A 72,089-nucleotide genomic window follows, 5' to 3' on the forward strand; every position below is an offset into this window, starting at 1 on the left:
GTAGCAAATGTCTGAGCTGCAGCAGAAGGAATGCTATTCATCCACATATAGGTATGTATTTTCCCCTTCAGCTACTTCCTGGTATATTCTCCAGGCTTCATTTTGTGGCAGAAATGATGTCCTTATCTTGAAAATGTCACTCCTCTTAGAATCTGCTCTTGGCACACTACTTTGTATATGTCTCACTTAGAAAGATCAAAATTTCCTTTCTTAACCCAAGCCGAGAATAAATATGTATTTATTTATAAGTATTTATAAAAGTATGTATTTATTAAAGTATGAAAGGAAGTCAGGATCTGGGGTTGAGCAATGATGTGCATAGGGCTGCTGATAGAACTCATGCAAGAAACTGAAACCAACAACATATTTTCCAGGAGCTTTAATGTAAATTGGTAAATATAACATATTATCTGCATCGTTTTATTGGCAAGGTCAAACTGAGCCATTGTAGCTTGAAAAAGAAACAGCACTGCCTGGGAGAAGATGTGGAGGTATATTAAGTAGGTTATCATTAGAGGCTATACAAACAATCCATTTTATGTATTTAAGATACATTGACTTTTTGCTGCTTCTATTCCGGTCACTTCTCTGAAAAATGACTGGCCTCTGAAATGACCCTCCCATCCTTGGTCTCAATGGTCTTGATCATCAAAGGCCTCTTCAATGAGCTGCTGTTGGAGACCAAAATCCCTGCAGCCCCAGGGTGAGAGGGAAGAGGCATCCCTTGAGTCAGGAGTCCAGCTGCAGAAGCAATGGATGGATTTCAGAATTTGATAGAGGGATCAGAGGAGAAGGAAGGACTTAATGCAGAAGTGTTTGATTGGCTCACCAAAACAATTTGGCAGAAGAGGAAGCCAGAGAACTTATGCAAGTTAAGTCAGTAGGCCAATAGAATAAAAAAACCCCACAAACAAAAAAAACAAAACAAAAGGTCAACTGACGGCATGCAATAAACAAGAGCTTGGTTAAAGCTTCCTTCTCCATTCCTTCAAATGTGTTGGGTTTCAGATGTTATTATCCTAAACTATGTTGATTGGGCTGGCATTGATGGAACTTGTTTTCCAATACACCTGCTGAATGATTTCTTGGAGAAAGGTGGTTTTGGCAGAGAAAGTCAAATGCAGGAGATAATTTCAGACTGGAGAAACACTTAATCAAACATTTATTCTTGATACTACATGACTCAGAAGAATCTAGAGTTCTAGTCCATTATCTCAAATGGGCAATGCAGAGAAGTTAGCATTATTCAACAATCAAAAATATTAGATGAATTAAGATTAAAAGGATTATCTTGCACTATAATAATATATTTTTATAGTGTCTTAGCAATAGAGAAACATTTAGGCAATAACTTTGAGAATAGGTTTTACATATTTCTGCCAATTCTTGGAGAACACTTTGGTGGTAATTGCAAGCAGTATGAAGCAGCAGCAAACTATACTACATGGAAGGCCTTGGCTTCATCCATTTCATTTAGTAACAGAAGGCTAAGTGGCTGGCAGTTCTATTATCCCTAATCCCATGGACATGCACCGAGTCAGTTTCAGAGGCAGAACAAAATCCTATAATTCTACATTGGGCTAATGTCCCATTCAGTCTTTGGATGAAATCTGCAACTTCAATATTTGAATTCAGACTGCTAAAATTAAAAATCCATATGCTTTACATTTCTTTGTATCTCCTGTTTGTTTTGACTGGTTTCAAACATCGACTGGGAAATACTATTTCGCCTCAGTTCTCTGGTTCTAAATAATCTTACATGTCCTCCATTAAATGGCATCAATATATAGCAATGGTTTTTCAACTAAGATTTTGGAGACTTAAGAGCTGTCCTAAAAATTTAACAGCAGTTCTTCAACGAATTAATAATTGATAAATGTCTCTCAAAATCATGTTGCCCAACATAGCAGATGTTTTTCTACAATGTGTAAGTAAAGAACAGCTTCCTGATAGATGATAGTGATGTTTATGTAGGTAGAATATTCCCCAGATAATCCTCCAACGTGGGCAAGAAGCACATATGTTGAGATCTGTTTAAAAGCTTGATGTTAACTACTGCCACTCTTTATCACCAATCACTAGTGCTAAACCGCATTGCACACCAGTTTTTGAATTTGAAAATTAAATATCATTGCAGCATACAATAAGTGATACTTCTATCTAACACATAATTTAAAATTCAGGGATATGGAATGGCAAAGATGGCAAAAGAGGATTTTTAGATAAGCCTTTGCCCTCAATTTGTTTCAGCTTTTTTCAGGACATGAAATACCCAGATGAAACTCAGAATACTGCAAAAGGTTCACAGAGAATTGGAAGGTAGAATAAAGCTTTCACAATACCAAAAACCTCAGAAGGAGAAAGGTCAGCAAAAGAGAGATGGTTGATTACTTCAACCCATCAGAACAAGAAGACGGCTTACCTAACTTGTTAATGGCATTGACCTGCTGTGGTGGAACCTGAGCAACCATTCTGGGAGAAATAAAAAGAGCATGTTTGTGAATTTGGAAAACATGTGAAAGACAGCATGGGTTCTTTACCTTACCGGTATAGCCTGTAAAAAGGATTCTATGTTCAGTTTTGGAAACCTCCAAGTATGGCTGGGAAGATATGCCTGAAACCTTGGAAAACTTTATTAGAATATGCTCTCCTAAAATGCTCTTGTTGTCCTATCCCAAATGACAGTAACTATCTTCACAGCTGTATTTCTGCTACCTGTTCTTGAAGGATTCAAGTCCTTTGTGTCCTGATTACATCCTCATTTGGGGTGGGATAGTCTCTATGTTCATATATTTGCAAGCCATCACATGACAGCATCAAAGGGCCTTTCCAAAGCAGCATTCTGTCTACAGAAGTTGTCCCCTTCCCTTTTTTCTTAGATCAACCTGCCTCAAAATGTTATCCTCCAGCATTATCTGGACACTGACATCCAACCCTAGGCTGAAGAAAGTTGCCCTAGATCAGGGCTATCAAACTCCTGGCCCATGGGCCAGATGTGTCACACGCTGGCCACGCCCACACCCGGTTTAGCGAAGGGGGAAAAAGTCCCGATATGTCACGTGATGCTGCTGTGACGATGTGAGTTTAACACCCCTGCCCTAGATGATCAAGTGCAGAGGAACCAATTCATACCCATGCATGAAAAGTCCAAGCTGACGCTTGCTTACCGGTTTTCTTCTCCTTCCAGCAGCTTTCTGTAGGTGGCGATTTCTATATCAAGGGCCAGCTTGAGGTTCATCAGTTCTTGGTATTCTCTCATCTTGGTGGCCATGTCATGTTTGGCTTGCTTCAGAGCCTCCTCCAGATCTTGGATGGTACTTTTAGCACTTTGCACAGCCTGGTCTCCTTGTTCTTCTGCTGAAGCCACAGCATTTTCCAGATTGGCTCGCTGGGCAGGAGGAAAGAGGAACATTTCACTTTCTACCATCTGGGTGAAAAGCCTTATGGAGAGCTCAGCAATTAAGAGGCAGCAAGGGCTCAGAAGCAAAGCCTCCCTCTTTAAGTACGGTGGGGGGAAAACTGGGCTCTTTCGAGCTGTAGCTGCTTGCCTTCCATTCTACATGGTCATTGTGAATAGCCAAGAAGACCGTGAAGACGTTTCAAGGTAAATAACCTCTCAATGAAGAAACAGCTAAAAGTCAGCCAAGAAAAGAAGGTATGGTATGGTGTGTGGTGTTGTGTGGTGTGATGTGTGTGGTGTCGTGTGGTGTGTGTGGTGTGGTATGGTGGGTCGGGTGGAGTGGGGTGTGATGTGTTGTGTGGTGTGGTGTGTGTGGTGTCGTGTGGTGTGTGTGGTGTCGTGTGGTGTGTGTTGTGTGGTGTGGTATGGTGTGGTGTGGTGTGGTGTGGTGTGGTATGATGGGTGTGGTGTGGTGTCGTGTGGTGTGTGTGTGGTGTTGTGTGGTGTGGTATGGTGTGGTGTGGTATGATGGGTGTGGTGTGGTGTGGTATGGTATCCAAGACTGTGCAACTTTTTTTCCGGCTGAGGGCTGTACTTGATCTTTGAATGCTATGGCCATGTTTGCCTTCCAAAAAGTGATAGGACCAATGGCTATTTCCAATCTATTTTTTAAAAAATTGCCTTTGTCACATTAGCAAATATTATTGGTAAGCGCTGTTAGAGGGAAATAGTAATTTGTTTGTTTTATATCTCAAAGGAGCTCAGCACAATTTACACAAGGATCACTCATCATTTTAAGTTCCTAACAATCCTCTAGGAGTTGGGCCAAAATCGCTCAGCAAGTTTCCATAGCTGAATAGACTGCACCCAAGACTTTGGAGGGACAGAGGTTGTTTATCCCTGTGCCTATTCCAAACTACACGAGCCACACCACAGCTTCACACAATCTATGAGCCCAGACAACACTTGGGGTTAGAAGACCTTTGGAATGAAATGCTGGCCTCCTGGATTCATCTAGTAGTGTTAATGGAAGAGAGGAAAATTTACAGCTGGAGCTTCTGAGAAGCCTGTCCCACTCATAAGAAATTGTGCCCTCTTGTGTTTTATTTAAAAAAAAAGGAGAGGACACTTGCAGCTGGACAAATTAAGGACAGGTATGAAGATAGTTACAAAAGAGAACAAAACAAACTGTTGGCTGGATCCCAAGGCTGAATCCCAGAATGGGTTGTAGCTAGAGTCTCATTTCCCCACCAGCTTTGTGTGTTCTCTGTTATCATGAATATTTCTGGTTAAGACTTATGATTCTGTCTAGAGACTGGCAGCTTACCTGATTCTTTAAGGCCTCAATATCTCCATTGACATGCTGGGCATAGCGAGTCAACTCGGCAATTTGGCCTTTGATGTTTTTCATCTCATCATTATGTTTCTGAGTTTGCCTTACAATGTCATCAATCTGGAAGGTAAGAGAGGGATAAACAGGAATCATTATGATAGTATATTCAGAGGAGTAAGACACAGGGTCCATAGCAAGAATAGCAGGTCTCAGGTAGACAAACATACAGTATAGGCAGATTTCCCACCCTCAGATCTTTCAGATATGTGGGATATCATATCACATACTAGATTCCTTCTAGAACAAGCATGAGATAAAATCTAGGGCATGGAAGGCATAATTAGAAGTCAGAGAAGTTTCAGGCATTAGCCAAAGTCCTTTCTGGTCGTGCAAAAGATTGGGTCCAAGTCATGATACTACAATCATGTTTAAATACACATATGCCTCATTATTACAACTAGATGAGGACTGACTGGCAGTAGAGGATCATGAAGCATTATTGGCACTGCAATATTACAATATTGGAGTGATAGAATCATCCTGAAAATTCAGGCACTGGTTGAAGGACTCAGGTTGGAATGAGGAAAGTTTGTTAAAGGAATTGCCAAGGCAGAAAGCTGAAGCTGTGATGGATGTAACAAGATTATGAATGGTGGGACACTATTGCCTAGCAACAAGAAAGTTACAAGTTAGAAGGACACTTAGAGGTGTTAGAAGGATGCTAGCTAAGGCACATAGACATAAACTTTGGTAACCTCTAGCTTATTATAATAATAAACCACATACCTCTTTTGATAAGAAAGCTTATTGGCATAAACATGCAATGTACGAAGGAGGATAAAGTAGAAAAAGCAATCAAAAGAAACATGTGTCAAGGAATCAATGATTGATTCTTAGGGTGTTAACTTCCTTAATCATAACTGTATAAAATTTGTGTTTGTGTATTGTTTGGGGTCTTGGCTCCTTTAGCTGCTGAGACCCTTTTGCACCAATAAAAGCAGCTGAAAATGCCATTCCTTGTGTCTGGTGGTCTTTATTGCCTTCAGCACCAGCTGGGACCCATTCTGGGAACATGTCAGGTCTTACCTAGAGGATTACAGTAGCTTAGTTGAAATAGCAATAGCACTTAGACTTATATACTGCTTCACAGGGCTTTACAGCCTTCTCTAAGGGGTTTACAGAGTCAGCATATTGCCCCCAACAATCTGGGTCCTCATTTTACCGACCTCAGAAGAATAGAAAGCTGAGTTAACCTTGAGCTGATGAGAACTGAACTGCCGAACTGTTCGCAATCGGCAGTCAGCAGAAGTAGCCTGCAGTACTGCATTCTAACCACAGCGCCACCATGGCTTAATAGACCTCTGCTGGTCCTGCAAATCCTGAAATACTTTCCTAGATTCCACTGAGCTGCAAAACAGTGCCAGATTCTTTTTTCCTTGTTTCTAGAATCTGATTATTCTGTTTATTTGAATCTGAAACTAGTTTGTTTTTAATCTTGCAACAGTTTGTATTGGGAAATTGGATTTCTCAGATTAATATGAAAGAGGTAGCAAAATAAGATTGCCCTTTACCAATGTTTGCATGTGTACAGATTATACTTTCATGATGTGGATACAGGGAGATAAGTGAACCAGTTACCTTGTTTTTGTACCACTGTTGAGTCTCATCACGGCTCTTGGCAATCATGGTTTTATATTGTTCTTTCACTTCATCAATTATGTTCTTCATCTCCAGTTCACGGTTGTTGTCCATCTCCACAGTGACCATTGCATTTTGGATCTGAGATTGCAATTCCTTGATCTCCTGGACGGGAAAGGCATAAGTTGTGTATAACAGGGGTGGGCAATTGTGGCTCTTTTACAACCTGTGGACTTCAACTCCCAGAATTGTCAAGACAGCCAAGCTGTCTCAGGAATTCTGGGAATTGAAGTCCACAGGTTGTAAAAAAGCCACAATTGCCCACCCCTGGTGTATAACATTGCAATTGTAGCCCCTTTTGGTGTAGGGGAAGCTTAATCATGAGGTAGAATTTGATCCCAGCCACTGCACTATCTGTTCTTTCCTCAGTGCTCTTGCAAGGAGCTACTAGCAAACAAATGAAAATAAGAGAAAAATTATGTTCCTGTATTCATCACATATAATGAATACATCAGTCATTCATTCATTTTTGTCTCTGGTACTCACCTCTTCAAAGAGCTGTTTGAGATATTTGATTTCATTTGTAATGCTCTCCAGCTTGGATTCAACATCTACTTTCTGCAAATAAATATCATCCAGGTCCTGCCAGAAGAGAAAAACAGATTCGCCTCTGGATACCTATCATATTCCTTGAATCTCTCTAAGTACTGTATGAGGTGGAAGTTTTCCAATTTTTGAGTTAATACAAGGTCATATGTATGATCCTAAACCTTTTGGTGAGCCTCTAAATCATAATGTTTAATATGTGATTGAAGGGGAGAATTATTAAATGTTCACTGTGAATAATCAAAATGATAGTATGTAATTTAATTGTAACTACAGTCATATTTCACTCAGTCAAATTTAGTTCTTTTCCTGCTCTTATCCATTTTTTTCATGGTGGACCTTAGCAGTTCATGCAAAATTTGGCAAGTGCCCACATTTTTAACCTTTCAGAAGGCTATTACCATCCAGGTGCTGATACCTGGAGTTGGTTATGGGGCCTCCCAAGGAGATGATTGAGGCGCTGGGTTTTTATTTGGGTTTGGGTTTTTAATAGTGATTGTGAGCTGCCTAGAATTGGCTTTTTTTAAGATCAGAAGCCATACTAATCTTTTAAACAGACAAATACAAGTAGTCTTATAACAGTTCATTTAATGACCGTTCAAAGCAGTGGTGAAATGTAAAATTTGTTACTACCGGTTCTGTGGGTGTGGCTTGGTTGGGGGGGGAGTAATGCGACTGGGTGGGCGTGGCCAACTTTTTTTTTTTTTACTTTTAAAAGCATTTTTTCTACAATGTTAAGAGGTTGCAGAAAAAAATGCTTTTAAAAGCCTCTGACGATCAGGCAACTCAGCTGGGATCGCCAGAGGCTTTTAAAGGCATTTTTCCCCCCTACAACCTCTTCAGCCGAAGAGGTTGCAGAAAAAATGCTTTTAGAAGTCTGACGATCCCAGCTGAGCTGCACGATCATCAGAGGCTTTTTTTTTAACTTTTAAAAGCATTTTTTTGGCTGAAGAGGTTGTAGAAAAAATGCTTTTAAAAGTAAAAAAAAAACCAGCCTCTGATGATTGCGCGGCACAGCAGGGCATGGGGGGGGGGCAGGGATTTTTGCTACCGGTTCTCCGAACCATCCGCCATCATCGCTACCGGATCAGACGATCCGGTCCAAACCGGGAGCATTTCACCCCTGGTTCAAAGTTACAACAATCACTGAAAAAATTGACTTATGACGGTTTTTCATACTTATGACCGTTACAGTATCCTCATGGAAACATGATCAAAATTCAGATGCTTGGCAACTGAGTCACATGTAAGATGATTGCAGTGTCCCAAGGTCGTATGATCACCTTTTGCAACCTTCTGACAAGCAAAGTCAATGGGGAAGCCAGATTCATTTAACAACCGTGTTCCTAACTTAACAACTGCCATGATTCTCTGTTTGATAAGCTTGGCTGGAAGCCTGAGCCATTTTGCATATAGCAAAACAATGCTCTTTTCAAAAGTTCTGGAAACTTGAGCAAATCTATGTATTTTCTCTAGAGTGCAGGAAGAAGGAACTTCACTTGGTTCTCTCTAGTTAAAGTTAAATGAAAATGGAAATCAAGTCAGGCTAACTTTGTCTATGTATCTACTCATCTATCCATCTTGTGTGCACTTTTCCTATTTCACAGAAGGGTATAGTGTGGCAGCAAAAACATTTAACAGTCCCCCTTCCGTCACACCAACAGCCCTCTGCCGTATTGCTCAGAAAGAAAAGAAAAAGTAAGGGGAATGGGTGAATATGGAGAAGGAAAGCTGACACTGAAAACAGTTGGAACCAGGGATGAAATCCAGCAAGTTCTGACAGGTTCTGGAGAACCAGTAGCAGAAATTTGGAGTAGTTCGGAGAACTGGCAAATACCACCTTTGGCTGGCCCCAGAGTGGAGTGGGAATGGAGATTTTGCAATATCCTTCCCCCAGGAGTGGGGAGGGAATGGGGATTTTGCAGTATCCTTTCCCTGCCACGCCCACCAAGCCACACCACGCCCACCAAGCTACGCCCACAGAACTGGTAGTAAAAAAATTTGGATTTTACCACTGGTTTGAACTCCTCAGGAAAGAAAGTTGTATTAGCTGGAAGTTGCAGAAGAGAGAAAAACAATCCCAGTTTAGTCAAAGGTAAGAAGGTCTGGTCCCACTAATTTTTAGTGCTCCAGTACTCATTTCACCTTTTTCGTCACCACAAATTCATTTTCCAGTTGGTTACGGTGATTTATTTCCTCTTCATACCTATAGATTAGAGGACAAAAGACAATAGTTGTAAAGTGCAATGGGGAACAAATTAATGTCATTGTTGAGTGGGCATGTATCAATTACCAACTTCTTTTTCTCTAGCCTCTATGAGACCTGTCTTCAAAGCATCCAACTTGTACCATTTTATATTAATGTTATAAAATAAATAGGAAACTATCTATTTATAGTTGTAGCACTGGGAATTCAATAGATGGCATATTAAAACTCAGCCGAGGTAAAATAAGATGAGACATAAATTGCTTTTCCAAATTTTTCATCTAGATGTGGGCAGGGAAATGAGTGGGTGATTTTTTTTCCAGGCAGAAGAATAAACGCTCAACAACTTCACAAGGGCACAACCATCACTTAGTGGAGACATTTGCCCTGCTACTGAAAATGCCCCCTAGTAGAATTCCCCTCATTATATCTTCCCTTGGGATTTAATGGAATGTGGGAAGCCAAATGTCACTTTTCTCCCAGCATGCTAAACTGGAAACAGATAAGATCTCATGTTTCAAAACCTCTGCAAAGTAAATGTTCTGTAGAAAAACTAAAGAACTCCAGTATCTGTTGTATATCAAATACGAGTTGTATTTATAAATAAATTATTGTTCAAATTCTTGCATCTCTTTTTCTCATCAGTGTAATATAATGGCTAGAGGTTAGTCTCTTCTGGGAAGGAAGGACAGTTTTAGTAACAGACAGAGATCTGGTATCGGGCTGTGTGCATTTGAAAATCAGTTCTTACGCAAAAGTGGCTGCAGATGGATTGGTGCACTACCCCTTCATTATACTTTCACCCATCCTGAGCACTTTATAACTAATGACACATCCACGACATTCTACTCATAAGTTCATTGAAAAAAAAAAAAAAGGCTGCTCCTTTGAAAAAAATTCTGAAGTCAGTTCCTGACACACACATGTACTCATGCATACAAACAGAATATTAAATAACAAATCTCCCATTATCTCTCATGATGTGCTCACTGGCTTTTTAGTTCCTCCAGAAATGTCTGTGTCTGGTCCAGCTCATTTTGCAATTTCATCTTATCTTGATTGAGCATGTCTATCTGCTGCTTAAGGGGCTGGCTGTGGGCGGTCATAATACGCCCCACATTGGATTTGTATTGGTCTTTGCCCTTCAGAAGTTTCAGCTGTGTCTCCAGCACTTTGTTCTGCTGCTCAAGCTTGCGTACCTTGGAGAGGGAAAACAGAGAGATAAATAAGAAACTAAAAAGAGAATCAGGAAAGGCACTTAAAATTCTTTGATCAAGATACAAGAGTTTTATTTGGCCATTTATGTATACTCCCACACATCCACTGTGTAAGAATCTGTGGAATTTGCTATCAGACGAAATTACTTTTAACCACTGGTTTTCAGTTATTTACACTTTTGCTTGCTTCCCACATATCCGTTAAACTTTAACAGAAGATATCCTTAGTGAATTCTTGCCATGGGTTTTTTTTTCTAAACATAAAGTCCCAACTGGTCCAGAATGTGGCACAATGAATATTTTTGGCTACCCCATTGTTCACCTGTGTTACACTGTTGTTGTGTGAGCTATACTTGATTATGATTATGAACCATCAAGTTGTTTCAACTCCTAACAACCACAGTTAGATTTTCTCCATGATTCCTAAATTAGGTTCAGCACTTCCAAGGATCCATCCCTTAAGTAACTCTGTTTTATCTACCTTGCTGGTGGTTATCCCCCTTTTCTTTTTCCTTCCACCTTTCCCACCATTACAGTCTTCTACAGGAATATCACTCTTTGCATAATGTGTCCAAAGTAGGAAAAGTTGAACCCTATCATTTGTGCCTCAAACCAGAACTCTGCTTTGATTTGTTCAATGACCCATTTGTTTGTTTTTCCTTGGCTGTCTACGATATTCCCGGGAGTCTTCTCCAACACTGGAATTCAAAAGCATCAATACTCTTCTACTTCTTCAAAGTCCAACTTTTTCTTCCATAATCACAGGGAATACTATAGCTTGTATGATTCTGATCTTTACAGCTATAGAGACATCAAGATATTTGAATATCTTTTCCAAGACTTTCATGATCTACCAAGTGCCAGTCTGTGGCAGATATCTAGGCTGCTCATTCCTTTATTGTTGATGGTTGATCCCAGAAGGCAGATGCTATCTATCGCTTTGATCCCTTCATTGCCAGTTCTAAGCTGGTTGTTCTATGTTTCTATGTTTTGTCATTAGTTTGGTGATCAGTTGCATTGGCTTCCAGATTTTTCTGAGTGGAATTCAAGATATTGTTTTTCACCTTAAATCCTTGACAGGTACAGAGCTAGGTTATTTGTGGGAACCACCTGTCCCTGAAGGTATCTGCCTGTTCCATTAGGTCTTATAGGGTGGGTGGTTCTAAGTCACTTCCCTGAAATCTAGTGAAGCCTGGACATGCACCTTCTCAGTACCCATCCCCTGCACTTTGGGATATCCTTCCTCTTGAGATCCCAGCCCTCTTAAGTCTTCCAAAAAGACCTAAAGAAAATGATGGGATAGTAGGAGATTGCTGCACAGAACCATGCCTTGTGGATATATGGGAAAGTGTTGAGGTTGGAAGCGCTGCAATTTTCTGTATTTTTTTTTAAAATAATTTACTGTTTTTTACTTGTTTGTTTGCCATCTAAAATTAGAACAACAGCTGTACTGTGTAACAGACATACATACATACAATAGGGCAGGGGTCTCCAACCTTGGCAACTTTAAGTCTGGTGGACTTCAACTCCCAAAATTTGCTGGCTGGGGAATTCTGGGAGTTGAAGTCCTCCAGGCTTAAAGTTGCCAAAGTTGGAGACCCCAGCAATAGGGAATCTGCAGAGGGTTTGAAAGATGTGTGCAGAAAAGGAACCCTACTCTGAGGGTTCTATCTCTTTAAAGTTTCTTTTCAAGCTAGCTTGGGAGTAACCATGTGATGCTAGAACCGTAGTGAAAGGAGACTTAAACCTGTTTCCTGCACCTCTTTGATCACACTACCAATTCTCAGTTTGGAAAACTCTTCAGGTATACTGGCTTGCATCTTTTCTCTTGAGTTATTAATGGAGGGAAGGATTCCTGAAAACTGTTATTTTACCCTCCCATCTTGTGTCACTGTCTGTGTATATGTTTATTATAATTTTTTTTGGCACTATTTTCACTCTGCTCCATTGCTACTGGAATCCTTATGCCAGTGCTTACCAAATCTGGGTGAATTATTCAAAATTGGATAAAAGGGTGTGTTTTTTTCTGGGAGGTGGGGATAACAACACATGAAATCCACTCAATCACAAGGATATTTAAATAAGGACTTTCTTATAAGCGGCTTTGGATAATAAAGGAAACGGTTTGGGAAGCATCCCATCTACTGATTTTGGTTGCATCCTTCCATTGTTATGGTCGCTTTCTATTATATTCGATTTCGCTTTAAAGATTTTTCTTTTTTTGGGGGGAAAAATAAGCACCATTCTTTTGCAATAAAAGTAGCTTTAAAAAGACCACCGTTCTTAAACTTTTAATGCAATCCTTGATGACTTTATGGAGATATTCAAGTAGTTTTCTGCGTTACAAAATATAAGAGAATTGCCACTACCTTTTCCCCCTGGACTTTATTTTCTTTGCAGTCTGAAGTACAGCTTTAAACTACCGGCATTAATTAATTAATTAATTAATTAATGTCTCGGCTGATAGAAACACTAAACGAGACAAACAATTTCGAATCCGTGCAGATCTGTATTACACACTTTTTAGACATACTTTTTCTCTCTTAAGTACCCTATTTATTACCGGCCGCGCAAGCTCCAACTAGGCACGGACGCAGTTACTCTTCCCTCTCCTACAAGCGCTCGCCTCTTCACACGCGTCTGCAAAGCCGCACCTTGTCAATGAAGGAGGCGAACTGGTTGTTGAGCCCCTTGATCTGTTCCTTCTCTTCCGTGCGAATCTGGTGCAGCTTGGGATCGATCTCCAAACCGGGCAGCGAGGGGAGGAGGAAAGTCGTCGAGGTAGAGAGGGGAGAGTTGGACAAAGCACTGAAGGATCCTCGGAAGAGTCCCGGCTGAAAGCTGCCCGAACTGGCTCGGTACAAAGAGCTTCGATTCGGAAGAGATCCGAGGGATCGAGTGCTAAAGCTCGTACTCCTCGGGCTATGGTAATTGATGTTCATGGTGCAAAGCGCGCTTGACTTTCCAATTGGCCACTAAAGCGAGACAACAGAACTTCGGTGCCCCCTACGAAATAAATACCGTACCTGAGAAGCTTTTGACCCCTCCCTCTCGGCCTATCGTGGCGTCTTATTGGCTGAGACGAACGCCCACCCAATCTTTACCTCGACCTGCCTATTTACCTTCGCCTATAACTGTATCCCCGCTCCCTCATTTGCATACCTTATTTGCATTCCCAACCAGTCACGCCCCGGGCGCGATACCTGAGCAGCCGGACTTATCCCAGAGACGAGCAAGAGTCTTTTTCCGTATATCTCACTCCATAGGTCTGAGTTTTGAGCTTCTCCCGACAGTCTCCCTAACTTGGTTTTCCAACGGGATCTTTTATGAGATCCAAATAAGTTGCTTGAAAACTGTTGGTTAAGGCTGACCTAAAGTCTGTAAGGGGCGTGCATAAGCGCACCAACGTGCCTACCGTCCCTGTCCTATTGTCCTCATTTATTCGTATCCTTATCCTGTATTCATAATCGTGTTTATACTTTTATCTGTTATCTTACGTGTTTGACAAAATAATAATAATAATAAATAAATAATAATAATAAATAAATAATAATAAATAATAATAATAATAATAATAATAATAATAATAATAATAATAATAATAATAATAATAATAATAATAATAATAATAATAATAATAATAATAATAATAATAATAATAATAATAATAATGTAGCTTTTTTTCCTACTCTTGTCACTAATGAAAGGTTTATGCAAATAGAACGCTCCTTTATTGGCTACTTTCTCTCTGTGCCTGCAAATTGCGAGGATCCGCGGGTGTCGTTCCACCAATGAAAATCGCAGCGTTTTCCTCATTGGCTGACCGCTACCTGGCCATGCAAATTAGAAACCCCGGCGATATAACAAGGCGATAGGACAGCAAAGGCGCTCAGGTGGCAGCGCAATGGCTTTCTCTCTTTCTCATCCTTGGAACGGCTCCGGACGGCTCTTCCTCGGTTCCTCTAATGCCTCCGTGCGTGGCAACTCCAGCGGTTCCGACATTCTCTTAAACCGGTTCCGTGCGGCGCTCCCGGCAGCCCGAGTGAGCGTAGCGGCGGCTTCTTCTTTGCTGGGCCCGGGCCGGCAGCAGGAGGCGCTGCAGGGGTTGAACGAGCGCCTGGCCGGCTATCTGCAGCGGGTGCGGGGGCTCGAGGCGGCCAATGGAGCCCTGGAGGAGGAGATCGCCGCCATCCGGTCCAGCAGGGCCGGGACGGTTGTCCATAAAGACTGGGAAGCCTGCGAGCAGCCCTTGGCCGCCCTGCGCAAGCAGGTGAGGGGAGTGTAGTAAATAGGACGGGGGGGGGGGAGAGCTCCCCGAAGAGAAGAGTTAAAAACCTCAGAGCAAATAGGATGCAAAGATTGAAATGCGGCTCTGGTGAGAACTTTGGGTTAAGTTTGAGCAAAGGATCATCTTAAACCTGGTACCCTGAAAGTGCCTTGATGTTCGGTTCTTTTGATTCCAGCCGCGCTTGAAATTATGGGGATCAAAATAGAAGCCGAGGAATCAAAACAGAATCATTGGCAATGACTGGATTTGGGTCACAAAGTAATGGCCCAAACCCAATGGGAGAGAGAGGAAGGCAATCAGGCTAACTGGTTATAGCTATTAATTTTACTGTGTTAGTCTTACTTTAGCTTTTCTTCTTAAGCAAATCTGAGTATTAGGTGGCATAAGCATCTCCGGTTTTACTCCTGTAGTATTTTATAATCTATCTCTCTATATAATCACAGCATACAATCCATTTTAAATAGGTGATGGTAGGTACATGAGCTATGCTACTGCCTTGGGTTAAGAAAAATACCAAAAAATAAAAATGCTACCGTAGTCTTATAAGTTCTTGGAGCTTTTCCCTGTTGGATTTCACAGATTTCTTTATCACATTTGTATCCTATGGCAATCATAAAATAGACTCTTGGTGGCTTATAACACAACAAAACAATACCTAATAATAAAAATGAAAAGTACAGAAGTGTGCAAATGATCAGATAAATGATCATATTTTAAAGAAATAGTGAATCAGGGTCATCTGTCAACTCCAGATGAGTCAGATGAACAAACTGGGCATAAAGGATTGCAGGAAGGATATTCTTAATCTCAAATATTTCAGTGTTTAAAAATGTCATTGAATAGCTTGTTCTACCTGGTATTTCTAGATGTGTCCACCCCATCACTCAGACTATGCTGATTGGAAGACAAAGATTGAAGAAAACTGTTAGAGAGTCTTCAGAATCCTTTAGATACTGTGGTAATCTCAAAACAATTCTAAGAAATAGATGAAGCTGCTAAACTTCATTGTTAGACAGGCGATTAGTAGAGAAAAAGTTAGAATAAACATATTCCAAATTTTATGTAGGAAAGGGAAAGGGGGAACTGTGTTGGAAACAAATGTTTTGTAAATGATGGGCAGAAAGATATATTGGGAAATGGGCTGCAGAGCTACAATGGAAAGATTTAAATTGGATGCATTTTTTTTTTAAAAGGAATATGAAAAAGTAGGAACATCTTTAAAGAAGACCCAAGATTAAAAAAATACAAACAGTCACTATGTGGGGAATGAGAAAGATATATCTGCACACCGAGCTGCTTTAATAGATATTGTTTATCTCAATGATTTGTTTGCAGCAATGGGGATCTTTTGGTGAATTGGTTATGACTGTATCAAACTGTTGGATGATCTGCTTCTATACTTTGCAGGAACTACTCTTATCACAGCTCCAGAGACTGGCCTACAAGTCTTTTGGAGGGATGAATGGCTTGCTGTTTTTCTTTTAATTCTCATTCATACCAACAGCAAGATGATTCTTTTTGCAGGTGCTTGAACAAATGCACAGAAAAGGAAGGTCTTAGGCAGGAGGGCAGGGAGTCAGATTAAGGAAAGTTTTATTATTTCAGGACCTACTGCAGCTTGGGGCAAGGTGGTGATATTTGTTCCTTGCTTGTCTTGTGATTGGCAGGTTGGATTGCTTTGAAAAACATGGGGAATAGGAGAGGTATAGTATAAAACTACCCTTAGTTGTGACTATGTCCTGTTGCAATCAATAGAAAAGTACTCATGCAAGATACCACACCCTGTTTTCAACCGGATTTTGCTATATACTAATATTTACTTGAATAAGCCCCAAACAAGGAAGGGAATTATATAAGAGGGCAGCCCAAGTACAGGATGATTTTCCATTTCTGCCAAGACAAACTGGTTTTTTAAAAACTGACTTTCTTTTCTTTCTTGTACAGTTTGCCAAAAATAAAAAAAAGGATCTTGGATTCAGAATCACATTATATCTGGTCTGTAATTACTTATTTGACATCAGGTTGTTCTCAGCTGGTAACCACAGATAGATTTTCTCCATGAGGCTCCATCCCTAAGCTCAGGTCTTCCAATCATGCACCCATTACCATTGTAATGGAGTCCATCCATCTTACTGCTTATCATCCTCTTCTCTTACCTTCCACCTTTTCCAGAGTTAAGAGCTTTTCCAGAGAGTTGATGGTTTTATGTGGTTAAATAGTTGTGTAAAAATATTTCAATCTTATTCTCTAAAATACCCTTCTCTCCTGCCTTAAAATGCAATCATTTTAGTTTACTTTAAGGTTACCAAATCTGGGCTGCAAAAGAAAAGAGTAGAGTAGAGTAGAGTAGAGTAGAGTAGAGTAGAGTAGAGTAGAGTAGAGTAGAGTAGAGTAGAGTTAGAATAGAGAATTAGTATACTATAGTATAGTATAGTATAGTATAGTATAGTATAGTATAGAATAGAATAGAATAGAATAGAATAGAATAGAATAGAATAGAATAGAATAGAATAGAATAGAATAGAATAGAATAGAATTCTTTATTGGCCAAGTGTGATTGGACACACAAGGAATTTGTTTTCGGTGCATAAGCTCTCAGTGTACATAAAAAGACAAGATACACTCATCAAGAATCATAAAGTACAACACTTAGTGATAGTCATAGGATACTAAATAAGCAATCAACATAAATCATACTAGGAAACTAAATAAAACAATATAAATCATAAAGATACAAGCAACACAATTATAGTCATAAGTAAAAAAGGAAAGGTCATAGGAAAGATGAGAAGAAGAATAGTAATATAGCCTTACTACCATAAATAGTTTGACAGTGTTGTGGGAAATAGTTATTTAGCAGAGGATGGCATGGGGGAAAAAACTATCCTGGTGTCTAGTTGTTCTGATGTGCAATGCCCTATAGGTCCTCAATGGAAGGCAGGTTGGTAGTAATTGTTTTTTCTGCAGTTCTAATTATCCTCTGAAGTCTGTGTCTGTCTTGTTTGGTTGCAGAGCCAAACCAGACAGTTTTAGAGGTGCAGATGACAGACTCAATAATTCCTCTGTAGAACTGTATCAGCAGCTCCTTGGGCAGTTTGAGCTTTCTGAGTTGGCGCAGAAAGAAACATTCTTTGTTGTGTTTTTTTGATGAAGTTTTTGATGTTAGGTGCCCATTTTAAGCCTTGAGATATTATAGAACCTAGAAACGTGAAGGTCTCTACCATTGATACTATTGAAATGAATAAAATAATCAAATAAGTAATAAGCCATTGGACAGCCCCAAGCTGCCAATAGAGGTTGCTGCTTGGCCAATACTGAAGCCCTGTCCTTTGCATGGGAGCCTGACTGAGGCTCAGGCCTAGTGATCTGCTGCCTGCCCATCTATTCCTATATTTTAATTTCAAGAGATATATTTAATTAGAATAAATTTTCAGTGGGTATTCAATTTATTATAGTTCATGATCTCACTTGATTTAACTACAGCTCCCAAAATTAATTTTTAGCTCAAAGCTTAGCCGTGATTCATAGTCTTTTACAGTGATATTTCAAATTATTCATAATCCATTAATGGTATACTGTATTAGGAAACTAAGGTTCATATTTTTAGATCCCTTGTGTGCTAATATGTATTTTACTTATTCTTTTTACGGGTCATTTATTTCCCTTTGCTTATACTTTTTCTTGAAAATGTCTATATAAATAAATACCTGAAACTTTTCTCTCACGCCCACACTTTCATACAGATTGTTTATTTTTGCAACAAGGATGTTTAAAGCTTGGGCACCTGGAACAGCAGGCCTGATTTAATATGCTGTGAGACATAATCCAGTTGAGATACTATCAGCCTGTAGGATAAAGTTAATTAATGTGAGAGAACAATTCAAATGCTTGAGTTATTGATAGTCTTACTAGCTAGGTTACTTATCAACCAGATGGCATTTTATAAGTGACTCACTCAGTTAATCCTCCCTAGATTTTAATAACCCAGGACATGCAGATCAAAACAAAGATATTAGTTTGCTTTGCAAATATTTCACATTATTTGGACAGCAACCCAGTGTTTGATTCCAAGATCTGGCTGGTTTCAGCAGGAGTTAAGAAAATGAGATTGACCTGGAGGATGGCGTAATATGTCAAGGCAAAGTCACTATAGTCAGTTAAATCAACCTTACATCATGGACTACCTAGCTCCATATTGTTGACCATTGATTGGCAAGAATTTCCTAAGGTTTTTTCCATTCTTATCTGAGGATCCATGGAATGAACTTGAATGAATGTTACACGCTCCTTTGAAAATAAGAAAAAAAACCAGTTTGAGAAATTGAAGCTAAGTTGCAGCTGTCGTCCAAATACAACAGGATTTGTTTGCTACATAACTTTTCCGAAGACTTTCTGAAATGAGGAAAGTCAAGCAATATATAAGCTTCCCATTGCTATTCTCACAAGAATCATTACATTCAGGAGTTTAAATTAAGTATTCTAATTAATACATCACTGACTTAAAAAGATATTTGTGTATCTTCTGATGGAAGAATGCTTGACTGTATATACTTTATAGATTAGATCCCGGCCCTTAAATATGACATATGTCATTATTCAAGCTATACCTTGCTATTTGAGTTCCACACATCACAGTTTTAAGTAAGACAATGTTTCTATAGTCTCACAATTCATACAAATGAAAAATCAGGCTTAAGCCAATTTTTTTTTTAAAGGAAGGAAGAAATAAACCAGCTGTTTATTTGGACAGATCTAAAACACGAGAAGAGGGTAAATTTGTCAAGAGTGCTCTTTATCTGGAGCTAAAACTGAATGAATGCAGTGGCCCTGTTTTTACATACATTGTGCCATGATGTTATATTTTAAGAGTTCTGTGTCTCTATGACAGGTTGAAGAGCTGAATATGGAGAATGTCAGGCTGCTTCTGCAAATTGATAATGCCAGGCTGGCAACAGATGACTTTAAGCACAAGTAAGCAATAATGTTCTAGTATCTTTGTTTACACTGTCAGTAAGTGCTGCATCACACATGGCTGCCTATATATTCATCATGGCCTCCTTTTGTAATATCTTACTCTTAATTATATTTGATTTTCCCATGCCAAAATTCTGATTTGTGAAGTTTAGGAATAAACATGTATTTTGGCTTTGAATTAGAATCAGTTCTGGATTAATGTTTAAATCAAGGTTAGGCTACCTCTTGGAGGCCAAGGGCTACATTTAATAATTTGGGGGAGGGGGAATTGTTTGTATTTTAAATTGCAGGAAACTCTGCATTGACTAAAAAGGACTTGGTTGCAGGATAAAGACCTTTGAAGAGCTGATTTAGTTCTTCAGAAGTCTGAATTATAGGGTGCTAGTCTTTTCCCCAAAATAAATAGTTTATTTAGCATCTTGAGAAGTTGCAGTTCCATTAGCTAAAATGTATATTAGCTGCCAACTTGGCAGAAAAAAATGAGATACTCTATACTTTGTAAATATACCATAGTTGTCTACAGCCTCTTTTTCAGATCAGTAGTAAGAATTTATGTTTAAAAAGACATGCGTCTACATTGCTATGCTCTTCACCCTGAATGAACTAAGTCCTGTATCTCGTTTGGATTTCTGGCCTCCCATTCTAGGTTGGAAGTAGAACAGGCTGCATGTGACACCGTCCAGAAAGACACACAAGGATTGCGCAAAATCATAGATGACACCAACTTCCTACGTTTGAAGCTAGAAGGGGACTTGGAATCCCTCGGAGAGGAACTAGCTTACTTGCGCAAAAGCCACGAGGAAGTAAGGCCCATCTTTGCACTTCCAGTTTCAAGAGACAGCTGTCTGTCTCTAGTCCATGTGTCCATCCAGCACCCATGACCTCTTAAAAATGTCAGCGATAGTTTTCCTCTTAAAAACAACTGATATAGTTTTCCTATCCAACCAGAATTCAAGAACAGAAGACAGAGAGGCAATTGTAAACATAAAAGAACCTGCATTTATTTCAATAAATTTATTGCATAATACACAGGCTGGTTCCAGTAGGTGATAGGAATTAGGGTGTAATGTTGGAAGCTGCTTATTCCACTTCTGTCCACTGCAGGAGGTGGAGGCTCTCACTGCTCTGGTGGTCAACTCTGATGTAACAGTTCAAGTAGACAACCCACAGAAGCATGACCTGAGTGAGACTATTGCTGAGATACGCAACCAGTATGAGCAAGTGGCTGAGCAGAATCGTGCCGATACCCAGGACTGGTACAGAACCAAGGTGAGGACTGGCAGAAAGTGGCTAAAAGAAACAAAGGCTGGATTTTTTTAAAACATCCACCTACCCAATTTCTGCTGTCCCTGGCTCTTGCAGGTTGACTCCATGTCCCAAGAAGCCAGAATGAACTCTCAAGCCCTTGAGCAGGCCAGGAGTGAATTGTCAGATCTTCGCCGGCAGTTGCAAGGCCTGGAGATTGAACGCCAGACTCTCCAGAAAATGGTAAGGAATGCTGTCTTCCCTTTTGGTCTCTGTAATAGTTATCAATCCTGTTTGGCAAAGTGTTTTTCCTTCCAGAATGATAACTTAATGAGCATTAGAACACTCTACAAGTTGTTGAGTCTTGTTTAACAAAATAACAGAGTTGGAATGGTCCTTGAAGGTCTTCTGGTCCAATCCTCTGCTCAGGCAGGAAAATGAAATTAGGCCGCAATTGTGGGCCCATGTAACCGAGATAAATCTTGTGAAAATCAACAGCATTTATCTTATTTTCACTTTGTGCCAGGAGTATCATCTACTTGAGGCTGAGTCCACCCTGACTCCTTGTGCACTTAACTCATTGCACACCTGTGTCATTTTTGACCATCATCTGTCTTGTACCAAATTATTTTTGGCTCAGCTGCGGCAGCAATGTGCGGCAGCAGCAACCCAAAAAGCTAATACAATCCTTGGTTGTATAAACAGAGGCATAGAATCAAAATCACATGAAGTATCAGTACCACTTTATAAATCCTTAGTAAGACCACATCTGGAATACTCCATCCAGTTTTGGTCACCACATTATAAATGTTGAGACTTTGGAAAAAATGCAAAGAAGAGCAACTAAGATGAGGCCCGGAGACAAAAACATATAAAGAACGGTTGCAGGGACTGAATATGGCTAATCTAGAGAAAAGAAGGACTAAGGGTGACATGATAGCACTATTTCAGTATCTGAGGGGCTGCCTGAAAAAGCAGCGGGGTGGGTCAACTTATTTTCCAAAGCACCAGAAGGCAAGACAAGAAACAGTGGATGGAAACTACTCAAGGAGAGAAGCAATCTGGAATTAAGGAGAAATGTTCTAACGGTGTGGACAATTAACCAGTGAGAATAGCTTGCCTTCAGAAGTTGTAGGTGCTTCATCACTGGACAGCCACCTGTCTGAAATGGTATAGGAACTCCTGCTTGAGCAAGGGGTTGGACTAGAAGACCTCCAAGGTATCTTCCAGCTCTGATTGATATTTGAATTTTTTAAAAAACAAAATCAGATAACAAAAATCTGTGGTTATTCCGTTTCCATATTTGCAGGGAATCATTCCTCAACATACCTGGGGGCCATGGCTCCAGTTGCCCTAACTGATCTTTCAAGAGAAATGTGGCTTTAGACCACTCCGGAGCAAAATTTCGGGGGGGGGGAGGTAATTGCATACAACCAGACGTATGCTCCCAAGTTTAGACATGGGTTTGTGCATATATTTTTTTAGATTTCTAAGACCTTGCATTTTTCAGCTCTAGATTAATACAAGGTACTCTATAATACAGGTGTACGCTCTGGAGAACACGCTGAAAAACACAGAAGATCACTATCTCAGTGGCGTGGCCAATCTGAACAGAGTTATTGCTAATCTGCAAGAGGACCTGGCAGCCTGTCGGGCTGATTTGGAGACACAGTCCCGAGACTATGAAACACTTCTGGACCTCAAGACAAAGCTAGAGAATGAGATTGAACACTATCGTGTTTTGATTGAGGGTGTCATAGACAGGTGATAATGGGATGGGTCTTTCTTTTCCCTACTCATCTTTCTTGGGTCCAAACCCATTTTGGAGCAATTAAATGTCATGGTTATTCTACTAGGTCCACAGAAAGTTGTACAAAACTGCAGCCAAGGGTTGATCCAGGACTATTTTCTAATATTAGCCATTAAATGGAGTAACTTCATAACATAGCAACAATTATAGTAGTTATAAAGTGAGCCCTCGGAACATTTGTTTATTTAAAATAAAACTTTAATATAAATTTGGTCCTGCATCGTGATATAAGAAATTTGTTTACTCAAAGGGAAAACCAAAAAATATTTGGTTATCCCAATGCAGGCTATGTGTACTTCTCCATTTACAGATAACAATAGGGCAGAAAGTATGTCTGGGTAGGCATTTCAGAAATCACAAAATTCTAATCAGTGAAAGAGACATCATAAACTCTTTGTTGCTCTTAATGTAGCAAATTAAGGTGGTAATGGTACTTAACGTAAACTTCTCTGCTTCCCCATTCAGATATAAATCAATTTTTCTATGACTCAAGCCATGTTTTTTTCCATTTCTATTTAAGGTTGCAGCCAAGTATATGGTTGAACCTCCCTAATTTAACTACTCTCTAATCAGATCAGATATGCAGGGGAGAAAACCATTCAATTTATCAGAATACATGTTCAGATGCAGAGAAAGATTATGTATATTTTAGAATGGCCCAGATAAAAAAATAATCTCAACAGTCTTTCTTTTCCAACCTTTAGAGTGAAGCCGCTAATGAATTTTATCCTATTGATTGTTTAAAAACTCTTGCAGGATTTAATTGTGGCTACCTTGTGAAGTCAGGAATGAATAGTTTTGTCAATTATTCTAAATTCCTTAAATAGCACCTAGAAAACATTCTGTCTTCACAAAGGTAGCAGGTGTTTGTAGAACCTGATCTCATGGGTGTTGTGACACAGGGATAAACAAATATGTAGCAGGAAGCACGTCGGGTAAGCAAATTGTCTGGTGACAAAGCACACAACATTTGCCATGTTTTGTATTTGCAGAGGGGATGTGTTGAGCTCAGGAAAAGCAGGTAAGTAGCAGTGGAGACATTAGCATACATAGCTATCTGCTTCTGGCATCTGCTTTTTGTCATTCTCGTGGTCCATTCTCCTGAGCTTTGGGGCTGCTTTCCAGAGTCACCATTTTAAAAAGGCAGAGGCTAAAGATTGTTGGACTGAATCAGTTGAAGTCCACAGGGACTGTAAGCATTTACTTTTGCCAGAAAAATAGCAGTACTACTTTTAGGAAGTCAAAGATGGATATGCATATGCTCACAAAATCAATGAAGCCAATGCATTTGATAGTAGCTTCCTTCCAAGAAGTGGTGCGTGCAGCCTCTATATATAGAAAGATTAACAAAGCACTCTTGCTCATTTTTTAAATGTGAATTTCAAAGTCAACATTGATTCTTTTAGATACCCAAGACAGCACACACAGAATTTCCTATTGGTTATTCATTCAGTTAGCAAATCTAGCTTTAAAGGATCTACATCATCTGGTTTAGATAACGGGCCTATGCTTTTCAGATGTTCTTCCTAGTCTGTAATTCTGATCTGCTCCTTATGGCCTTTCCAATTGCCTTCCCATATGCCTCAAGAAATCCTAATTAATGGGAAAGGACACTGATGTACAGTATACAAGTTTTAGGGAAACCTAAGATTACAAATGAAAGAGGACGATCAGTGCAAGAGGAATTTGTTATCCCTTTCACTGCATGCTGTCCTTCCAGCATCCATGCAAAAAGTATTACCATTCCCAGGTCTGCTAAACCTTTGAGAGGTGACTCTTGCTGCTGTTGCTGCTACAACTGCTGACTTGTAAAAATACTATAGCTAATTTAGTCCTAGTTCAAACATGGTATACCTCTAATCAATATTTTTCTACTTTCTGCAGAGATCAGGAGCCAAACAATTAAAAAGGTGGTGGTCATTACACACAAAATTGTGAACGGGCAAGATGTGACCGAGAGATCCGAAGAAATAACTCAATAGGACTTCATAATACTTTATCATCAACAATTTTTTCTGTTGACTAAAATAACAATGAGCAATTCAACATCCTGTTGCAATATTTGCTAACTGAGTCATGTTGAGTTTTTTTTTTTTAAATTACTTATAATAGAGATTGAAGGTTACTTAAATGATAACCATATTGCTATTGATATTGTGCTGTTTATCTTTCTTCTGCTTTTTACAATCTTTTGAAAATGTGGGCATAATTCCTATATATTTGAAAGGAATGGAACAGGCAAGTCCATATATATCCTCCAAAGACACAAAAAAATTCAAGGGCTTCAATGTAATTTTTTTCAGAGTTAGTACATACTGATTTTCTATTGTACCGTAAATACAACATAAACCTGAATTACAAATAAAAGGCATCTTATTTACTATAATTGCATTTCACTTCTTTACGTGTATGAAGTCTTTGGTTCAAACTCACCAGATTTTTTCTTCTTTGCAACCTGAGATTTTTATCTAATTTTATTTATTTATTTATTTGTTTGTTTGTTTGTTTGTTTATTAAATTTATATCCCGCCCTTCTCCCCGAAGGGACTCAGGGCGGTGAACAGCCGAGAATTAAAATAACATACAATATAAAAGTTAAAATAATTAAAAATAAATTAAATTAAATGGCCACCCCAATTTAAAACCCCTAGCAATACAATTAAAAAACTAACCCATAAAACCTATTCAGGCCAGGCCGGCTTGCTGAAATAAAAACGTCTTCAGGGCCTTACAGAAAGTGCGGAGATCCGGAATCAGCCATATTCCGGGAGGTAGCTTGTTCCAGAGGGCGGGTGCTCCCACAGAGAAGGCTCTCCCCCTGGGGGCCGCCAGCCGACATTGCTTGACCGACGGCACCCTGAGGAGGCCCTCTCTGTGAGAGCGTATTGGCCGGTGGGAGGTTATCGGTAGCAGCAGGCGGTCTCGTAAATACCCTGGCCCTAAGCCATGGAGCGCTTTAAAGGTGAGAACCAACACCTTGAAGCGCACCCGGAAGACCACCGGGAGCCAGTGCAGCTCGCGCAGGAGAGGTGTTATATGGGAGTGCCATGTTGTTCCTGTGATCACCCGTGCGGCCGCATTCTGGACCAGTTGGAGCCTCCGGGTGCTCCTCAAGGAGAGCCCCATGTAGAGAGCGTTAGCGTAGTCCAGGCGAGAAGTGACGAGAGCATAAGTGACTGTGCATAAGGAACTCCGACTCAGAAAGGGGCGCAACTGGTATATCAGGCGAACCTGATAAAAAGCCCCCCTGGCCACGGCCGTCATATGCTCTTCTAAAGACAGCCGTGTGTCCAGGAGGACGCCCAAGTTGCGAGCCCCCTCTGTGGGGGTCAATGACTCGCCCCCAATAGCCAGCGATGGCGCCAGCTGGCTATATCGGGATGCCGGCATCCACAGCCACTCGGTCTTGGAAGGGTTGAGTCGAAGCCTGTTCCTCCCCATCCAGATGAGGGCATGCATTAAATTTTATATACACGGTTATATATTTCTCTCCCATAAACCTTTTCTGATTCTGTTGAACACAAAATAGTAACAATAAATACCCCATTAACCATGCTGGGTAAGATAGAAAGATCTCCTTTATTAATGTACTCAACAATATTTCTTCAGATACAGGAATTGTGAACTCAAAATACTTGGAAGAAAAACAAGTTAATATTGCATTATTACCATAAGAAATACTGCAACTCATAACCGGTAAACATATTGCAAAGCAAAACAGCTTGAAAAAAGGGGAGCGGGAAGGAGGAAAGAAAAGAAAGAAAAATGGATCAAAATGGAATTAAAGGATGTTTTCATTTTTTTTTTTGTAATTAAGTCCTTGCAAGCACAGCTCGATGCCACAAATCACTTTCCAAACTTGTGTAGAAAACATCACCCGATTGGATTTACTTCCTTAAGAGCCCAGAGAGGTGCAATATTAAAAAGCTACGATTATCAGGTAGCAAGTGCTCCAGCCTTCTACCGCAGTTGTCCAATTCCACCTTGCCTCAGGTTTTAACGGGATGAAAAGGTCTTCCCCCTGGCAAGAAGACAGAGAGTGCAGGGTGAGGGTGGCTCCAGCAGTCCTTATGATTTTAAAGTTCTAAGGCAGGGGTGTCAAACTCGATTTCATTGAGGGCCACATCAGGGTTGTGTTTGACCTTGGGGGGCTGAGGTGGGCGTGGTCAGCCTGATGTCACTTGTATCAGGGGCCCCTATGGTGGCCAGAGTGTTCTGCCAGAAAAAATGGTCTCCCGAGTTCCATTTTTGGCTACAACAGCTTCCTGCAACCCTCTGCCAGTGAAAATGGAGCTCCCGAACTCAGTTTTTGCTGGCAGAGGCACTGCGGGCCAGTCCTTCACTGTTTCCAGGGTGGCCCCATGGGCCAGATCTAAGCACCCCATGGGCCACATATGGCCCCCGGGCCTTGAGTTTGACACCCCTGTTCTAAGATTTACCCGTGTCCTATTCCGTTTATCCAGCAACATTCATTCAGAAGATTATAATCTTACATTTCAGGCTTAAATACATACTATTATTTTTACTACTGATAACATAAAATTTTTTTCAATGAGCATGAAGACAGGAATGGAATGGTTTGATTATAAAAAATACATAGTCAAAGGGCATTAGTAACTCATAGCCACTAAGAATTGTGGCAATCTAGTACATTTCACTTTTTCCTTCTTTTCAAAATCAGTAGTTACTTTGACCCTTTTCATCTTCATTTCACCCCAGTCTTGCATTACATCTGACCAATAGGTCTTTATAAATTAGAGATGAGTACTTATTAAGCTATTTTGAACTAAAAGTCCTTATGTGATACAGATAAGTCCCTGACTTATGACCATTTAAAGACAGTTCTAAGTTGCAACCTGTACTTATATTTATGATGGTTGAATCACCCCTGCAGGCATATGATTGCAGTTTTTCGCCAAAAAAATCTCCACTGGGGAAGCTGGGTTCACTTAATGACCAATGTGATTGATTTAGCAATCATGCGATTCGCTTTATGATTGTCCTAAACCTGGTTGGATTTGGTCACACAGTGACTTCACTTAGAACCACACTGACTTACAACTAAAATTCTGGTCCCAATTTTAGTAATCGTAAGTTGTGGAGTACCTGTATTGCAAAAAATTATGTGCATCACACTTCTATAAACGTTCTCATATTTCTAGTTTTCACATATAGACTGCACCTGAATTCATGCACTTTGGTGAACAAATGTGGTCAATTACAAATATGAGGGTGAAGGTTCATTCTCCGAGCTTGTGGGTTGGTTTCTGAATGTTTCATTACCAGGCTAGGTAACATCTTCAGAAGAGTTTAGGGGATGTCAGTGTTCTTCTGTTTATAAGGGCTTCAGGTGTGGGTGTGTTACATCATTTCAGGGTCATTGGGAGGTGAACTGCTGGTGTGGGGGGATGGTTGCATGGGTTGGTTGAGGGTCGGTGCTGTCTCTGGTTGGCTATGCAGCTGATTTGGATTCTGAAGGGTTCGTAACCCATGCAACTCCCCTCCCCAGCAGTTCAACTCTCAATGACCTTGACCTGATGTAACCTCCTTATCACAAGTCCCATCACAAGACTCACTGATGACTTACACCTGACCCATCACAAGACCCTCAATTGACACACCCACACGTGAAGCCCTTATAAACAGAAGAACATTGACACCGACATCCCCTAAACTCTGCTGAAGATGTTACCTAGCCTGGTAACAAACATTCAGAAACCAACCCAACCCACAAGCTTGAAGAATGAACCTTCACCCTCATTCTACACCCGAGCTACAAATATTCGCCACTATTACAAATTACAAATATCTTTTGTTGTTTTTCTTTTTAATTTTCAATAAAAATAGCAACTGAAGTAACTTCAGGTCCTTAAAGTTTTTTTATTTTAAAGAAGAAATGAACAATTATCTGTACTCATGAACACCCACACATCTTTTGTACTCCGGTTTGCTTGTTAAGATTAATGTAGCTTTCCAACTGAAGGGAACAGCAAAAGAACCACAGTGGCAGTGTAAATAATATCTAGTTGGGCTGATAAATATCTTACCAAAAAGAGTTCATATTTATAATTCAAAGATGAAGGGAACTCAGGGATATAAAGCATTATTCCCCCAAATAAGAGATTTTTATTTTTACTTAGTGAATAAGACTTCCATTTCAGTCTCTCAGCAACATTAGGGATTTATATGAAGTAAATGCCATGAACTTAAAAGCCTGGAAATATGATACAAAGGGGGTACTAGAAAAGCTGAGAACACACAAATTATGCATTGATACTTTAGCCTGCAAATATTTCGGAATGAAGGATACAGCTACTAACCCAGCAAGATAATGCAATGAAGGCTGAGTTCTCCTACATAAAGAGCTTGCTAAAGTAGTTGCATTTTAGATAACCAATAATGATTTAACGTGTAGCATTCATTCTTCTCCTGGAAAATTAGTTGTGTGGTCTATTTTGGTAAAAGCTCACTTGTTTGTGAACTTGTTCAGTTTCAATTCAATAATATGTGACATTAGTGAATTATTTTATTTTGATCATCTATCCATATATTACTGCACTAGGTTAGCAGGAAATTTAATCGAATTAGCTGAACCATAAATAAAGCAACTGTTTGCGGGATACATATATACATACATGCGCAGATGTAGATAAAAAGTGAGCAATAATAAAATGTTAAAGTTGCGCAGCTCTCCAGAAATTAAATTAAAGTAAAATAAGTCCAGCAAATAAACAAAAACGAAGAAAATGACAATCCAAATGACAGAGAAATGCAACTCAGGTTTCTACCAGTAGACTGAGTGAAAAGATTGAATGGCAGGAGCCAGGGGGCGTGGTCAGAGCAATGGAGGGAAAAATCTTTGCACTCAGTCTCTAGCAAGTAGAAAAGAGAATACCTATGCGTGGATTGTCGGAGCAGCGATTCAGGAAAACATGACTATATGCATTGTGTTTTTCAGGACTGCATTGTATCAACTATTGAATAGATCATGTAATACTAAGAAAATTAGTAGTATGCAGAAACTATCCTGCAGATTTTGCTTTTTATTGTTTTTAGTTTTGAATGTTTTTTGTTGGTTTTTTACTGTGCACCGTTTTGTTTTTCACTCTGTACGCCATTCAGACTAACATATTTCAGATGAGCAACTACGTAAGTTTACTCGATAAATAAATCAGAAGAAAGAAACTGCCCCTTTAAAACTCACGTGATTGTTTTCATTTCTTTCTTTTCTGCATCAGGCCGGGCACGATTCAGCACTTTGAGAAAATCTGATGTTTTTGCCCTCATGCGCGTGTGAATGTAAGCCTGCATTAAAGAAGAAAAAAAATATATCTAAGGGCTCTTCATAGTTCTTAAAATTCAAGCTAAATGTCAAGTGCAACAAACCAATATGGCACGATGATTGACTGACAGTAGCTTCTTTATTGTTGTTTGCCCACAGACAGAATCTTGCCAGACTAAAGCACAATCTGCGTAACTATCAGATATACCCTGTGAATACATGACCATGCGGATGGTGCAACAGTGGTAACTTCAAGGGCGGGTTGTAAGTAACTTTTAAAAGTCTGTCATAACCAGTCATTTCATTTTCCCAAACTACGTTAGGTATTTGCATCCCTGGGACTCTAGATATCATTCCTATACCTTGGAGCATTTGATGTGATAGTGCAGGTAGTCCCGGAACGTGTGGATCAGATTTATGGTGTTATCTCTTGCCGCAGCATTGGTATGGCGTGGAAATAACACTGCAAAGAGAAGGCATCAAGAAATGTTTATTCTTTAGCAATCATTGCATAGCTACTTTAGACAATTGCCAAACTGACCTATCTTATTCTTTGGCTCAATATTCATTTGCATCATTTCCGTAATTAATAAAGATATTTGTACAGAAAGGATATAATCAAGTTTTCTCCAGAGCGAAAACCAAGTACCAATTGCATTTTGATCATTCTAATTGTGTCAGGTAGACAACTAAGAGAACACTTAGTTGCCAGGTAGATAACTAAGATAACACTGCGCCCAACATTTTTTTTATGCAGATTTTCATTAAGTAGAGTCAGAATTCAGCTAGCACTGATAGAGAGAAAAAAAATTACAATAATCTATTTGTGACAACAGTATTAAATATTTATCTCATCTGTATGCAGACACTGAAATAATTCTTGGCAGATTTTGCAATCTTTTTCCAAGATTCATGACAACGTTGTAATCTTTCATGATTTATTAAAACAAGTTAAGTACCTCGATATTATTTCATTTTCTCTTTGTCACAGTGGTTTGGGAAACTTTGCTATTTCAATGAAATACACATTTCAGTTTGACAGGGATGAAGGCCCCCTCTCAAAATATACAATTCTGAAAATTCAGGAGTTTAACATCGTCCAGAAAGCCTTAAAAAGATAATAAATGATTTCACAGTACAGATATGGAAACACAAGATAAGATAAGAAAGATATGGAAAGAAAGAAGCAAAGTTAGCATGCTCATTTTCCCTCTGCCCACTCCACAAATCATACAGTTGGAAGGGGCCATGTAGGACAAGTCCAACTCTTTGTTTGGTGCAGGTATTCCAAGTTAAAGTACCTATAAGCACTGTGCATTTAGGCCCTGCCTAAAGACATCCTATAGTGGGAAGCTCCCTACCTAACTATAGAATTGGTTTTACTATACAAGGGCTCTCAGCATAGCATTCCAGTAACCAATTTTTCCACATTCTGCCTGTCCATCAATAGAGAAGGGTTGACTTTATTTTGTGCGACATCCCTTCATTTACTTCATATTCCTCCCCAATTACTCACTGAATGCTTTTAACAAAATGCCGAAAATGACATCTCTGAGTCAGACAATATTTTGAAACTAAAATTTTGTGTAGTGATGACACACTAAAAAAAGATAAAGAACAAAAGGATTGTTATGCAAAAATCAAAGGCTTTCCAGTGGATGGAAACTGTCATTCCCTGGTCCCTGAGAAATATTATAACTGACTACTATTATTACTGCATTCTCTTATGCTATACAGCATTTGGACTGTCACAGATATGACGCAGCCTATACTGGAATTAAATGCTGCATGACTCCCAAGTTCCAACAAGTGACTTTTGCTGCTTTACAAATCAGCTATAATTCATGATGGGCTGTGCCCAACATAGTATTATGGTTTTAGGGAAGCAAGCACAAAGGCTAATCTCTCAACATATTACCATATTTTTCGGATTATAAGACACACCTTTTTCCCCCCTTAAAAGGGGCGAAAATGTAGGTGCGTCTTATACACTGAATGTAGCCCTGCCCACCACTGGCCCCCACCCTTTGGCCTCTGCCTCCCAGCAATTTACCTCCTTGCAAGCAAACAGCAAAAAAACAAAACAAACAAACAGCTCCTTTCAGCTTCAGCACAGCCTAATTAGCACAAGTTGCTAATCGGCCTCCAGACTCTCAGCTGATTTGCTCTCAGCTGTTTTGCTCAGGGCTCTGCTGCTTGCTGCAAAGACGTAAATTGCTAGAGCAGATTTTTTTTTCCTTGTGCTAATCAAGCTATGCTGAAAACGAAAATGAAAGTAAAGCAGGCTGTTGGCTGTAAAAAGGCAAAATTGCTCAGAGGCAGAGGGAGATTTCTTTTTCTTCTTTTCCTCACTAAAAAAGGTAGGTGCGTCTTATACTCCGGTGCATCTTATACTCCGAAAAATATGGTACTTTTTATGTGCAGAAATTCAGAATATACTAAATTTTCCTAATCTGAGTGAATTAATATGATGGATGCACAATGACACAGCAAGCATATTTAACCTATGATCTTTCTACCAAAGTTACTGAACTAGGTCTATAAAACTATTCAGATGAGCTAAAAATCAGGATCAAAGAACCATAAACCCTTCTATGAGCAATGTTAACCTGTAAGATCAATCATTACAACCAGATCAGAAATCAGACACTTGGATTCTGAAAACCCCCATCACAAAACATTGCTTGGAGTTGATCAACAATTCTTTTATCTTAAAAAATGGAATACTTATGATTGAATGATAGGTCACACAATCTTCAAGGTCCACAGACAAATTCCTTACAGATGGTTTCACAGGTACTTTCTTGAAGGCAGTCAGCCCTTCTTAGGAGAAGTACTAAGTCCTAGTGCCGGCTGATCCAGCTTAGTTTATAAATTTACCAAAGCCAAATCAAGTAATCTTTATTTAATCAATGATCAGCTCACAGAAAACAAAAACACAAGAAGCACAAAAAGTACAGAGCTACAACCCTGACCTAAAAACATCTTAAGCAGAATAAGTAGCATAATAGTATATTACAACACCAATAGAGTAAATGTCAAGAATATAAAATGGTTAGCATTAAAGTTATAATCCCAAAGAATAGAAAACAATAAAACTAAAATCCCATACAAAGTCCCAAAAAATAAACAGGTAGTGTTTTCACAATATAATCTATAAAACAACAGAAAAATGGGACCAAGGAGTGGGGTGGGGATCAATAAAATTACCTCTGTACCAGCTTTTGCTTTATTCCCATTGTGGCAATGTAAAACCTAGCTACTGAGCAGGTAATGGAGGATTTCAACTGCTCAAAAAGGAACTTCAAAAGATATTTGTCCAATTTTCCAACATGATTACATAACAGGGTAAATTAAATCAATCTCATGTCTTGCAAAATATACAGTGTAGTAGTGAACAGCTGAGTGTTTCTAGCTCATTAACACCACATAGGCAGGCATACACAATTAGTGGAGTTTCAGCATTAAAGCAATCTAGAAGGCAGGATGTTATGTCTAGCTTTAAAGAATCTTTTTCTTAGCTTGGGAAAGATGAGAGGATATAAATAATTTGCTGGCTTCCATACACCCTTATCTATCTAAATTCTATTATTCTGGGACAGCCTATTTATTTCAGTCTGATGCTCCATATCAGTCACTCTTAAGAGTAGAACTTGCGTAGCCCGATTGCATCAGAACAATATTAAAAAAGAGCCAAAAGCCTACGTGATGCAACTTTCAGCTCCACCACCAATTTCTAATTTAAGAAGAAGTAATCAGCAAAAGTTAAAGGTGGCAACCCTATTGGAAAGAATCAAGTTTTCACCAATGATTAGACATCAGCCTCCAAGATCAGACCTACATTTTGGGAATTCCTGCCTCCAATCTAACTTGGGCATTTGCTATACTGGTAGGGGCAACAAGTATAACTCTCAAGAACGAATAGTCTTTTTTCTGAGAATCTTGTTGACAATAGAAGTGTGGCTTAGTGGTAGTCTATAGATGCAATTTTGAGTGCATTGCTTAAGTAGTGACCTGCAAGGTACAGCTATATACAAAGCATACTAAGAATTGTGTATCACAATGCTTTAAAAGAAATGTGTGCAGCTCTGTTGTTTGGAATATATAGAAAGGGTAATTTCTGAGAAACAAAGAATGTTTAGGGAAAAACAACTCTTATATATTTACCATCCAATCCTAGCCTGGCTGGGAACAATTTCACTTACCAAATGTGATATATCCAATATTATCTCCAACTGCTGCATCTGTATCTTTCAGTTCCAAGGGGGGCTCCCTGTGACTGAAGAGCACTTGCGGGGCTGTGTGACTGGCACGACGGCCCTCCTTAAATTCCTAGGGTAGCAAAAGGCATGAGAGTGTTGAGATAGTTAAAAACAACACACTGAAAACATGGAATGCAAGTTTAATAAAGTTTAAAAATGATACTGTTAGTTATTTTTTAGTTAACATAATCATTTGCTTGTCTAAATCATAGTGAGAAAAGAGGTCACTTTTCTTAACACGGAAGTAACAAAATTCAAAAGCTCGGGTGTAGTTTGTAAGAAAGCCCAACTCCTTCGCACCCTACCCTTTATTGAGGGACACATAAAATCATGTGCACTCCATGTGCCATGGCTTTACTGATAACTAAATTATGGGGTTTTATAAAATAAGTTATATTTCATCAGTGATGTAAAGGAAGTAATTTTACTGTTCTCCCCAATGTTCCTTTTTATTTAGATTTAAATGGTATTTTTGTCCTATTTTTTTTTTCATCATTTAAATTTATTCCTCACATTGAAGTTCTTACACTTGAAAAAAAAATCTTCAACGTTCTTCCTATACTGTATTTCTTTCACTTTCCACTAATGCTGCTTCCTACTTCCCTTGCTCGAGCAATACAGAATTCACTTTTTTTGTAAATGCATAATTTCTAGAAAGTTAAGCAGATGCTGAGAGTCAAATTAATTTGGAATTACAAGGTGGACATCTTTCTTCTTAATCCAAATTATGAAGGGATTCTAACATATTCTGCATTTGCATTTTTATATTACGTTCCAGGGCTGAACATGAACATGATGAAATAGTATTTGGCTGTTCTATTAAAATGAGAGTAGAGAGCCCCCTCCCCTGGAACAGTTTACCTGCTGAGCTATGGGTGGAGCCCCAACCTTTATGGTTTTTGAGGTGGTGAAAACATGGCTTTTCTAGAGGACCTTTGTTTATTAATCACACACTGTTCACCTTTTCTGTAATTCTAGCTTCTCTAATTACTCTTCTAAGTAATTTTATCCTGATTTTTGCTTTTGTTATCTTGACTTTTGCTTTTATTACGTAAGTTCTATAAATGGCTTACGTCCAAAAGGTTTCAGGTGATCAGATAAATGTTATAAATAAATTTCATAAATATGTAATTCAAACCACTGGAATGGAAACAATTCAGGAAGTCCAATAAAACAGTCTCCAGTAGCTGATACTGGGATAGCACAAAACATAATTGTGCCTCAACAGAGCAATTGAAATTCTCTTCTTCATCTTCCACGCTGCATCCTGCAGGAAATGTTGCCAGCCAGGCAGCTGTTCAGAGCAAACAGATAATGTCTCAAGTGAGCCTTTGCTTTTCTATTCAAGCTCCCTCTTTTCTTCAGCCTTCATGCAGATAGCAAGACAGATGGTAAGTATTCTTTGATTTGTATAAAAAATAAGTAAATTTCAAGAGGCACCAGCAATAGCAGTTAGTTTTAGTGGAGAAGAACTTCACTTTAAAGGCAATAGCAAACTTCTGAGAATAGGAACGTCAATCACAATCCACTAAATCTCTACAAAACAGAAATGGTCCTACCTGCATAAACACCTTTCCAATCACAACGTCGTCGTCATCCTTAAATACCGTGCTAAAAACCACTGTGACACGATCCTTCTTTGATTCCACATACCTAGAGAGAGAGATTAAAAATCCCAATGGTTTAAGAAAGTCACTTCAATACTAAGAGCCCACAGGTTTACAAACAGAAATGTTTACTGATAGTTTTATAGTGCTAGCGACACATACCTCAACTCCAATGGGAGTATACACAACAGCCTGAGAACTAGTACAGTACCTCTTTGCAATCCTTAATCCTTTTGGAGTTTGGCATATGCATTTTTGGAATTTTGAGAAAGTGGTAGGAACACCACCACAAAACAAAAGGTTCTTTCACAATATGGTTGTCGTTGTGAGCATGGCCAGTCAAAAAAACAACTTCAGTGAAAAGCTAATTGCTAAACAGAGAAAGATCCTATTCCCAACTCTTTCCTTCTCTCATCCTCAATACATGACAAAATCAACTACTTATCATTCAAGATCCTTTCAAGAACTGCCCCTCCGCCCACTTCTTCTCTTTTCCTTTCCTTTCCTCCTAAAGTATCTCATTGTTCTCCATAGCTTTCCTCAATACACTCTTCCTCCCACTTCTTCCTTTTTCATGTTGGCTGCTGAGACTCTGATTTTGCTACTTCCCCCTCCAACTCCATGAGGTCACTTGCTACAATCCATTTGTACATTTTCCCTTCATATGAAAGCAAAAATTACAGGGTTAGGGCTTTCTTTTTATTCCAGACAGTCAGTAATATTTCAAAACTGAGCTCACTGGATTTTTTGAGTTCCTCGGCATCCTCACGTAGCAATTGGAGGTAATGCTGAGGAAAGAAAGTGGGCAGGACTATTTTATTTTTAATATGGTACTGTATGCCTATTTTAAGATCTACACTTCAGGGATTCTCTGATTCAGTAACAAGAAAATTTCAGTTTTTAGCAATCAGGGCTGGAGGAGACTGAGAGCAATAAAATTGAATTCAGGGACCATAGGCTACCATTTCTACTCCAGTATAGGGGGACAGTGCTTCATGATTTTAAATCAATTGGTGTTAGCGTATAGTACCCTACATATTATGATGTATTTGGAAAACCTGTGTATGTTGATTTGTACCGCATGTTTCAGACAGGCTTTATCTTTAACTGGCTGTCAACATTTATCTATCGAAAGATTTGCCATTTCCTATCTAAAAGACCTTTTGGATGCCAAATGATAATGGATAAATGAAGGTGGAATGTTTTGAACATCTTAAAATGTGAGGGTCTGGAAACTGACCAAGTCGCAAGGCAAGAAAAAGATAGTACTTCTTACATTGTCTCATCATCTCGGTAATGGATGACTGCTCTTTTCTCTCCATCTTTGCCTTCCTCTTGGAACTTGAAATATTTCTCAAACACCGAAGCAAAACAGTTGCGTTTCAGCATGCCTGCTTGGTGGACAATGGAGTCTTTGGCAGCTGGAAGGTTTTCCAAATCGTACAACAAAGAGACATTGTAACCTAGAACAGGTAAATAATAAGAATATTTGCAGATTTCCTTTTCAATCTTAATTCTTTCTGGAGAAAACAATACAATACTGGCCAGTCATTCACAGGTTCTCTCTTTCCAATTCCCCAATAGGAAGATATTCAAATAAATTATTGGCAAGATTAAACATGCTTTTCTCCTTCAACCAGGCAACTGTTTCTCCTCCTTTCATCAACTGTGAGAGAAAGCAATTCTTATCCCTGCATTTTGGGACAAATGAGTGGGAAGCAGTACTGTTGAAGGTAACCATGGTTTTCCAGAGCTTCTGAATGCCTGTCACTCTCTTTACGCAGTACAAAGAATCCCTAACTAGATAAGAGGGGCCTTGCTTGGGGGTGGATCCAGAAGCTTATGCTGCAGAGAAATAGAGCTCTGATGTTCTCAGACCTCCATGTGGAATGCTGAAGGGAGGCGGGTATTTTTTTAAAATAGCACTGCAACAAGGAGAGCCCAACTGTGAGCTGGCTTGAAAACATGGAGAACAATTTCTCTGTTTGAAATGCAGAGAATAATTACAATTTAACAACGGATTGAATAAGAATCAAGGCACAAATTATGCTGAGGCTTACCAGACTCTGGAGTTACCAAGTAGTTTCCATACACTCTTTTTAATAACTAGGAGACAGAAAAAAAATATTATGAGCTTTAACATGTATTTTTATTTGGTCCCTTCAGAATTTCTCATCCTTAAAATCTCTAAATCTTTTTTAGTCAATTCTAGGAGAAATCCTTTTTCTAGATGCCCCAATTATTAGTTCTAATCATCTCAAATTAAAATTCAGTTATTAAAGAATGAAGATAGATTTAAGGCACAATGAAAAAAACAAACACCCTAATTTACCACTGTTACTCTATTCTCATCTTGGGAGATTCATTTAGATATTGCTCAACTCAAGATATGACATATAAACTTCACAATTTATTGCCGCTAGTGGGGGCATAATGTCTGCTTTCATTTCCAAAAAATGAGAAGCCAGGAAGGTGAAAAATAAATTGGTGAGCTGTATACAACCAAATCTATCAATAAATTATTTGTGATACAATTTGCATAGTGCATAATGTCTCTGTCTTTTTTCCAAGGAGGAAATGAATGTAATATATCCTTCAAATATTAGTATTTCTCATACTCAAGTCTTGAGAATATGAAATTAGGCTTCTCCTTTCAAGTTAACAGAACTGCAATTTTAGGTTATCATCCCATAAATCACTTCCAAAGAATTCTAGTGTATTTTAGTTAAATACACCCATGTTTGCTATCCTGAAGTTATTTGCCGGTCAGTGAGTTTTTGAACAATGAATTTTATATGTATACCATAACTGCATTATTTACCATAAAGCTTTTATTTGAAAAAAGGGCAAAAAGGGAGAGGCAGAAATTTTTCCAGTATTTGTGGATTAAGCACTAGAGCCAATCTTACCCTGAACTGGAAGAGAACTATTTCTCTTTCTCAGAAACAAATCAATCTCAAACTGACTTTCTCAGACAAAACAGGCACCAGGTTTTCCGAGTATGTACAGGGGTTGGCATGGGCCTTAGCTCCTGGGCTTTCATACCCTTTGGCTCTTCTTAGGTGACCCTCAAAACGATTCAAGCAATGTTATAAGCTTCTATGAAAACCGACACCAATTGCAGCACAAATGCTACAATTATGAAACATCTGAAAACCATTTCAGGAACTGAGTCACACTTTCTGCTGAGACATTTAACCACAAGGCACAGAAAGGAGTATTTTTTCTACCATAAATGGTTATCTTCAAGAAACCTGCAATATAACACAACTTTATCAATTCATTCTTCAGGAGCAAAATGAGCTAAATTTAAGCAGACCCATAGTATGAGTCTCTCTACTCTAAATGGTTCACTAGAAGTTTCCAGGTTTAACATAGAATACACACTCTATCATTTAATGGTAGTGCCCCGGTCAACAGGAGGACTGAGGTCCTTCTCTCCATTTATTTTTTATTTTGCTGTCAGGACCAAAGTTATTAAACTGAAACACAAGTAATGTTGGAAATTCAGCTCAGCAGATAGCAATACCAAAACTGATCCCTGTGATTCAAATGCTAAGAATTTGATGCTGGCTGATGCTTAGATGGGGCGTGGGGAGAGACAGAATTCCAGGGCTGCAGGCTAGACAGGGAAGTTGAAAAATACATCATGGCAGAATGTCTATGGAGATTCTCAAACATTCAGGTCATGATTGTCCCAAAGGTGCTGTTTTCAAAAGGCAACTTGACTTTCTTGATTTTTTCCTTTGAAAACATTTTGCTTCTCATCTAAGAAGCTTCTTCAGTTCAGGTCAGTTCAGTTCATTTGATGAAAAGCCAAACGTTTTCAAAGGGAAAAAAACCAAGAAAGTCCAGTTACCTTTAAAAAAAAAAGCACCTTTGGAAGAAGACAGAGCAAACCATTTCTAGAACACAAGCAAGAACACTGCATGGATGCAATCATAAGAAGTTATGTTTGTCTTGAAGGTGTATTTGCCATTGTTTCATATTTGGAAACAAAATTTAATTTAAGAATATGTTTGTTCTATTATTTTTATAAATATGGACATACACCCATGTATACCCAGTGTACTTTAGACTAATGCTAATGAGAAAATCACTAAAAGGCTGAAACAATATATACATAAACAGCTGTGTGCAATTAAACACTAAATATGCCTTCCTTTGAAGATAGTTCCTTGGTTGCAAATATTCAGATATAAGAGAAAACACCCCAACACACACACACACACACACACACACACACACAAATATCTATTGTTCTACAGAAGGGGGAGATGAAACCACTGGACTTTCAGCAAGTCAGGAAAAGGAGAATGTGTAAGGCAATGCTTTGAGAAATACTGCACCTAAACAACTGAGTCAGACCTGACATCCTAAATGTTGTAATATCTACCTATGTTAAAGCACTGCATATTTTATATTACTGATTGTATATGTGCATACCAGTTTATCCTCCGTTTATGCAAATCAAATTTTAGAACACTCCTTCTTAGCTGGATGCATCTGTTTAGTTATTTATGTAATTGTCTTAAAAATTCATATATGACCAAAACCCCCAAAAGTCTTAAGGAGGAAGAAGCAATGAAGTTAGTGCACTTTCTTAAATACTAATATCAAAATGCATTTAAATAGAGAGACAATATTGACGACATCATGGTTAACTTACAAAGAACTAATTGATGAATATGGGGAAGCTTTCATTTAAGACATATGCAATACGTCTAATCTCACCTCATCAGCGCCATGTTCTTGGAGCTCTTTGTAGAATTTCAGAGAAATACTGACCATAACCTTTGTTTTATCACCATTTGGATTGGAAATATGGTAAAGGACTCCATCAAAGTCTAGGAAGAAAGCATTTGAAAATTTGAAGTGCTTGCATATTTTCAATTTAGGCATATATTGGAAGACGAAGCTGTCTAAACAAAGACAAAACAACTGTTTACATTGTGAATCTGTTATCAATACAAAGTCTATAAAACGGAAATAAAAAACTGATTACGTATACCTATTACCTATAAAAATATGCAAAAATCCATTATCTGTAAATAATTAATCAAGTTAAAACTGAAATATAAGGGTGGACAAATCAATCAAATATATTTCTTCTAATTCAGGGCTCCCTAAATCCTGGTCCGTGGATCGGCAGTGGTCCAGGGCATGCCAGAAACCGGGCCACGCAAACAAGTGAAGCCGTACCCGTAGGATGCAGGCAGCACACAAAACCACGCCCCCTCTGATATGCGGAAAAACCTCTCTCAATTGGAACCGGTCCCTGGTGTCCAAAAGATTGGGAGCCCCCCCCTCTCTGTATACACACACATACACACACAATTTTATTACTCAAATTCTTAGTTATACACACTGTAAGTAAAAATACAAAATGCCTTTTTCTTTGCAGTTTTCTTTAGATATATATTTTTCTATACTAATATGCATTTTGGATATAAAACTAAAAAAATAAAATTCAGAGTATGAATAATAAAGGGCAACTGCATTTCAATCTCTGTGTTAATTTAAAAAATGTGAATTAGGAAAGGCTGTATTAAAGATAACTGAGCATCTTTATCTTTCATACCTATTAGTGCAAAAACAATCAACTTCTTCACCAAACTGCACTGAACTTGCACTGCACTGATTCGTGTCATCCCAAGCCATGACTAGCATAGTGGACCATATATTCCAACATATCCAAAGCCTTCAGATTAAAGGCTGAACAAATCCAGATTGGAGAAGGCAGAACCGGGATGATCTGAAGGGATGGCATGCCTCCCCTGGAACATCTGGAGAGTCCAGGGTCTGAGGACAATGCTGTAGCAGGCCCCTCCAACATTGGGGGAAGTGTTTGACCAGATGGGGAGCTGGCTGCCTTCATGAACGCAGTGAGAGACAATAGATCCTCCCCCCACATCTGATCCGCAGGAGCAAAGTGTAGTGGAGGGAAGCTCAGAGATCTGCAAGGCTTGCAAGTTTGCCACACCCCTCCTCACAAGGAATACCTGCCTCAGGGTGATTTAACCAGAGGCTGGGGAAGATGTGTTTGTCAAGAACAACTGTTTGTCTCAATACTCATTTCCCTGACTTTTGGAAACATTGACTTCAACTCATGTTTCAGCCTCTGGATTTGCATACTTTGCTTTGTAGACTCTGACTCTGGGATTGTGGTTTATGGACCTTGTTTTGCAATCTCTGCACAGGGTTTGTGGACTTTGACTTTCTTTCTGTTTGGGGGTTTGGTTCTGGTGACTATTGGTCCCAGCTAGTGAGACTGGGTTACACTGAGTGTTGGTGGTGGTTTTGTAGCAAAAAGTGGAGTTTTACCGACATCCCTAGAGGACTGTGTGTTGTGTTTAGCAGTGCAATAAACGTCGTAATTGGTGCCTGCATCCACCTATGCAACCTGGGTCAGAACATTTCACTTCCTTTTACACCAATAAGTTTTTTTTTAAATTAAAAAGTGGAGAACTTACCTGCAAATGTTACTTCTACTGCCTCTGGTTTATTTCTGGGGAAGGGAAGAGGGAAATAAAAGATGAATTACTTACAAAAGATTGAAAGGAGCGAGAAAGTTTGAGAAAGATTGAAGTTTAGATTTTTCCCTATACCCTTTCAAATATACTCATAACTATTATGCATTTGTCATTTCTAGCTTTTAATTAAGTCCTCTCTGCCTCTACAGTGAAATGGACAGAATTGTAACTTAATACTGCCAAATACATTTTCATAGACTGAAGTAAATAGAACTCAAATACCCTCTTCCTCTCATTTGTTTAGGTGGTCCTTGACTTACAGCAATGAGTTCACATTCACAACCGTCTCAGAACGGGTGCTTTACAACCTGCAAAATGTTGTAAAGCATCCAGCTATAGCCTACCCACCCCCGTTACAAAACTGCATATTGGCAATTGGCAACTTGTTTGCATTTATGATTGGTTGCCAAATACCCTGGAATCACATGATTATCATTTACAATCTTCTCTGCCAGCTTCTCTAGAAAGTCAACAAGGAAGAGGGCAGGGAAGGTTGCAAGTAAAGGGAACACTGTATTTGAGATCCAGTCCCCCAGTACATTGAAGGATTTCCCTTCCTCTCTGTATAGGGAGGGGATATCCTCCTGTGTTAGAGGAATGGAAATCAAATCTTAACTAACACTAGTGAATGCCACTGTTCTAAGTCTTTAAGAATGCTGGCATTTGCTAGTGTTTCCCCTGCCAGAGTGGGGCAAATGTTGGCATGTGCTGTCTTTTTCCCTGAGGGGTGAAAATACTGGCGTTTGTCCCCCCAGAAGGGAAAAGGCTAGCACATATCATCATTATTGCAGGAGAGGGCCCAGATCTCCCAGTTGGGGGGGAGGGGAAGTTAGGTTTCTTCTCCACACAACTACAACAGGAGGCCTGGCCATCTCCCCAGTACTCCATTTAACTTGTGCAGTTGCTTAACAACTGCAACTGGGATAACCAGGATTGCAATCCTTAAATGAAATAGCCATGTGACATCTCACCTAACCGTCACTTTGCTCAATGACCAAGATTCCCGGCCCAATAGTGGCTGTTAAGTAGAGGAGTATTTGCATAGTATAGCTTATTGATAAATATTTCTGATATATTTTTGCCTGGATTAAACAAGCATACAGAATTGTAAAGCAGTTTTGGAAGACCAGAGTTCCATATATCATATTAACAAACTTGAGAACTATTTTATTGACTCTGATAAAATTTACTGTTTGATTACTTACAAACCTAACTACATTGGTTACTAGCAAATTAGATCTAGGTGTGCACACAGCTGCCTGTTCCATTACACTTTGTACCAAATGAAACTTCCAAATACTCTTCAAGGGCAGCCCATGTAGAGTGCATTACAGTAATCCATGTAGGTGACCAGGGAATGAATGATAGCATACAGCACCTGATCCAGATATGGGCACAACCGGCACACAATCTGAAGCTGTGTAAAAGGCCTTCCTAGCCATGATGGCCACCTCTTCACGTTATAGTCATGAATCCAGAAGGACATCCAAATTGTTTGGAGGGTCTGTCTAGGGCCGTGATAGCGAACCTATGGCACGCGTGCCACAGGTGGCACACGGAGCCATATTAGTGGGCACGCCAGCTCAGCTCTGGAGCACATGCGCGCGCCGGCCAGCTGATTTTCAGGCCTTCTGGGCCCACAAGAAGTAGGGAAACAGGCTGTTTCCTGCCTCTGGAGGGCCTGGGGGGGGGGGAAAGGCCCGTTTTTTTTTCTTACCTGGCTCCAGATCCTCTCTGTGTATCTGGGAACGGCGAAAACAGCCTTTCCCACTTCCTTGGAGGCCCTACGGAGGCTCAAAGGGCCCATTTCCCCACTCCCGGTGGGACAGGAAGTGACTTTTTTCCTGTCCCCAGCCTCCAGAGACTCCTAGAGAGGCTCCTACAGACTCCTAGAGAGGCTCCTACAGACTCCTAGAGAGGTTCTGGAGGCTGGGGACAGCAAAAAATGTCACTTCCTGTCCCACCGGGAGTTGGGAAATGGGCTTTTTCAGCCTCCGTAGGGCCTCCAAGGGAGTGGAAAAGGCTGTTTTCGCCGTTCCCAGATACACAGAGAGGATCTGGAACCAGGTAAGAAAGAAAAACCAGCCTACCAGGCCATCATGTGCCAGGAGCGGGGGGGGAGGGGGTTGCGCACACATGCGTGTGGGCACATGCGCGCGCGACCCGCCCTGCCCCCCTCTCCTGGCACGCGATGGCAAAAAGGTTAGCCATCAATGGTCTAGGGCAATGCACCCTCATCCAGGACCAAAGATGGTAAATTCCTAGATCCCAAAACCCAAAGCTACTTGGTTTTAAGAGGATTGAGTCAAAGCCTGTTGTGCTCCATCCAGCCTCCAGACACTTAGACAAGATGTTGGCAGCACTGTCTATTTCATGGGGGTGGAGATTTAAATGGATGGCCTTACTTAGTGGCTTCGTGTAGATATTAAATGGGAGTGAAAACAGTACCAAACCCCAAGGCACTCAACAATTTGGGGGCCAAGAGCAGGAAGTCTTGCCCCAAATTAAGACCAAGTGACACTGGCCATTGGGAAAGGAACAGAACCAACTCGCTACAATGCTGTCGACGCTCAATCCCCACAGATATTATCCAGTAGGATACTATGGTCGATGGCACTGAAGGGTGCTGAGAGGTCCTGAAGAGCAAGGATGGACACATTATCCACTTCCTTTTCTCACTAGAGGTCATCAAAAAGCCCAACCAATACTGTCTCAATCCCATAACCAGGGCTGAAGCACGACTTAAAAGGGGGCTAGATAAACCATTTCATTCAGGACCTTCTTAAGTTCCAACTTCTCAACAATCCTCCCACATTTACACACATACATACTTTTATAGCATTTGTAGAATAAAAATAAGAGGTAAGGAGAAGACCAATGAAAAATAGAAATAACAGAAATAGAAATAAGGCATGAATTCTGGAAATTAGCAACAACTCTTCTTATACTAATTATATAAGATTCATTTCAAACTTGTTTTAGCATATAACAATATACTGTCTATATAGTGGGTGCTTGTAATTCAGAATTATATGAAATGAAGAGGCAAAGAATTCTCTTGGTGAAATCCCCTTCTGCCTATATCAATAGGTTCTCCAGGCAGTTTCTGCAAAGAAAACACTGAACCAAATATATAGACTAGGAAAGACTCTGAACAACCCTCTAGTTTTTCAGTTCCCATAACTGCAAAAAAAAGGTAGAAGTAGTTGGATGCCTTCTGTTATTAACAGTGAGAAAATGGTTTCCTTACTCAGTTTCTCATACCATGCACAGAAATAATCACTAGCAACCACTTCCTGTTACAATTTCACAAAAATCTTATTTACTCTTCCTATTTGTTTATTCTAGGTGAAAAGTTCCCTGGAATTTGGAGAAGGACTGTATCATTCCTGATTTATCACCAATTAATGCAGCAATTTTCTTAAAAACACCTTGCCAGAGGACTGTGTACTAGCACATGCAATAAAGACTAAGGAAAAGAATTAAAAATTTATTCCTTCTGGTCCTGTTTCAACAAACTCTCTGATATAAAGATCTCTAGGTTCAAGAAGGCAGAGTAAACAGTATCAACCTATCTATAGTCCACATTGTTCCAATAATCACCAGATACAGACGTCTTATCTACAGATGTTCCACTATGAAAAACAGTAATTAATGTATAAAGTAATTAATGTATAAAGCCTTTGTCCCATTTACAGTGGATAAGATAATGTGGTACATAAAATATTAAAATTAAGATGTGGGATCTTAATTTTTCTTTGGACAACATACCACATGTTCAGTACTATTATTATATTTTCCACATATTAGACTTTGATAGGGTCTTCTGCCAGACAATGAAAATGTGTTGGTCATACCTAGAGAGATTCTACCATGTATTTATTGCATTCTCTGGAATATTCCTATCATATTCATTATGTATTCGCAACTCTATCAAGATAAATTATAATTTCGTATAGGCTTCTTTTCCATTAGCAATTCCATTTTCCCAAGAATCGCGACCAGTTATATATAGCACTTCTTGTCCCCAGAGGAAGGCAATATCTGGGATTTCATTTTCAATCTCATATTTGCATTCATCAGCTAAATCCAAAAACACTAGACTTTATGTCTCAAAACCAACCTTATTCTTGCATAGCACAACTATAAAAGATACATAGTTTAGGTAAAATTATAAAAGACTACCACTTTTATAAAGCAAAATCTTGAATATTTAACTATATTTTAATGAGCTGTTAAAAGCTACATAAAGCCTAGATCATTTATTTTCACAATAGCAAAACATTATACAATTAGAATGTATTTTTATATAATTGGGACCTACTGGAAAGAAAATTGTGATGATGATGCATTTTTTTCATTTTGCATATATATATATCTTTTGGGATCCCAAAGAACAGCAAGAAAATACTAGTAAATAAAATGTGGCTTCAAATGTGATATTTGAACCTGATACTGGGCAATTGGAAAACACTTAACATTTCCAAGATTCATTATAAATGTATCCCTTAGGCAAAAAAGCTGTAATATGTGTCAAAAGTTCCTTATATGTATATCCTGCATAAAAGAGAATGACTGTGAATGAAAATGTGCAGCCCAAAGACATATTTAGTAATATTAGCTATTTTATCATATTTAGAACAATATGCAGATAGTCTTCAACTTATAACTGGTTGCTTAATCACTGTTTGAAATTATGACAGGCCAGAACAGTGCTTTATGGCCTATAAAGCACTTCTGGCTGTTGTAAAACAGCCCTTCAGAAGAATAGGTTCACACTTAAAACCTTGCCATTCACTTAATGACCATGGATTCACTTAACGGTTTATTCTGTAAATCAGGGGTGTCAAACTCGCGGCCTGTGGACCAGATGAGTCACGCACTGGCCACGTCCACCCCTGGTTTAGCGAAGGGGGGATATGTCACGTGACGACAACGTGCCATCGCGAGTTTGAAACCCCTGCTCTAAATGATTGTCTCCAAAAATGTCAAAAAATTGGGACCGATCATATGGGTACCTTATCTTGTCTTATAACCATAATGACTTACAACCAGAAATCTGGTCCCAACTGCAGTCATTCAGTTGAGGACTACCTATACCATCAGCATTCCGTAGAACATGCCATATATATTTTTCTACACTGAAGTGCAGAAAATGCATTGATAATACACTGAACCTATTTTCTACTTCCAATGGCTATTTTCCCAATTTGTTTGCCTTCACATAACCAAATTATCTTACAAGATTGTATTCACTCTAAAATTTATAAACCAACTATTATTTTCCTCTACAAATTAATGAAAACATACCATATTTTTTCATGAGCTTCCTATAGCACAAGCTACCTGAAATATTAAAAGACATGGACTGTTTCTTTTTGCTGCTTTCTGCTTGAAGGAACAAACTAAAAAGGTATAAAAACCCAAAATACCACTCAGCAGACAGCTGCCTTCCTATTTCTCACTCTAAATGCAAGAAAGATGTGTTTTGACAAGCTCATCTGAACTCAGAGGACAAAATCAGCAGACTTTTTTTGGCCAAAGGTGATTTTCCACTTTCACATTAGCATAAACAAACACTGTATGCTCTTAAAGTATTCCTTGAATCCAAATGGAAGGACATCTACCCTACTGCTGGGATGATCTACTTTCTTCCTGCTATCCTTTTTCTCTCTTCAATCAACCATAATTGCATACTTTTTTACGAAATTACTGTACTTTTTGAATTAGATTGCCCCCATACTCCCAAACCAACTGATCGAAGGTACTGGCAACTAGCATGGCTTTAAAAAAGCACATATTTTAAACCATCATCAAATACTCATTGTACAATATGCAAAGGAGACTACTGAATGGAATTTCCCTATTATTTATAAAATCAGAACAAAGTGGGGTCCAATACATATATGAGGCATACATGGACAATGCAGCATAGTTAAGGAGATTGCAGAATTCAGCCATCCAATTAATGTCTGGTTCAAATAATAAATCAGAAGGAGGATTCCAGGATGCATAAAAGAAGGGTTGTACTGGGTTTTGGAATACATGGTACTGGCAAGCTCACGTTACAATCTTAAGCAAAATTACTTGGGGAAGAAACTTTTTGTTCCAAATGATAAATATACAAGGCAAAATCAATCATATTTTTTAAAAAGGAAGGAATCAACATGGGCATTATATTTTTGAGGAGGAAGATGAGTCAATGCATTCCTTTAATAAAACAAAAATATTGCTAATTCAGCTACCACTTTGCCATCTCTTCAGTTCAGTGTTTCTAGTATATTTATGTATTCTTTATACAGCAAGCTGACCTCTCCAAAGGATTGATTGAAGCCTTATATTAAAGTGTTCACATGGCAATAAGAGCCAATAGTTGCATTTTCAATTCACGGTATATTTCAGCATCAATCACCTGAACTGAAGTGCCTAGCAAGGATTATAACATATATTGCATTCTTTTTCATTAATTTCTTTTTCATTAATTTCAACATTTTTCTTTGATAAAGTTGAAATTCAGAAAATAAATTCTAGAAGTCATACAAACAAGGAAAAGCAGAATGACATGCAAAAAAGGGGATTTTTTTTTTGCAATTTTTACGCTTTACAAATTACACACTTTCCTTCCATTGTGCTCCAACTAATAATTGCAGTCAATATATTGATAAAGACTAGGAATTGCTTCTGATTTTTATTTCAGACCTTCTATTTTTTCCCTTAGAAACATTTAAGAGATTTAAGTTTAAGATTTTAAGTTTGCCTTATTGTGTAATACAAGTGTTGCAATTGCAACTGCATATTGAAGTGTCTCCAGAAAGAAAATACATATTCAGAATGATAGCATAAGCATTCACTTTACTGACACTCTTATACACTATAAAACTTCTTATGAGAAAATGAAGACATCAGCTACTATGAAGAAGTTCTAATATTAAAAACTTCCATTTGGTCATTTTTAGGAGACTTTCTAAGACAGTTTGCAGACTAACCAATGACAACTGCCTATATTCAAACTCTCAGTCGTTTGTGATTATAGCCATCAAGCGTCAATTCTTGCCAACCACATAGTGTTTCTCCATTATGATCTATCCCTAACCTAATAGGCCTGGCAAATTTGACAAATCTTTTACTTGTTAATATTTTTAGATAACCAATTTTAGAAATTGATTACAATAAATTATTGATAATTAGGCCTAAATTGAATCTGATACTATACAGCTTAAAGAATCATATGCAGTAAAAAAAAATCTGAACAGGTATGCCAGGGACAGCTCTGCAGATAATCATGAAATCTTAAATGCTACACTTCTTCACAAAAATTCAAGATATTTCATTGTGTGTCACTTTCTCATGTTAATTCTAATGTGGGAGAGCAACATGTGCCCTTTATAATTAGGCTAAAATTAAAGTGAAAATTGCTAAATAAAGCAGCAGGGTATGACTTAGCACAGCATAAGAGGTGTGGGCATAATGTTCGCAAATCAATACATCCGCCTGGATGATTAGCATTCTGGGCTGCTCTAATGCTCTGTCTTTAATTTTTAAAAGTACCTTTTACTTAGTGTTCTTGGACACTGATGAAGTCATACATCAGTTCTGCAAAAATGCAAAGAAAACTTGCTATAAAAAAATGAAAGCCAGATATACTTCCTAGAACTTCTTTGCCCTTTGTTCTCTATTATACAAATTTAACAATCCAATTTAAATTTGTTGGTTTGATCCAACAGTGAGCATAACCCTTCTATAACACGATTCAAAAGAGATAAGGAAGAATGTCCTTGCTCCTCTATCAAACAAAGGAAAAGAGGGGGTTCCAAATTTTTAATAAGAAATGTAATCACTGAATCACAACTGTTACATATTAGTCTGTCTTTATTACTGGATTTTATCTAAAAGCACATTACTAGAAAACCAGCAGCCCTCAAATGTAAGTCAAATTTTATAATCATACTACTTGTGCATTATAGCCTATTTTGTAATAGTCACTTGATTCACTCAGTTCATATTTGCAATTATAAATAATCTTATTATTTTAAGGAGACTCAAACCAGTACAATATATTGTTTTCAAATTTAACAGGTATAGTAGCCTTCTTTTTTTTATTTTTTAAAAAGCACCTTGAATCTTGGGAAATCTGGTTGATTTTTTTCGCCAATAAATATAGGAAACAAAGCTCGCTGTACACACCCATTAGGTGTATTTTAAGAGATGACTCAGCTTGAAGCAAATAGATTAGCATTCATTTCAGTTCTTTGTCTTGGCTCTGAGCTTGTCAGGGCATGGTTTCTGTCCTTAAAAATGCAGAAGTAATAACTTCCTTTCTGCTTATATACTAGTAGTATTAATGCTTGTTCTCAAGAGTGCTTTTTGTATTAACAGACAGATGTATTATTCAACTGGATGCTACTAAAAGTTGCTTAATAAAAATTAACCTTACCAAACATAGAAATTAATAAAGATGATACTTTGAATTAACCAGAGCAAAGGCAGAGTAAGACAATAAGCATGCACAACTGCATGTAACAAAGAAGGATAATCATAAGCTCTATAGCAGGGGTGTCAAGCTCAAGGCCCGGAGGCCGGATCTGGCTTGCGGGGTGTTTAGATCTGGCCCGCAGGGCTGCCCTGGTAACAGCAAAGGACCAGCCGCGGTGCCTCTGCCAGCGAAAACAGAGCTCAGAAGGGCCGCAGGCGGCCCTTGCAAGCTCTGTTTTTGCTGGCAGAGGGTTGCAGGAGGCCATCGCATCTGAAAACGGAGCTCGGGAGCCCGTTTCGCTGGCAGAGCACTTGGGCCACTACAGGCAACCCCAACACGACTTATGTTGAGCTGGCCACGCTGCCACCGAAGGTCAAACACAACCCTGATGCGGCCCTCAGTGAAATCGAGTTTGACACCTCTGCTATATAGGATCTCCATCATCCTTCTGGCAAACATGAATTTAGTGCATAAAAGACAGCACATTCATTTATTTTCTGCAATCTTCAGAAGTATCCACTGCAAGCAAGAGAGGAATTTGCACACACATTTATCTAAAGCAACATCAGTGTGAAAAATGCATGCCTACAAATATGAAACTGCCAATGACATGGTTCTCCAGAATCTCATGTTATTTGGGACTGGTGCTACAAACATATCAATATTCAGAACCAGCAGATAAGGCTACAGCTAATAAAACAGTTGAATTACATATAGGACTGCACATTCCCCTGCAGCCCAGCAAAAGTTTCAGGTCATTAAGAGGGCAACTCTTGTGATTCCCACAATAGATGCATTGGACATGAACAGTTACAATAACTACATTCTCCAAGCCTGAGAATACATTATGGAACAAATGACACTAAAGATGATGAAACTGCCCAGAGATGTTAAAAGAATCGTTGGCAGAAGCATTTTTAAAATAAATCTAGATTTCACCACACAATATTATCATAGGATATACTGTAGTGTTATATTGTATGGAAAAGCCTACTTATGCATGACAATTAACTTAAAAGCACTGCAAATTCAGCTGTATCTACTGCATTAGAGAAATGGCTCTTGTATCGATTGATTTAACAGCTTTAGTTAAGCAGGTAATATTTTATGCATAGTTGATAGGTATGATAATTTTATCAAAGTTAAAATTAATGTTATCAAACTTAAATTTATCAAAGTTAAGCATTAAATATACGCTTCTCTTAAACACTGGAATATAACATAATGCTGGCACAAATATTTAGAAGTGACCCAAACTGTCTAAATTCATTTTTTAAGTACTATTAGAGGGGTATGTAATAGACTGAATCCTAATTTCCAGCAAACCAATTAAAATTGGGGTGGGGTGGGGTTTGATGAACAGTGAAATATAGATTTTATTTTTATCCTGCAGGGCATTTCTTGACTATTCAGTATAACAAATCTCTTCCTAGATAGGCCATGTCTACAGCTACGTCACACAGAATGTTTTCAAACCGCAACATTCACAAATGTTGTGTATGCCATACACAAAACTAGAAGAGTTTTCTAGACTAGAAGTTCACACATCAGGGAATAGAGTAAGACAAACCACACCCGAGGTACATTCAGTAGGCAAGAAATGGGGAATTGAATTTTTTTTTTTCATTTTTCAAGTGTGAATGCTAACACCTCCACTAGATTTTCTTAGATGCCTCATACTCTCTCCTTTTAAGAAAATGCTGAAAATGCCCGACTTTCCTATTGGGTTAAGTGAGGTATATTCTCAAACGTATATGCCCTTCACATAAAGGTGGGAATGCACCCAGGTTTTGTTTGTTTTTTTTTTTTAAAAAAAAGATGACCGACTCAGTTCGCAAAGGAGAGGGCACTTTCTGAGGAACAGGGGAAAAAAAAAAAGCAGCAGCAGCACGTGAAAGTCTGTAGAGATTCTCAGCCATCCGGGGTCCTGGTTGTCATTTTTTTCATGAGGTTGAAGGGGGGGAAAAAAAGCATTTTTGGGACAAGCAGCACGTGAGAAGAGAAAAAAATAAAATAAAAAAAAGCCCAGAAAGCCGGGCAACAATGTGGAGTGAGTCGCCCTTAAGAAGCGCTTCTGATAATCAAGTACGGTTATTTCTCTTCCTCAAAAAAAAAAAGACTTCCAGCGACTGAATCCCTTTCGAGGCCCGGAAGGAGAACTACACCAACGTGTTGACAGTGGGAGGGGAGAAAGGCCAGAGAAACCGCGCCTCTCCGAGCTGGGCTTGATGGTTCAACACCGAGTCACTTCGAAATGGCGAGCGGAAGAGCAGCCGGGGCCTGGCTCCGAGCCACTCCTCCTCCATCGGGGCTAACGGTCGGTTCCTCCCTCACCCCCCACGTTGCCTACTCGATAGGGTCTCCCCCCCCCCCCCACCACCACCAAGAGTCCCAGGGAGTGGGTTGTGGTAGGGGAGCTAGGCCTGAACACCTATCCCCGTCCGGTCGCTCGGGAGCCCTGACAAGCCTCGACTTCCCTTAGGTGATGGCGCCTGGGTCACCCCCACCAGCACCGGCCGTCCGGTTTCCCTTTGCCCGTCCATCCGCCAACCCGCTGCCACTCCCACTCTCCCACAGCCTCTCTCACCCAGCGGCCGCGCCCTCGAACTTGAGCGCGAGCGTCTCCTCAATGATGCGGTTGTTGACCTCCAGCAGGATCATGGCGATGGCGACAGTGAGGAGGGGTACGGAAGCCGGGCGGGGGAGGAGGAGGAGGAGGAGCGGGGGGGGAAAACAGGGAAGGGGAAGAAAAAAAAAAATCCACCTAAGCCGAGGAGCGCGCTGCACCGGGGACCCGCCCGACTCCAGTCGCTTCCGCCACTAAGGGCCCTACCCACCTTCTCCGAGCCGGCACTGTGCGTCACTTCCGGGTTGGGTGGGGGGGGGGAGAGAAAAAAAAGAGAGAGACTGCGTTGTGCGCACGCGCTCTTTCGCCTTCTCCACCTGAGACTCGCCTCGGGAAGTTGCGGAGAGTTGCTTCTCCGCGGGCGCCGCTCTCTTTGCTGAGCTGCGCGCGCGCAGATTACTTAGTCGCGGGCCTGGAGTCGCAAAGGGAAAGGCGTGCATGCGTGCGTGCTTGTTGGGTCGTTCTGTCCCCCCTTTGACGTCGCAGGTGGGGTTGGCTAATCCTCACTTTTCAAGGGAAGAAAAAAAATATAGAGATAAAAGTTGAACTAAAATAAAATTTTAAATAAAATAAATACATAAATAAAATAACTGTTAGAGTCCATGGTGCTCTCTCTCTCTCTGAGCTGTGAGTTGTGAAGTTTGAACGCTTTTTTTATTATTTTTTATTTATTTTTTAATTTGATTTATATGCAAACACGCATGCTTGCTTTTCGTGACGCTCCTCCGCATGCAGTCGCACAGGCGAGCTGGGATCGGGCACGCGTGATTTTTGTGAATTGGCAATTGGAGAGATTTCCTATCTGCAAATAAATTATTTCTGTACCGCGGACCATTCCAGATGTGCAGCTGAAGCGACTGCATACTGGATTTTCACCGATGATTATTTCACCGAAATAATAATGTTATTATTTCTTGTCCTTTTGTATGGCAAGAACCTTAGGTTGGTAATTGTACTTCATAGAGCACAGTTCCTGTTGAGGGAGCAATACAAATAAAAGTATGTATGTCTTTCTCACTAAATGACTGCAAGGTTAAATAAGAGGGACATGTATTATTTATTGTATTGTGCAATCAGGATGTACTTTCTAGAACCAAACAGCAAATATTGACAGGCACTGAAAAATTAAAAGGTATGTGAGATGATGTGAGAAACAAAAAGCAGTGGAAACCTGGCGGGTATTCTCTTCCATTCATTAGATGTTTGTTAATTTATAAAATGAAAAGAAATCAGTTTTACAATAATGAAAGGGTTTGTTTATCATTTTATCAAAGACAAATTTATTTAATAAATAAGAACAGAACATATACTAGGTCGACACACAAAGCATAGTTAATTCATATTTCTATATCTTTGAAAAAAAATTGTTCAGCAATCCGTATACAGTATACATCTTTTGGATCTTCTATCTGTTATACCATGGTGTATTTAATGTACAATTATTGAATACAATAAAATATACCGGTAGTTGGTTGATTTACACATTGTAAATCACAGTGCCTCTTAAAGCATTGTAATACAGAGCCCTTTTTTGAGCTTATAGTCCAAAGGGAGAAGGGAATTGGGGGGTGGGGTTGGAAGGTATGAGTAGAAGGTTGAGTTCAAGGGAGGCTCAGACTTGTATACCACAGAAAAGTTTCTGTCAGAGAGACAAGTTTATAGACAGAGAAGGCAGAGATTGGCAGCCTATGGATATATTGTAAAATCCAGATCTCACTATAAATGCTCTGTTGAATTTAAGGTGAATTGTAATAAGGGTATCTGATTGCAACCTACCGTATTTAAGTTGTTTAATAAAAGTTAATTAACGTTTAAAGATTAGAAAGTGAATATGTAGTTCAATGTCTGCTGGCTTACTGTATGAACCTTCATGGCCATAGTTGCCATCTGTTCCAGGAGCAAGAAGATTCTCAAAGTTGTGCCTCAGTTTCAAAGGGGGAAGTGCAGCCTCACTCAAGACTAAAGATGAAATCTCCAGATCTGGGTGGTCCACATATGAGTAGCCATTGTCAGAGTTGAGCTTAGTGTTTTTGTCCAGCCAGACTAGTTCATCTTCCAAAGACTGGGACAAAGTTTTTAACAGTATCACCTAGTTGGCCTAATGTTAAGATATTATAGTTAGGGATCATCCACATATTGGGGATATCCAATCCCAAACTTACAGGGTTTGTAATTAATCACTACATTCACTGTTGAAGAATATGCCAGCTTTGTTTGGTATAGATCAAAACATGCAAAACAGGTTGACAGGGTCCTAAATGAAACTACAAGACAGGTGTTCTGCCCCAGCTACGGACCCCAAAGAACGCAGCACACACAAAGTCCGTTGAAACCTTAGTTTACTGAATAAACCAGTCTTTTACAACAACGGCTGTTAATTAATTGCATTAACAGCCACCAAGAATTCAAAGAATAATAACTGAAAACTTACTATGGTTGGCAGAATGCCCGAAGCAATTTGCAGAAAGCTGATAAGCAAGACAAGACATGAAGGTAATGTGAACTAAGTTGTTCCCTGCAAATTGCTTCAGTCCGTGTTCCTCCTTAAATAGGCTAAGGGAGTGGCCAATTAGCCCCAAGCCTTACTCTCGAGGAGACCTCCTCCTGAGGAGCCAATCCTGCCTTTTGGCAGCTCTGCGCGCCTGTGCATCGAGAAGAGGCTCCTCCTCTTTGTCCTCTTCACTTAAGGGAGCTTCTGGAGGTTCTGAAGGCCCTGGCTGAATCCCCGCCTCTGGCACCACATCTCCAGCCTCCTCATTGACTAACTCGAGTGCCAGCTGCACAGGCTGCTGGCGCAGCACCATACCAGCCTCCTCGCTGTCTGAATCAGCTACTAGCTGCACAGGCTGTGTACGGGCCACAACACTAGGTCATGGGGTGTCTAAAACTGACTCCAATACAAAAGGCACATTATCTAGCTGGTATTCCCACTCCAAAGTTCCAATGGGAAAAGTGCTATGCAGAAAGAGTGGGTTAAAGCAACAACTACAGAAACACACCTGTTAACACAGTCATCAACCTCCAAGGTCGAGACTGAGATTGAGGAATAGCTTCCTCAAAACTTCTGCCCCTCCTAACAATCAACCATTACACATGTTCCTGTAATTATGGAAGGCAAGTAAGGAGGTACTGGCCAACTGGGCACAATGACACCACTGTCTGTCACCTACTCAAGAACAATCTTGGCCTGTATGGCAATCACTAAACACACTGCAAGCCAGGTAGGAAGATCAAAGGACAATCTAAGACACGAGTGTCAAATTCATGGAGTCACATTGCCATCATGTGATGTATTGCAATGTATTACCCCTTTGAGGAGCTGGGGTGGGCGTGGCCTGTGCATGATATGGGCTGCCAGTTTGACACCCCTGATCTAAGAAAACGGGGCTTCCCTATAGAAGATACTCTGTGAATGTGGAGAAGAACAATCCATCTCTCATACAGTACAGTGTATACGATATCTTTCAACATATACTGAGGAAGACCTCATGCTGGCAAAAGAAAGTGCTTTCATGTGGCCCAATATTATGCGAATAGTTTTAATTCTATTTATTTTGCATACTTTTTACAAGTGCTATATTTCTATGACCTGTTTTATATTTATTTTACTTGTGTAGAATGTTATATGTCCATAATTTGGAGGTGCATTTGATACACATTAAAAAAACACACACATTCACTTTTTTTATATGTACACGCTATTTGATGCATATGTATTTTATTCCATGGTGAAATTTTGAGTTATTGAAAAAGCTACAGTTGGTTGAATCACACATTGTATTAAGTCATAAAGTGGGTTCATACAACAGGTTAAGCCCAAACCAGATTACATTATAACATGATACTGAATTGGACTATTATGAACCTTAACTTCTTCCTTTTATTGGATTAAATACATTCCATGTAAATATCAAAGAAATACCTGCTTTGATTTCTGTAAAATTATACTGCAATCTTATCATGCCTCTGCTATATTTGCTATCAAAATATTTATGGTACCACTCCCAAAACAGATAGAATTAACTGATACTGAAACGTTTGAAGTCCCAAAAATTTATTCCAATATAATATCAGATGTTATTTTTATATTTATAAAGCTTTTATTGTTTTCCCTGATTAGAAAGTAACACGTTTAATCTTTGGTTTTATCTGATTATCTGCCATGACTGCAGCAATGCCCTCAAAAACAACTTGGATGATGACAAAAATGGTCACCCCTCAATGGGAAGGCTCAGCTACTTCATGTTCTGTGGGTATATTGTGATTTGCTGATTTATGGATATCCATAATTAAGACAAGAAGACATGCTGCCTCCTTCTAAACTTGGACGGAAACTATCAAGAAGCCAGAGAAAGCAAGCCTCATTGGCAGATTTCCTTCTGGTTGAAGGTCTAGTGGCTGCGGCTACTGACAGCAAGTCTATATAGGAAGCTACAGAAAGGCAGATGGGATGCCAAGTTCATAGAGAAGTTGATGATACATCAAATGTATTTTAGGATCCTACCACCACAATGAGCATACATACAAAGAGGATGTAACAGATCATTTGAATATGCACGACACTATTACCTTTATTGTTTGGGTGCCTCATATTTCAATGCTAATGCTGAAATAAATGTCATTTAATGCCCATGATGAATATTCAGTACTTGATTTTTCTTTTGCAAGAGTATAATGCTGTTGCTGCAAAATAAATTTCAACTGAATCCCAGTTAGAAATCTTAAACTTTGGGGGAAAAAAGATTAGATACAATTTTTCAATGACATTGAAACAGGGGTGGGTTCTACTTACCTTTACTACTGGTTTGCAATGGGAGCGCGTGCGTGCAGTTCTGCACATGTGCAGATCACCAATGATGATGTTGTGGTGGGTGGGCGGAGCCTCCCACCAGTTTTACTACCGGTTCTATAGAACCAGACCGAACCGGGGACAACCCACCATTGCATTGAAATTGTTAACCAACATGGCTTCAATAAACAAAAATATGCAATCAATTTTTGTCCTATTTGCATTCACTGTTCGTTTTTTTTAAGTGTGGCATTACTCCCTTTTGAAATGCAGTACATGATGTGCGTAATTCAAATGTCTACATGGTGCTCAGTCTGACATTACGCATACCTAACTTAGTGTAAGAGTTATTGTGTAGTCAGGATTGTTGGAATTGACTTATCATTAACCAGATGGCAGTTATAACAATGCCAGCTCTGCAGTGACCAACTAATTAGCTTACAGTGTTTAAGAGCTTTTGTCAATAATAATAATAATAATAATAATAATAATAATAATAATAATAATAATAATATTGCTATATTATTCCATACTTTGGAGACATCTTGAGAAATGGGAGCCAAACAAGAATCTGTCTGCCACAGAGTTGGATACTCTCCTCCTTTCTCCAACAGCTTTCTTCACTAAGAAAACAGGTGGGGACTAGTTTCCTTTGTGTATAAAAGGGTTTGCCTCATGGGAAGATTCTTCTCCTTTTTATTATTAACAAACCAAATAAATATTTATTTGGATACTTAACAGATAAAAAACCACTGCCATTTACTCTGAGGAGGGATGGGTGGGATAAAATTAGTAGATCTGATGTAAAATGAAACTACTAAGTCAATAGTTCCTGCAAATTTAGCAAAGACATTGTAATGCCTTAGGTAGTCTCACTCCTGGCTGTACTTCATGTTGCTGTATTCCTCTGAATTTAGAAGCACCTCTATGTGTTTTCAGACTTTATATGAACTTACTCAGAAGTGATCCTTCATTGAGTTCAGAGAATCTTACTCCCAGTAACAATGATGCAGGAAAGTCTTTTGCAATAGCAATAGCAATAGCACTTAGACTTATATACTCTCTTATACTTATACTTATAGGCCCTCTCTAAGCAGTTTACAGAATCAGCATATATTGCCCCCAACAATCTGGGTCCTCATTTTAGCGACCTCGGAAGGATGGAAGGCTGAGTCAACCTTGAGCTGGTGAGACTCGAACTGCCAAACTGCTGGCAGCCAGCAGTCAGTAGATTTAGCTGCAGTACTGATTCTAACCACCATGCCACCGCAGCTCTCAACCTGGCACCCTCAGTATAATCAAACTAATTCAATCACTCCCATTCCAGAAGCATAACGGTTGTGGAAATGGGTTTGTTCTCTAATATAGTGTAAAGTTTGAGAAAAATTAATGTAAATGATTACTGCCTTTAAGTAGATAGATAGATAGATAGATAGATAGATAGATAGATAGATAGATAGATAGATGATAGATAGATAGATAGATAGATAGATAGAAATCACACAACCCATATATAAACTTAAAGCAGATAATATACTTTGTTTATGTTATGTATGGGACAAGTCAACTCAAGAGTTCTCACTTGAAGCACAAATGTCCAGGCTCAATTAAAAAAAAAAATTGGTGAAATATAACAACCATGATATAGATGATCCATACTTGATGACCCAGATATGACAACAATAATGAATACATCTACAAAATACAACAGTGACAATACTGTTGTCTCAGAAAAGAATTTATAGTCTAGTAATTAAATGATTGTCATTTAATATATTTATAATGTGCTAATATAGAACAAACTCATATTATATACTATTAAATCTAACCAGGCTCAAATTAGCCTACTTCAGACACCTTATGAGAAAACCTGCTGCAGCTTCTGAATAGGAAGGCAGCCCAGTATAGATTTGTGAGAAAACTAAGGCATTGAGTAACAGTCTGTAGGTACTCTAATTGTTTTAAGTAAGCCATAAAGTTGCTGGCCTGGCGTCATGTGGGTTTGTATGACTGTTCATGGCTATGCCATTGATCAGAATTTACATGCTTCCAACAATGTGTCTGCAATCCCCTGGACCCTCGGTGTGATTGCATAACAGTAATGAGGAGACCACTAAACTGCATTATAGAACGATGCAACAATGTTTTTCTATTTTCCTAATTACGCATTATATGTAGTCCTTTCCAACTTGATACTTTCCAAATATGTTGGTCTACACCCCCCCCAACCCCATCATTTTTAGCCTGAGCAACCAGTGGCTAAAAAGACTGGAGCAACACCCTTAGAAAGCAACAAGCTGAAGAAAACGAACACTATAGAATTGTTACAGCAAAACCAGCATTTTGTCACATATTTCTATTTTAAGAAACTGTGCAAACTGCCTGACTATGGCACAGAAAGGGAGAGACAGGGTTTGTAAGGAAATGAAAACCTTCTCAGCACATATGTTAATTTGCACATTGGAAATAAGCAATCTGTTGCCTTTCCGTGTTGGGAGAAGCAACTCCCCTCAGCTTGCAAATGTGACCTTTTGCTCAGGTTTAATGCTAGTGCTGCCTATCAAAATATAACTTCCATTGTGGGATGGTGCAAGTCGGTGCATACTTGTTGACAGTTTGTTTGGATCATAAAGCTCATTGATTTTGATCACCTTAAATGCAAGAGGATGAGGTTATTTTAAGACAATCAATTTAAAGATAATCAGAGCTAGAAAGGCTTTCATAAATTTGCCCCTGGCAAGAGAGAGTACTCAGAACCACCACCACCCCCCAAGATCAACATGGGCTAGATATAGAAAAACACAACTTTTTTTAAAAAAAAAACAACACTCTCCACCAATAATTGAAGTCAATTAAGAAAACTACAGGGGTCTACTAGCCAACACCAAGCTCTCTCCCCTTTCCTCCTGCAAGCCTCTGTTTATCCTGGGGTGGAAAATCTCTTTGAGGCTTCTTCCTTCATGGTCTGGACATGAATCTAATCAGGGCGACTATGAAGCGGATAGAGGTGTTGGAAGAAATATTCATCTGGTTCAATTCCAAGTGGAGAGAAAGACACTGGAAACATGGAGGCTAATTGGAAAGATGGTTATTGATGAACAGGACTGCATGGGTTTGACGTCCTGGGCAACTGACCACATGGAGTGGAGAGAGAGGATTATTTTACCCTCTCTTGGGCCTTGCCTTTGAGTTTCCTGTTCCTGTGCAAGAAATGTATTATATCGGCTGTAATCAGGCTCCCATGGGGCCATGTGGGGCCATGTTTGTCTGAATCAAGTTTGGTTGAAGCCTGGAGGGTGATGCAATGTCCCCAGGTGATTTTGCAATGCAGTGAGCCCTACTGCTAGAGAATCCTATTATGTCCTGGTGGGTCATGTCTTAATCCTATCACCCTGGAGCTGAAGGTCTTTTGTCTTGTAGATAGGCTGGCCCAGTCTTACTGGGGCTATTAAGAAAGGTGGGGGCTGCTTTCCAAGAGCATGTTTCTCCTTTAGGGAAATATAATATTCTGCCTTTTTAATATTTCTCAAAATATGTCATTTTTCTAGGAGAGGGGTGGGTGCTAACTTTCTACAGAGGCCTGTCAGTATCCTCCATTGAGATGGACTTGCTGTTATAGTCCCAACCAGCTGCTGAACATTCCAGGAGTTGAATTTAGAGCTTCTGATATATTGCATCCTTTGACTTCTGAAAAACAGCCAGGAACAACTTCTATTAAGTTGGATTTCACAGCCAGGAAAAGCCAAATCACTTCTTTGCCTGACCTACTCAGTCCAAATCAGGCAAAGGCAAGGTAGACCAGTGCTCCTCCTCTGAACTGACCTGAATCCCCTGCTCCAAAAATCCATGGCTTCAGAAGGTCAGGAGTTGATCCAACTGAAAAACACTAGTGTACAGCTATCAATAAGTGATCTCATTTCTCTTCTCTCCCTTTCCTGAACTTTTAGAAGCTTTATCTACCACCATTTATCAAGAGTCATGATCTTACATTGGATAGGTACTCAGACTGCCTTCCTCAACCTGATTCCCGATTCATTTACTATATTTTTATATATAGGGTGTATTCTCAGATCCCTTTATTTTTTTCCTTTGTCATTTCTCTTTCTCCCTCAACCCACATTTTTTCGTCCCCTGCTGAACTTTTGATTCTCAAAGCTAAGGCACATGGATGAATACCCCTTCTCTACTTTTCCAAAACATTATTTCTTTTATCTAAAGTTTGGGGAAGTTCTGGCCCCATTGAGCACTGTCCCCTTAATGCTACTTAGATTCTACTTTTGCAACAACTGCTAATTTCTCCTTCATGGTTACAGTATTACTTATTGAAATATTTCATTGTGTTGTTACTTAGTAATATCTACCTCCTTTCTCAGAGACTTGAGTGGTCATCATTTTGGATGTCCATATTCACTCTAGAGTCTAGAATCCATAATTTTAAGTATGTTGTCATTAAAATATCTTGCTTATGTAGAGGTGGGCCCTGAATAAAAGTGACTTCTGAAACTCAATTACAGAGTCCGTGGCAGTGGACAAATTTGTACTGTGGACATCTTGACTTGTAGCTTCCTTTCTTAGGCATATTACTAGATGCTTCCATTCTGACTAGTAGTTGCATTTCTGTGCAGAGGAAAGCACCTTAATTTGGAATCAATAACTCTGATTTAGTCTCTAGTTCTGTAATACACCTTCTTGGGGGAAGGATGGAAAAATATGTGCAGGAAAGTATAACATACAGTATATTAACTAAAGGATCCTGTCAAGGTCTTTCCACTTGGTCTGCCTTGTTCTTTAGCATTTGGACCCTGGCTTTTGCTTTCTTGAGGAAAAGAGGTTGGCTGCATTCCCATCTGATATCTTATGGCACCTGGTTTAAAAGCTCTTCATGGTTCAGTGGCTACAACTTCACTTCCTTGTTTTGTAACTCAGAACAGTGGTGCTCATAAAACCAAGTTATGCATATAGTATAAAGGTTTGGCAATATAAGAACATAGCTTTATAGGTTTAGAAATACATTCCTTTGACTTTGATTTCAATATGGATTCTGGATGCAAGTCTTTTTCAGAACTGCTTGGTCAGAACTGGAATATACAAGATGCTGGTATTGATCTTTAAAGCCCTACGTGATATGGGATCAGGTTATTTGAGGGAGTATCTCTTCCTAGTTACATCCACCCATCCCATCAGGGCCAGCAGAAGAGGCATGCTCGAGATCCTATCTTGAGAAGAAGTTCCACCTGGTGGGACCCAGGAGACATACTTTTTCTGTTCTAGCTCCTGCTCTCTGGAACATTATTTCTCTTTAGGTGAGGTTAGTTCCATCTCTGTTAGCCTTTCAGAAAGTCTTGAAAACATGGTTTGTCTGTCAGCCCTGGCATGACATGGTGAGCCTACAAAGTGGCCTACAAAGTGGCTAAATAAAGCTATTTTTAAAAAATATATAATTATATTGAAAGTTTAAGAAACGAAAATAATACAATCTAAAATAAAGAAAGAAGGAAGGAAGAAAAAGGAAGAAAGAAAAGAGAAGGCTAAAAAATAGAAGAAAAATAGAAACAATAGAAAAAGGATATTAAAAGGTCACTTCCAATCTTCTTTATGGCAGTTGTAAGTACAACTGTAGGTTTATCTTTCTCTCTAAAGTTACACAGTGCTTACTCATCTTTCTATGATCTATCCTATTTAATTGTCATAACCATAGATCAAATGTTAATTTTTTCTGTCTTGCACAAAAAGTCCATAAGGGGTTTCCAGTCAACAATAATCATAGATATTGGCTTTTCCCTAATCAGACAGGTCAATTTGGCCATTCCATCAAGTTCTATCATCTTCAACATTCCTCCTTTGTAGATGTTGCCAGATATTTCCCTCTCTGTCTGTGTACAATAATCTGGCTGAAGTAATCATTTTTTTAAAAAGTAAGTTCCATGACTTTTTCCCCCAATCGTTTATTCATCAGTTCTGAAGAAAAAAAATATGGCCTCAGTTCTATATTAATTTTTTAAATCCTCTGAATCAGTGTATGCATTTGAATGCAAAATCTTCTAGCTGTTTTGCACATCCACCAAACCTCTCTTGTTCTTCAGACTTCCAACATAGACGCGAAATACCTTTATACATTCCAGATAATTTTTTTGATGTCATATACCAATGGTACATCATTTTATAAAATTTTCTTTATGATTGTAACATAGTGTAAATTTCAGTCCGTTGAAACATAAATTTTCCTATTGTTCCAACTGCACATTATAAGCAAAAAATTAGTCCACTTTATCATATATTTTACTAGTTCTTTTCGAATTTCAATAAAAGTGTATACATTTTAGCAATCACATGTTCATTATTTGTACTCAATTCTGTTTCAAAAGCACTATTGTAAATTCTTTTGTCTACTTTGAATCTTTCTGATAACTAAATCGAAAAACCATTTATAGCTATCTCTCTCTACCTTCAGATGTTCTCTTGATTTCATTTTGTCTTCCCCTTCATGCAATTCTAGTATCTCATAGTACGTTAATGATTTCTGTGTGTGCCTATTATTTCTCCTCTATAAAATGCTTTTTTTGTGCTGGGAACTACAAAGGTATTTTCAGTCACAACCTGGATTTATATCTATTCTATATTCTCAAGATGACATGTCTAGCATAATGATTTTTAAAATCTACATTAACCGTGACTAAAACTAAAGAGAACATGTTTCATTTTTGTAGCTGAAATGAGACTTGAAACTTTCTAAAGATGAACAGATTTATAACAATTCATGGATTAGAACAGTAGTCCCCAACTTTTGCTGCTTGGCGGCAGAGGGAACGGGCCGTGCGAGTAGTGGGCCAGTGCGCACACAGCTCAACTTGTGCAAACTGAGCTGCATGTGCATTTGCATGTGTGCCAGCCTGTCACTCCCACAAGTTGAGCTGCGCACACATGTACACTGGCCTGCTGCTTGCATGGCCTGGTTGCAAATAGGCCATGGCCCAGTAGTGGGCCACGACCTGGGGGTTTGGGACCTCTGGATCAGAGGTCATAGCACAACACATGCAAAACATACCACAGCAATTCTATTTATATTATATGTAGATGCACGCACAGAGTATTCACAGACTGAACAATAAATCCATTTGGCTAATTTTTCTGGTTCATTTGATTTAGTGTTTCCTTTTTTAATGTAGAGATGCTCAGAAACAAAAAAAAAGCCAACTCTTGATATATTACAAATAATGAAAAAAGTGGGACCATTGTTACATTTTTCTAAAAAAAATTTTTTTCCCCATTTTGTGACAGTCCTTTAGTACAATATTCCAATCAGCCATAGACATTTCTTACTATCTGAATATTTGTTAAATTAACCAACAGTTCCCTCTGCTGGTTAGAAGGTGCTTTATAATTGACTCAGGCAGTTCTGATGAGAAAGAATTGCCTTGGATGTCTTTCTATAATTTCTCTGTTCCTAGCTCTGTTACTGCTTCATACCCATGTGCTGAAAGGACAACAATTCTGACAAACAATTGTAATCCTAAAATGTCACAGGACGAAGTACAGTGCAAAGTGAAAACTTCAACATGTTCCACAATTTGTCGCCATGTTTTCTATGAATGCTGGCCTAGAATCTATAAATAATATAATCTATCAATAATAATTATAATACATATGAAATAATTTAAGCTTCAGATTGGTATGCCTTTTGGGGAAGGCCCCCCCCCCCCCCCGGAAGAATGAAATATTTTGGGAAATATTAAAAAAGGCAGAATATTATATTTCCCTAAAGGAGAAATGGAGAAACATGTTTTAGAGGCATAAAGCAGCCCCCTGTCTTTTTTAATAGCCCACAGCAGTTGCCAGCGCTTAAGGAGATGAAGTGCTTATTGAAAGAAGAAGCCAACTATCTAAATTCATAAGCAAAGCAATATTGCAGGCAGAAATCCATTCAAGACAGAATATTTTGAAACTCCTTGCAGCAGTTTGACAGCTAACAAAAGCAAAATGGTAGGATTAGTACAGCAACCCCTCACCCAAGATCCAGCACAGGACAAAAGCCATTAACCACAATAGGAATTGCCCAACACCCTTTCAGAACACAAGGCCCTTCATTGCACAACCCACCCCCCAGCAGCATCTCAGGACCTGTATAAAAAATCCTGGCACTCATCTAGCTAGTTGTTCAGTTGACCCAGAACTGCTGATGGTTCTGTTCATCATTAAACTTTACTTCCAGTCAGTTTCCATGTTGTTTCCAGTGTCTTTCTCCCAGCTTGAACCAGATGGATTTTCCTTCTAACACCTTTGAGCTGGAAAGGCATTTCCTTCAACAAAGTTATTCAGAGAAAGATGCAACAAAAGATACAGCAGTTTCATACTGTTTAGGACCACTGTACTTGACTTCCGTTGTCCTACTATTGAGGCTTACTTGGCAGCTTTCATTCTTTTCGTGTATGTGATGTTATAGCTGAGGGAAGTCCTCCTTTTGAACTTGGATCTGAAACTTCCATTTTTCCATGATTATAATATCAGATTCTCACTCAAATTCTGTGGCTAGATGAAGGATTTAGGCAGAAGACCTTATATAACCATTGGATTTCATTTATCACAATCTTATGTTTTGATAATTATTGGCAGAGCCTAGAATTGGGCCTGAATGGGACCACTGTGCTGGTGTTGGCCAGTAGAAGATGTAGGCGATGAAAATATCCTGTGCCTCCTAACAGCAGATAGTGGTACAGCTAATGTGGGTAAATTCAGAATCTGGAATGATCTGGACTGAATGGTCGTATGTTTTCCACAATACTTAATCATACCGCCCAGAGTCTCCGGAGAAGGGTGGCATATAAAGTGAACTAATAAATAATAAATAATACATTTGTCTCTTATTCCTCTCTGCCATTCCATGAACTTCAACTGTGTTTCCATTCCTTATCTTTTAGAGTAAACCACAGAAACTGTTTGCCAGTCTGGGAAGGGAAATGTTCTAAAGTACTGTTTGTTCCAGAAAAGGTTTAACATAACAACAGAGCTGGAAAGGATCTTGGAGGTCTTCTATCTAGTCCAACCCCCTGCCCAAGCAATAGATCCTATTCCAGTGATGGCTAATCATTTTGCCATCACGTGCCAAAAGTGGGGGGAGCATGGGGGTGGTTGCGGGTGAGCATGCCCACACCCATAATTCAATGCCCCCCGCGCCATGCCCCCCATGTATGTCCGCGCGACCCCTCCAAACTCCCCCTTTTGCCACGCAATGGCAAAAAGGTTACCTGTGGGCCCAGTAGGCCTGTTTTTCGCCTTCCTCAGGCTCCAGAGACTTTCTTGGAGCCTGGGGAGGGCAAAAACAGCCTCCCCCCCCCAGAGGCCCTCCGGAGACTGGAAACAGCACGTTTCCCAACTTCCGGTGGGCCCAAAAGGCCCGAAAATCAGCTGGCCAGTACACATGTAGCATGCTGGAGCTGAGCTAGGGCAATTCTCACGTGTCCACAGATATGACTCCGTGTGCCACCTGTGGCATGCATGCCATAAGTTCTCCATCACGGTCCTATACCATTTCAGATAAATAGCTGTCCAATCTCTTCTTTGAAAACTTCCAGTGACAGAGCACCCACAACTTCTGAAGGCAAGCTGTTCCACTGATTAATTGTTCTTACTGTCAGGAATTTTCTCCTTAGTTCTAGGTTGGATCTTTCTTTGACACGTTTCCATAAGGAGAGAGTTTTGAATCAAATAAATGTTAAATGCAGTTGTCCACTGCTGAAAAAATTGTCACAGTGTTACCGAGTGTTTGTTAGTCAAGCATTTAGCAAACTCCTAGAGGGTGGCCTTGAGACAAACTGCAACCACAGATCAAGTGAAACCACATTTTACAAAGCAAAGCGATTTTTGTGTACCGGTCAGAAAGTGATTTTCCAGCTCTAAAAATACATGGAAAAATAATCATTTACAAATGAGAAGTCACTTCTCTGAAGAGATTGTCATGTCAAGAAATTCATTTTCTTAGTAGTACAACTTATCTTATCTCAAGATAAGTTGATTCATGACACCCAAATGCTCTTGATAAACAGGCCTTGGTTGAAGAAATGTTTTCCTGTCCCTTGTTCTCAATATCTATTAATCAGATAGATGCTGCCCCAGAAATACAGATTTCATCTCACTGATTGATTATATATGAGTTTCTTCCTGAATGAGCATGCAAGACCATTTGGGGGACTGATTACACTCACAAGACTTTACATCAGTGGTGAAATCCAATTTTTTTTACTACCGGTTCTGTGGGCGTGGCTTGGTGGTCGTGGTGTGGCTTGGTGGTCGTGGCAGGGGAAGGATATTGCAAAACCTCCATTCCCACCCCATTCTGGAGCTAGCCAGAGGTGGTATTTGCTGGTTCTCCGAACTACTCAAAATTTCCACTACCAGTTCTCTAGAACCTGTCAGAACCTGCTTGATTTCATCCCTGCTTTACATACTCAGTAGGCGAACAACCACTTCTGAAAGGATTGTGTATGTGTGGTGACCACCATTTTCTCAAAGAATCACATGTATCTTATGAGCCAGGACAGCTATGAATAGGAAAACTGCTGACTGGATATTTACCCCTATATCTGTCTACACACCTTTATTCTGTCTTAATGTTGCTACCTTTAATGCTGTTCCTCTCATTATTATTGCTTATTTCATTCATTCGTTTAGATGATTTTCTACTGGAATGCTTTTAAATGAATTGCTTATAATGCTATTAAATAAAAGATATTGCACAATTCTATGCTTCTATACTATGGAAAGGGTGGGTGCGTTTGTGTAAAAAGAAAAAAAACAGTGATCAAGGCACAGGCAAATTAGAAATGGAAGAGAGCATGATTGCATTGTAAATTTCTCTAGAATAAGATATGAGTCTCACCAAAAACCCTTCTGTTTCTTTGTATGATTGTCTTTCATAGTTACAAGTTTATATTGCTGTTTATTGCCAAATTTCAGCTCTCCTTTTGTCATCTTCCCACCTAGAGATGTCAATGAAGCATTGAGGCTCAGAGGTGCCAGTTTGAATAAGAGCATATGAAAATCACAAAGCATATTGCTTACACTCTGTAATCCTTGAGCAAAAGAGTGATCACATTTTGCAGCATAATACCTGATATTTCATTCATACCAATAGTTTTCCTTTCTTTTCCTTTCTTTTCCTTTCTTTTCCTTTCTTTTCCTTTCCTTTCTTTTCCTTTCCTTTCCTTTCCTTTCCTTTCCTTTCCTTTCCTTTCCTTTCCTTCCCTTCCCTTCCCTGCCCTTCCCTTTCCCTTCCCTTCCCTTCTCTTCCCTTCCCTTCCCTCCCTTCCCTTCCTTTCTCTTCCCTTTTCTTCTACAGCAATCTTGCTAACCTAGTACTTGCATTGGTAGCTAGAAAATTTAGAGAGGTGCAGATCTCAGGAATCCACCTTGCAAAGATTAATCTACAAGCACTAGAGCAGCTGTGATGTCCACCTGCTAAACAGTGTGAACAACTTCCTGTTGCTTTATTCACCAGTTCTCTGAAGAAATACTTAGAAGGGTCTAATGTTCTTTTTTGAGTATTGTGGAGGGAAGTTTTGCAAGGGTCAGTTCCTCCTGGTAAGGTTGAATGTTCAGAATCAAAATTTGTGTACTGTTAAAAGGACTCTCCAGAGCAGGCAGGTAAGTAAGGAACACACTCTGGGTCATTTTACCTAACTGTGTAATGAAGAATAAGCAGGGAATTTGGGTGCTTAAGAGGGAAAATGAGTGTGAGTAGGAATTATTTGGTAAAATGTATTCTGTGGACAGACTTTTGAATGCTAAAGGTATTAAAGACTCAAGCTGTACTCTCTTTATACCTCCAAATGTAATTATTACAAAGCTAGAGCACCTTTCCCCACTCTAGCACCTTTCTGGTAAGATGGACTACAAGTCTCATCATCTGCAGCCAAAATACTTAGAGCACACGGGATTCTGGAAGACATTTGTTCAATGCATCTGGAGGATATCAAGTTGGGAAAGAAGATGAAACATTTTGATGAAAAGATGGTTAATGGACATGGAGACTATTGCTGCAATAGTAATTAATTGCAATTAATCTGTAATTAAGTGCTAAATATTTCATAAGATGGGATTCCCTTCACCTGATTAAGCATTTTGTTTGCACGATCAGTTTTACCAATGGAGTAATTGAAGCAGCAGCAGGGGTGAGAATTGATGGAAAAAGAGACAGGGAAAAGCTACTAGGCTTGTAATGATATATGCATGTTTTTCTGTTGAGCTTTTTTAAAATCCTTCATTGCATTGAGAAGGAAAGCTGTTGTTTTCATCTAGTTGGGGATAGTTGGTCCCTGGGAGTATTTTAGAGCCACCAGATTGAAGAAAACCTTTGGCTGATCTTTTGGAAGCCTTGATCTACAAATCCTATGATTTCCAGAGACTGGTCATATTGTCTGGTTCCAATATCTGGTTGGAGAATATTTAAACAATTTTTATGTACTATCTTCTGGATTGTTTATGTTCTCAATTTATCAAATATACCCAGAAGATGGTAGTTATAATCTGGACCTTAGAACATACCATGCTGAGGAAGACAAGTTGCCTGAGAGCTCGCATCAAGGAGCTGGGATGGGAGCCACAGAGATAACAAGTTATGCATGAAGCCAAAATCTAGGATCCTTATCTCAATCCTTCCCAAAGATATGAAGCATCAAGGATACAGCTAATGCAAGCAAGGCAAGGAAAGACATGGGATTCAAGACAATCACATTATAAATTTAAAACCAGAACTTGGTAAGATTTCTTTACAGGATAGGAAAAGACTTTGCATGATGATGTAGCAATAAATGGCAACCGTGAATTCTTCCAGATGAGGGTAGTTCCAGAACAAGCTTCTTTGGTGAAAATGCTTTGTCACCTTTGTTCTTGCCACTTTTTCCCCCTAGTCTATTAAGTAGACTAGCTGCAATGTCTTTTAATTGTTGATGCTTGTGTATGTGGAATCAAGCATCCTTAAGTATATAGAGAATATCTCTGTAGAATTAACCTTTACTTTAGATTAAAAATAAGGATCTCCAAGAATAAGCCCTTGATTATTTCCATTATGAGGGGTCCTTGGCGCTCTCTGAGCTTGATTATTTTCTTGCATTCATTATGGATGATGCTATCTGGCTTGCACAATGAAACATCTGCAAGAAAACAACCAAGGTCACAGCACCAAGGACCCTTCATTTCAACCCTGACCTACCAATATTCTCATCAGTATTTCCATTATTTCATTAATGCTGAAAAAAAACCAATATTGAACACTAAATTTGCAAAACAATAGGAACATCCCCATGGAATGGGAAGTTTAAAAAATCACTTCAATCCATTTTAAAAGAGAATTTCCTCACTTGAAAGTAGCTACTCTTAGTTGTAGGATTTCTTCAGATCTCATAGTAAGATAGCTGAACCGCTTGATTGTGGTTCGTCTTCTTTTGCTTTTTGGCATAAGGAAATAATCCAATAGTTCTGGAAGTCACCAAGATAGCGTACAAAGCTGTTCAGTTTTTTTCCATCATATGATACACAACAGTTGTAATTATATACAGAAGATGTTCTGAAGTGCCATTGAATATTTGCCTAGTAATGTCTTTATACAGAGATTCCCAAGCCACCCTTGGCTGCTCAAGAGCTCTGTAAATTCTGTTCTGCCTTTTTTTGTATGAATGATTGAGAGAGAGATTGTAAATCAAGCACTTCTCCTGCCTAGGTCTTCAAGAATATAAGCAATGCACTAACATTGTTATTTTTATTTTTTACTGTTATTTAGCAATAAAAAATTAACATTGTTATGTTAAT

The 72,089-nt window shown here is 39.2% G+C and overlaps 3 protein-coding genes across 4 annotated transcripts; 1 reads left to right on the forward strand and 2 right to left on the reverse strand.

The window, feature by feature from the left end:
* Positions 1-364: 364 nt before the first annotated feature.
* LOC117668023 (keratin, type II cytoskeletal 8-like) lies at positions 365-13,428 on the reverse strand. Its single transcript, XM_087881673.1, has 9 exons — positions 13,055-13,428; positions 10,174-10,382; positions 9,123-9,183; positions 6,918-7,013; positions 6,372-6,536; positions 4,728-4,853; positions 3,168-3,388; positions 2,423-2,472; positions 365-741 (listed from the first exon to the last, which is right to left on the reverse strand). The coding sequence occupies exons 1-9, from the start codon at positions 13,340-13,342 to the stop codon at positions 581-583; spliced, it is 1,377 nt and encodes a 458-aa protein (XP_087737799.1). The 5' UTR covers positions 13,343-13,428; the 3' UTR covers positions 365-580.
* An 852-nt stretch (positions 13,429-14,280) lies between these two features.
* On the forward strand, positions 14,281-25,103 carry LOC117668034 (keratin, type I cytoskeletal 18-like). 2 transcript variants are annotated; one of them, XM_034421727.2, is made up of 8 exons: positions 14,281-14,670; positions 19,577-19,659; positions 20,309-20,465; positions 20,767-20,931; positions 21,025-21,150; positions 22,451-22,671; positions 23,710-23,738; positions 24,602-25,103. In XM_034421727.2, exons 1-8 carry the CDS (start codon positions 14,305-14,307, stop codon positions 24,697-24,699), a joined length of 1,245 nt encoding a protein of 414 aa, XP_034277618.2. In that variant the 5' UTR covers positions 14,281-14,304; the 3' UTR covers positions 24,700-25,103. The 2 variants fall into 2 exon arrangements, with proteins under 2 accessions (XP_034277618.2, XP_034277624.2); XM_034421733.2 differs by lacking the exon at positions 23,710-23,738.
* Positions 25,104-26,277: 1,174 nt separating this feature from the next.
* Positions 26,278-53,895, reverse strand: ARPC2 (actin related protein 2/3 complex subunit 2). Its single transcript, XM_034421740.3, has 10 exons — positions 53,462-53,895; positions 42,342-42,376; positions 40,603-40,715; positions 37,929-37,974; positions 37,145-37,331; positions 35,821-35,914; positions 34,205-34,331; positions 30,362-30,462; positions 29,922-30,022; positions 26,278-26,738 (listed from the first exon to the last, which is right to left on the reverse strand). Exons 1-10 carry the CDS (start codon positions 53,533-53,535, stop codon positions 26,714-26,716), a joined length of 903 nt encoding a protein of 300 aa, XP_034277631.1. The 5' UTR covers positions 53,536-53,895; the 3' UTR covers positions 26,278-26,713.
* Positions 53,896-72,089: the final 18,194 nt, after the last annotated feature.

This window comes from Pantherophis guttatus, chromosome 1 (assembly GCF_059756535.1).
Source record: "Pantherophis guttatus breed Tessera chromosome 1, ASM5975653v1, whole genome shotgun sequence".
Taxonomy (NCBI): domain Eukaryota; kingdom Metazoa; phylum Chordata; class Lepidosauria; order Squamata; family Colubridae; genus Pantherophis; species Pantherophis guttatus.

What these genes read in the sequence shown, in the direction of transcription:
- LOC117668023 (XM_087881673.1), bottom strand. Translation starts at nt 13,342, where the DNA reads ATGAACATCAATTACCATAGCCCGAGGAGTACGAGCTTTAGCACTCGA. An exon ending in TCGCCTCCTTCATTGACAAG is followed by an intron (nt 10,383 to 13,054) that starts GTGCGGCTTTGC and finishes TCCCTCTCCAAG; the next exon opens with GTACGCAAGCTTGAGCAGCA. An exon ending in CTGGAGGAACTAAAAAGCCA is followed by an intron (nt 9,184 to 10,173) that starts GTGAGCACATCA and finishes TCTAATCTATAG; the next exon opens with GTATGAAGAGGAAATAAATC.
- ARPC2 (XM_034421740.3), bottom strand. Translation starts at nt 53,535, where the DNA reads ATGATCCTGCTGGAGGTCAACAACCGCATCATTGAGGAGACGCTCGCG. An exon ending in TTCGAGGGCGCGGCCGCTGG is followed by an intron (nt 42,377 to 53,461) that starts GTGAGAGAGGCT and finishes TCCCTTCCCCAG; the next exon opens with AAATAAACCAGAGGCAGTAG. An exon ending in CTTGGTAACTCCAGAGTCTG is followed by an intron (nt 37,332 to 37,928) that starts GTAAGCCTCAGC and finishes TACCTGTTCTAG; the next exon opens with GTTACAATGTCTCTTTGTTG.
- LOC117668034 (XM_034421727.2), top strand. Translation starts at nt 14,305, where the DNA reads ATGGCTTTCTCTCTTTCTCATCCTTGGAACGGCTCCGGACGGCTCTTC. An exon ending in TGCGCAAAAGCCACGAGGAA is followed by an intron (nt 20,466 to 20,766) that starts GTAAGGCCCATC and finishes TGTCCACTGCAG; the next exon opens with GAGGTGGAGGCTCTCACTGC. An exon ending in ATTGAGGGTGTCATAGACAG is followed by an intron (nt 22,672 to 23,709) that starts GTGATAATGGGA and finishes TTGTATTTGCAG; the next exon opens with AGGGGATGTGTTGAGCTCAG.